We start from the raw sequence: 62,645 nt of genomic DNA on the forward strand, positions 1-62,645 counted from the left end.
GTAAAGAAACTCCCACAGAGGCTGTCGGGAAGGAGATTCAAGATATAAGGCCCAATAATAATATAGGACCAAAGATATCAGAATCAGGTTTAATATCCCATCGGCATATGTCGTGAAATTTGTTAACTTTACGGCCAGTACAAGGAAATACATGAAAAGTAAATTTAGTGGAAAAACTGTAATTACAGTAAGTATAAAAGGATTTGGTGCTTTCACAAATAAACTTTTCTCGAATTTCCAGCTGGGTACAGATATTGATTTTAACTGACATTTCAATGACAAACTCTGCTACCTTCATCGGAGGTAAATCCCTGATGAAGATTGCAGAGTTTGTCATCAAAATGCCGATTAGAATTGATACCTATACCTGTCTGGAAGCCCAAGAAAAACTTATTCGTACATTAAGTATATAAATGTCTATGAAATAGTTAAGTTAAAGTAAGTAGTGCAAGAAAAAAAAACAAATAAAAAAGTAGCGAGGTTGTGTTCATGGGTTCAATGTCCATTTTGAAATTGATATATTTCCAAGTCAGGATGGTGTGTACTTGGAGGGGAATATACAGGTGGTGGTGTTCCCCTACATCTATCTGGTCCTTGAAGTTAAACCATAACTATGCTGTCCAAGTTGCATGCCATCTTGGACAATGTCTCCCATCCACTACAAAATGGACTGGTTGGGCACAGGAGTACATTCAGCCAGAGACTCATTCCACCGAGTTGCCACACTGAGCGTCATAGGAAGTCATTCCTGCCTGTGGTCATCAAACTTTACAACTCCTCCCTTGGAGGGTCAGACACCCTGAGCCAATAGGCTGGTCCTGGACTTATTTCCTAGCATAATTTACATATTACTATTTAATTAGTTATGGTGCAACTGTAACGAAAACCAATTTCCCTTGGGATCAATAAAGTATGATTATGACTATAAGACAGGATCAGAATTAGGCCATTCAGCCCATTGAGTCTGCTCCACCATTTCATCATGTCTGACCCCAGACCCCATTCAACCCTATACACCTGCCCTCTCACCATATCCTTTGATTCCCCAACCAATCAGGAATTTACTATCTTTCGCTTTAAGTATACCCACGCACTTGGCCTCAACCGCAGGCTGTGGTGGAGAATTCCACAGAGTCACCACTCTTTGGCTAAAAAAAAGTTCTCCTGAGTTCGGTTCTAAATGGTTGCCCCTTAACTTTGAGGCTGTGCCCTCTAGTTCTGGATAGCCCCACCAAAGGAAACATTTGGTAGGTTTCAATGAGATACCCACGCATTCTTCTAAATTCCAGTGGGCACAGGCCCAAAGCTGCCAAATACTTCTCATATGTTAACCCCTTTGTTCCTGGAATCATCCCTGTGAACCTCCCCTGGACTCTCTCCAATGATAATACATCCCTTCTGTGATAAGGGGCCGAAAACTGTTGACAATACTCCAAATGCAGCCTGACTAGTATCTTATATAGGCTCAGCATTATCTCCTTATTTTTATATTCTATTTCCCTTGAATTGAATGCCAGCATTGCATTAGCCTTCCTTACCACAGACTCAACCTGTGAAGTAATCTTCTAAGAGTCTTGCATGGGGCTAAGCCCCTTTATTAGAGGTTGTAGACTTGCACGGCCCAGCAGCAACAGCCTGGGTGCGTAAACAGTGCATTTAGTAGATAATATACACGGCAACCACTGGTTTAGGGTGGTGTTTGAGCTGTTTTGCATCATAGTGTTGAGAGATTTGGTATTAGTTCATTATTGGTATTGGTTAATTGTTGTCAGATGTCCTAAGATACAGTGAATGGGTTATTTTGTATGCTAACACATGTAAAATGCTGGAGGAACTCAGCAGGTCAGGCAGCATCTATGGACGTGAATAAACAGTCAATATTTCAATTCAAGACCCTTCTTCAGGACTGAAAAGGAAGAGGAATAAAAACGTGGGGGAAGGGGTCACGGTGCATTGAGGCAGAATAAGGTAAAACAATAGCAATGCAGAATGAAGTGTAAAAAGCTTCATTTCAAAAGCATAGGGAGAACAGTGATTCGCAAAGAACTAGAAAGGGTAACGTATCCCAGTACAATTTGAATCAGCAGAAATACATCACGTTTATTGCCAATGCACTTCAGGAAAAACAAATGAAGCTTGTTTATTAGAAGCCTTATTTGGGGAAAGTACTGTATAATTTAAATCAGATATGGATTTAGAATTCATAGATCCATTGTGAATCATACATAATGAACTAACCCTTGATGTTTGGATAATTTCAAAATGGGAAAATGAGGTTTTGGTTTAATGTCTTATCAAGCCAAGAAACAGTGTCTCGTAATGTACTGTTGCATTCACTAGTGTCACGTTAAGCATCACAGGATGGCTGAATGGAAATGTCACTAAGTGAAATGTACTCATCTATAATGAGAACCACCTCAAAATCTATCTTTAATGTGCTAAAAATGATTAAATGAGGAAGATGACCTCGCGGGGTCGATTTTTGAAAGATGATGCTAATTTGTACAAGAAGAGGAGCTGTGAATCCGCGCTTTGTCACTCCATATGAACACAACTGAAGTGATACACTCCACTTCATTGTAACCTTTTGAAGAACTGCTCACCTTCTCGACTGAAATAACAAACTTGTGCCTCAGAGTGGATGCTGCAGCAGGTTGAATCCCCAGTGTGCTGGAATTGCATTCTGCAATGGATCAGCAACATCTTACAAATATGTAACACCCTTAATGTGGTGGAACTTAGGAAAAACTCTGGTCATAGATTCTGATTTTAGGACAGAGATGAAGAGAAATTTATTTAGACTCTTCTTCACAACCTTTTTTATGTCATGGACCCCTGCCATTAACCGAGGGATCCATGGACCCCAGGCTGCGAAACCCTGGTTTTAGAGGATTAGAATTCCTTTACTTCAGGGGGAAGAGCATACTGAAGATTTAGATGTTTGAACTCCAGGGAAATGGGATTTGGGCAAGAAAGGTGACATAGAAGATCTGTCATAAGGGGCCATTAAACAAAATATGACATAGAGCTGCTGAGATGTATTTACACATGAGCAAGAAGGCAGGACAAAGATGGGACAAAGCATGATTTTAAAGAAGCTTTTTGGAACTGATTTATTATTGTCATATGTACCAAGATACAGTGAAAAGTTTATCTTAAGTAATGTTCATTCAGATCAAATTACTACAAAAATGCTTTGAGATAGTACAAGGTAAAACAATAATAGAATGCAGAATGAAGTGTAACAGCTACAGAGAAAGTGCAGTGCAGGTAGACAATAAGATGCAAGAACATATTGTCACTAAGTCGAAGCAAGCTGGAAGAAAAGTGTGAAGAAATCGGGTAGAAAAAGTCTTTTTTTAAAACACTGCTTGGGGAGAAGGGTCTGCACTGCGCAGGCATGTGACGTAGTGCGCCAAGGTTTAAAAACAGACCACCATATACAGTGGCCGTCGTCGTAGCGGCCATCGTCAGAGTGGACTGAGTCAGAGTGGGACGGCTTTGGCTCAACAGGCTTCGGTGAGAACAGGCAGAGGCCAGGGTAGCTTCCAGTAAGTTTTTCGTTCAGATTGTTTACAGTAGAGAGAATGCCAGGCAGGATGTTGGAATGCTCCTCTTGCAGGATGTGGGAAGTCAGGGAGCCCTCCGGTGTCCCTGACAATGACACCAGCAAGAAGTGCATCCAGCTGCAGCTCCTAACAAACTGCGTCAGGGAACTGGAGCAGGAGCTGGATGACCTCCGGATCATTTGGGAGAATGAGGAGATTATAGATAGTAGCTACAGGGAGGTAGTTACGCCAAAGGAGTAGAGCACAGGAAATTGGGTCACTGTCAGGCGAGGGAAGAGGAAAGGGCAAGCAGAGCAGGGTTCCCCTGTGACCATTCCCCTCAACAACAAGTATACTGCATTGGATACTGTTGGGGGTGTGGGATGACTTGCCTGGGACAAGCTGCAGCAGCCAGATCTCTGGCACTGAGTCTGGCTCTGCAGTGCAGAAGGGAGGGTGGAAAAAGAGGAGAGCGGTAGTGATAGGGGACTCGATAGTTAGAGGTACAGATTTGTTGCCTCCCGGGTGCCAGGGTCAAGGATGTCTCTGATTGCTTGCATGACATTCTGAAGTGAGAGGGTGATCAGCCAGATGTCGTGGTGCACATTGGTACCAATGACATAGCAAGGAAGAGTGAGGAGGTCCTGGAGAGTGAGTATAGAGAGCTTGGTAGGAAGTTGAAAAGCAGGACCTCGAGGGTGGTGATCTCAGGATTGCTACCTGTGCTACGTGCCAGTGAGGGTAAGAATAGGATGCTGTGGAGGATGAACAAATGGCTGAGGAACTGGTGTAGTTCCTTTATCCTTATCAGGGAGGTTTGTTAGTGCTATTGGGGAAGCTTTAAACTAGATTTGCAGGGGGATGGGAACCAGAATGCTAGGGCTGTCAGTGTGGCTGGGGTGAAAATAAATGATGTTAAAAATTCAAGCAAAGCCGCAGATAGAAAGGTTGTGGGTGGTGGTAAAAATCTTCTGAGGTGTATATATTTCAATGGTAGGAGTATTGCGGGGAAGGCAGACGAGTTGAGGGCGTGGATTGACACGTGGAATTATGACGTTATAGCAATAAGTGAAACTTGGCTACTGGAGGGGCAGGACTGGAAGCTTAATATTCCAGGGTTCCGATGTTTCAGATGTGATCGAGGCAGAGGAATGAAAGGTGGAGGAGTAGCATTGCTTGTCAGGGAAAATGTTACAGCAGTGCTCAGGCAGGACAGATTAGGGGGCTTGTCTACTGAGTCCCTATGGGTGGAGCTGAGAAACAGGAAAGGTACGGCTACATTAGTGGGATTGTATTATAGACCACCCAATAGTCAGCGAGAATTGGAGGAGCAAATCTGCAGAGAGATAGCAGGCAACTGCAGGAAACATAACGTTGTGGTGGTAGGAGATTTTAATTTTCCATATATTGATTGGGACTCCCATACTGTTAGGGGTCTAGATGGTTTAGAGTTTGTAAAATGTGTTCAGGAAAGTTTTCTAAATCAATATATAGAGGTACCAACTAGAGGGGATGCAATATTGGATCTCCTGTTAGGAAACGAGTTCGGACAAGTGACGGAAGTGTGTGCAGGGGAGCACTTTGGTTCCGGTGATCATAAAACCATTAGTTTCAATTTGATCATGGACAAGGATAGATCTGGTCCTACGGTTGAGGTTCTTAACTAGAAGAAGGCCAAATCTGAAGAAATGAGAAAGGATCTAAAAAGCATGGATTGGGACAGGTTGTTCTCCGGCAAGGATGTGATTGCTAAGTGGGAAGCCTTCAAAGGAGGAATTTTGAGAGTGCAGGGCTTGTATGTTCCTGTCAGGATTAAAGGCAAATTGAATAGGAATACGGAACCTTGGTTCTCAAAGGATAATGCAACTCTGATAAAGAAGAAGAGAGAGTTGTATGACATGTATAGGAAACGGAGTAAATAAGGTGCTTGAGGAATATAAAAAGTGCAAGAAAATACTTAAAGAAATCAGGAGGGCTAAAAGAAGACATAAGGTTGCCTTGGCAGTCAAAGTGAAGGATAATCCAAAGAGCTTTTACAGGTATATTAAGAGTAAAAGGATTGTAAGGGATAAAATTGGTCCTCTTGAAGATCAGAGTGGTCGGCTGTGTGTGGAACCAAAAGAAATGAGGGAGATCTTAAATAGGTTTTTTGCATCTGTATTTACTAAGGAAATTGGCATGAAGTTTATGGAATTAAGGGAAACAAGTAGTGAGATCATGGAAACTGTACAGACTGAAAATGAGGAGGTGCTTGCTATCTTGAGGCAAATTAAAGTGGATAAATCCCCAGGACCTGACAGGGTATTCCCTCGGACCTTGAAGGAGACTAGTGTTGAAATTGCAGGGGCCCTGGCAGATATATTTAAAATGTCGGTGTCTACGGATGAGGTGCCGGAGGATTGGAGAGTAGCTCATGTTGTTCCGTTGTTTAAAAAAGGATCGAAAAGTAATCCAGGAAATTATAGGCCAGTAAGTTTGACGTCGGTAGTGGGTAAGTTATTGGAGGGAGTACTAAGAGACAGAATCTACAATTATTTGGATAGACAGGGACTTATTAGGGAGAGTCAACATGGCTTTGTGCATGGTAGGTCATGGCTGACCAATCTACTGGAGTTTTTCAAGGAGGTTACCAGGAAAGTGGATGAAGGGAAGGCAGTGGATATTGTCTACATGGACTTCAGTAAGGCCTTTGACAAGGTCCCGCATGGGAGGTTAGTTAGGAAAATTCAGTCGCTAGGTATACATGGAGAGGTGGTAAATTGGATTAGACATTGGCTCAATGGAAGAAGCCAAAGAGTGGTAGTAGAGAATTGCTTCTCAGAGTGGAGGCCTGTGACTAGTGGTGTGCCACAGGGATCAGTGCTGGGTTCATTGTTATTTGTCATCTATATCAATGATCTGTATGATAATATGGTAAATTGGATCAGCAAATTTGCTGATGATACAAAGATTGGAGGTGTAGTGGACAGTGAGGAAGGTTTTCAGAGCCTGCAGAGGGACTTGGACCAGCTGGAAAAATGGGCTGTAAAAAGGCAGATGGAGTTTAATACAGACGAGTGTGAGGTATTGCACTTTGGAAGGATAAACCAAGGTAGAACATACAGGGTTAATGGTAAGGCACTGAAGAGTGCAGTAGAACAGAGGGATCTGGGAATACAGATACAAAATTCCCTAAAAGTGGTGTCACAGGTCGATAGGGTCGTAAAGAGAGCTTTTGGTACATTGGCCTTTATTAATCAAAGTATTGAGTATAAGAGCTGGAATGTTATAATGAGGTTGTATAAGGCATTGGTGAGGCCGAATCTGGAGTATTGTGTTCAGTTTTGGTCACCAAATTACAGGAAGGATATTAATAAGGTTGAAAGAGCACAGAGAAGGTTTACGAGGATGTTGCTAGGACTTGAGAAACTCAGTTACTGAGAAAGGTTGAATAGGTTAGGACTTTATTCCCTGGAGCGTAGAAGAATGAGGGGAGATTTGATAGAGGTGTATAAAATTATGATGGGTATAGATAGAAGGAATGCAAGCAGGCTTTTTCCACTGAGGCAAGGGGAGAAAAAAACCAGAGGACGTGGGTTAAAGGTGAGGGGGGAAAAGTTTAAAGGGAACATGTGGGGGGAGGGCTTCTTCACACAGAGAGTGGTGGGAGTATGGAACGAGCTGCCAGACGAGTTGGTAAATGCAGGTTCTTTTTTAACATTTAAGAATAAATTGGACAGATACATGGATGGGAGGTGTATGGAGGGATATGGTCCGTGTGCAGGTCAGTGGGACGAGGCAGAAAATGGTTCGGCACTGCCAAGAAGGGCCAAAAGGCCTGATTCTGTGCTGTAGTTTTTCTATGGTTTCTATGATTTCTATATTGAGCTACATTGTTGTGTCAAGAGTCCATTAGGGGACCATTCAATAATCTTATAACAGTGGGGTAAAAGCTCTTCTTAACCCTGTCAGTACATCCTTTCAGGCTGTTGTATCTTCTGCCCGATAGGAGCAGAGGCAAAGAGAAGTATAGACAGAGTCTATAGAGGGAAGGGTGGTTACTGTAATGTGAATGAACCTGGCTAAGTATCTTTGGCACTTCCAAATTAAAGGCCCTCTTCCAGTGGTGGGAAGGATTCAGCAGCTAAAGTCATACCGGTTAATCAAAAAGCAAAGACTACAGTACGTGGTGGAAATCATAGAATTGTACAGCACAGAAATGGGCCCTTTGTGCCCACCTTGTCCATGGCAATGATGATACCTAACTTACCTATCTACAGTAATTCCACTTGCCTGCATTAGGCCCATTAGCTGCATTAACACCTTTTCAGTTGAAATACCTGTCCAAATGCCTTTCTGAAATACTCAGTGGCTCAAAGAGCATATGTGGAGAGTGAAATAGAGCTGAAATATCCAGTGGGTCAATCAGCATCTACAGAGAGAGAAAAAGAGCTGATGTTTCCTTCATCAAAGGTAGAAATTTCCTCAATTTCTTAAGCTCAGTAGTATTTGTTCTGATGATGACATCTTCTCACCGGAATAAAGTGGTTACATGGTTCCTCTTGTCCTAAATCTTCCCTTCCACCAGCCTCCACATTCAAAGTCAAAGTGGAAGTTGAGTTTATTGTCGTAAGCACAAGTACATGTAGACATAGATGCAACAAAGAACTTGCAGCAGCATCACAGGCACATAATGCCAGATACATGACATTCACAAGAAAAAAACATAAACATAAATTATACAAAATTATATAAGAAAAGAATGCAATTAGAACAAAAATAATCATTCGTTGTGTGGTTGTTATACTAAGGGAATGATTAGGGTTGGTTCAAAAAACGACCAGAAGGGACATAGCCGTTCTTGAACCTGGTGGTGCTGGACTTCAAACTTCTGTACCTCCTGCCTGATGATAACTGTGAGAAGATGGCCTGGCCCAAATGATGACCTCTGATGATGGATGTTGTCTTCTTACGGCAGCAGCTCACGTTGATCCTTCCGATGGAAGGGAGAGATGTACATGTCACTGATAATAAACCTAATTCTAAATTAAATTTGTGTTGGGCACGTGGCCAAGTGGATAAGGCGTTCGTCTACTGATTTGAAGGTCACTAGTTCGAGCCTCAGCTGTGGCAGTGTGTTTGTGCCCTTGAGCAAGGCACTTAACCACACATTGCTCTAGTCTGTGCGAGGAGTGGCGCCCCACACAGACTTCCAATCTCCGCCTTGTAAGGCATGAAAATGCCTGACGCAGGCCTCTGGTGATCTGAGTCGACGTTCCTAAATTAAAGACACAGACTTCAGATGCTCGAATCTGGAGCAACAAACAATCTGCTGTAGCGTCTCAGTGGGTTGTACAGCATCTGTGGGGGCTCTTTTGCCAAATATTATCATTTAATTTGAATTAATTTATATGGTTTCCTTCCAATTTTATGTTATATAAATGTGAGTTGGCCGTTGTTGTTTTCTTTTTCATCTCATATATATAAATGATTGTAAGACGTATTGCTCCGGGAGTTGGTTCTTAATGGTTTTTTTTCTTTTGTTTTGTTTTGTAGTTAGTGGGGTTTTTTTTTCAGTTAGTTGGGATTCTCTTTTTTCCTTCTTTTTCTTATATAAAATTTTTTTTCATCAGTATATATGTTTTTTTCAGCTTTATTAATTATATATATACTAATTTGCTGAACTTCTGTATTTTATGGCTGTAGAAGATTATATATCAATAAAAAGATTTTAAAAATGAAATGCATCTGTGGGGGTGGGATGGAGGGAGGGATGAATTGATGCAAGCATTTGATCCCTGAAACATTGACAATTCCTTTACAAGTGCTGCTTAACCTAATGAGATCCTCCAGCAGATCGTTTGTTGAAACTGAACCATCATCTCTGTTTCTCTCTCTGCAGATGCTGGAGGAGTTACAACAAAAACATGAATGCTGCTGTGTAATAAATAAATTTCATTGTGTGAACTTGAATTCTGGATGCCATGATGGGTTTTAAACTCCTGACCAATGTCTAACTGTTAAGTCTAGTAACAGAACAACTATGGTGTTATAAACCTTTGTTACTTCCCAGCTTATCCATCATATCTTTCTTGTGGAAATAACCACCGCTGTATGTGATTGAGACAAATAGAGTTAAATGCTTTCTAGAACATAGAACAGCACAGCACAGTACAGGCCCTCAGCCCACAATGTTACAACGACCTTACACCCTCCTCCAAGATTAACCTAATGCTTCCCTCCGACATGGACAGACTCACGCCTGGCTGCAAGAGGAGGAGGGTTGGGCATGGGAGTAGCAATCCTTTCCCGTAAAAACCCAGTGCTACAGAAACAAGAAGCTCCAAAGATCTCACCCCTGGGAGAGGAAGAATTGTCAACGATGGGCTACACCTGAGGACAGCTTGAAAGACTGGCCCAGGACAGAGGGCTCTGGTGAGCTGCTCTCAGTGACCTATACCCCAGCAGAGGTGATGCGCTTAGGTAAGTAAGTCCCTCTCACATATCTCTCCATTTTTCCTTCATCCATGTCAAGAGTCGCCTAAGTGTCCCCAATGAAGCTACCTCCACCACCACCTCAGTCAGTGCATTCCTTGCACATGTCTCTCTCTGTGTACCTCTGACATTCCAGCCCATACTATCCTCTAAACACTTCAAAACTAAGCACCCTCGTATTCGCCATTTCCACAATGAAGAAAAAAGTCTCTGGGTGTCCATCCTCCTGTCGTTGCATTTCTGTCATTTCCCTCACTTCTGCTCTCATCCTCTTTCTCAAAACATAACTGAGATGGTTCCCTTGGTCCTCACTAATATAATTTGATGAACAGATAGGGATAAGGAAATTGAAAGAAAACGTACTTTGTGCTCTAGCTAGATGCCAGAATTAAGATTACAAATTCTGACGACAAAGGATAATTGTTTTTTATGTGGGATAATGGAGTGGACTTTGCCACACTCCCTTGGGTTGTGATTACTCAGTAGCTATTCCCACAATAAATTGGACTAATAGCTGGAGCAAGGGTCACCTTCTGCAACGACGCACTGGGAGGCAGAAAAAATTCTGAATGAATATTACTTTTTGAAGAAAGTGCATTGAAAGAGAATGATTTCTTTAACAGACACACAGAGTAAGTAATAGCATTGGAAGGGTGGGTGACACACGCAAGGTGTGATGTGAATGGTTCTGGTTCAGTAAATCAGTGAATATTTACAGATCTATTAATTTGTAAACTGAGTTGAATCAGCTGTCAGTCACCTAAAGGAAACTTCAGGGGGAATTCGCTGACATGCAAACAGGTTGTTGTTTCTACTTCCTGCAAGTAATTGCATCCTTACTTTTTGCTTCACTGACTATCAGTAATGAATTATATAGAACTGGATTTAAAATCTTTCTTTCCTCTCTCCCACATTTTCTGGGAGGTGTTTCGCAGCATGCTAGGTTTAATGCACTTCAGAACTTTAACATACTGAGTCAGTGCTTCACTCGGGGCAATGAGAGCTATGAAAGTGGCTTGATCAAAGATTTTTCTATTGTCATTCAAAATTCAGACTCAAGATTGTTTAATGGCCTTTCCAGACACAAGTGTAAAGGAAAAGAAAATAATTGCTACTCTGGATCTGATGCTGCAACAAAAGAAAGCAAAATATGATAAAGAACACAATAATTTAAAAAAGCAATAAATATAAAAATTTATATACCTTAGCTTATATACAGTGCATAAGATTGATCGTATGTATGTATATAAAGTGACACTAGGTACAGGAGCATCTGTAGGTAAGGTGACTCTGACAAGAAATGATACGTAGTTCAGTGTAGTTTTTGTATTGTTTTGTATTGAACTGGACTCTCTGACGGTGGTGTCTGAAAAGAGGATGCTGTCTAAGTTGCATGCCATCTTGGTCAATGTCTCCCATCCACTACATAATGTACTGGGTGGGCACAGGAGTACATTCAGCCAGAGACTCATTCCACCGAGATGCAACACAGAACGTCATAGGAAGTCATTCCTGCCTGTGGCCATCATACTTTACAACTCATCCCTTGGAGGGTCAGACACCCTGAGCCAATAGGCTGGTCCTGGACTTATCTCATAATTTACTGGCATAATTTACATATTACTATTTATTTATGGTTTTATTACTATTTATTATTTATGGTACAACTGTAACGAAAACCAATTTCCCCCGTGATCAATAAAGTATGACTATGACTATGACTATGTAGCACCATGGTCCTGAAAAACGTTGTCTCATTTTTACTGTGTACTGTACCAGCAGTTATGGTCAAAATGACAATAAAAAGTGACTTAACTTGACTTGACTTGATAAATACCATAAGACATAGGAGCAGAATCAAGATATTTGGCCCATCGAGTCTGCTCCACCATTCCATTGTGGTTGATATATATTCCCCCACAACTTCGTTCTCCTGCCTTTTCCCCGTGACCTTCAATGCCCTGACTAACCAAGAACCTATCAACCTCTGCTTTAAATATACACTATGACTTGGCCTTCACAACCATCCATGCAATGAATTCCACAGATTCACCAACCTCTGGTGAAAGAAGTTCCTCCTCATCTCCATTCTAAATGGACACCTCCTATTGTGAGGCTGTGTCCTTTGGTCATGGACCTCAACCAATCAGAATGCCAGAGGCACAAGTGAGGATCAAGAATGAAGTTGGGAGCTTGAAATTGAGGTACAGAGAAGACTGAATGGAGTGGTCAAAGAACATAGTGGGGTTGCAGTCTAGCTCTGTGTAATGAAGATCAAATTGTCCTGGGAGTTTCCAGGACACCTTGGTCTAATTTCTTGCAGAATAGCACATGTTTAGACTTACAGCAGACTGTAGGTGGTAATGCAAACTTATATAAATCTCCAGCCACTGGAATTTTTTCATAGATTAGCAGATAATGCCGGCTAAACCATTCAACACAATGAAGAACACTGTTTGCAGTTGCTAATGCATGCAACATGACAGAATCTGGCTTCACTTTGAATTGCGATATTCATTGCATGAGCAAATTGGAATTTGACGCTCATAGCAGTGCACACTTTTCAATCAGTTTTTCCTTCAACTAGAAAAGAGAGACTAAATATTATTAAAGGAACACACAAACAATAACTATGCTTGTATGGGGGCTGCTTCCCCCACCTGAATAATTTAGGGAAGGTCACAGACCCAGGAATTAGTCATTAAGACAGAAGTGAGAAGAGATCTTCCCTCAGATCATTATGAATGTGTAAAATTGTGCCCTAGAGGACTGTGGGTTCTCTGTTATAGTGTGTATTCAAAGACGAGTTCAATTGAATTCCGTATATCAGAGAAATTACAGTATATAGGATAAGGCAAAACAATGAACTTGCTTAGAATCCACCACAAACATTGAAAGGCAGGGCAAGCTTAACGTGCTTCTAATCGTATAGTCCGTAGATAGATCGAATTTGTGATAAAATAGTTAAGGAGCTTTTCCTTTGTCACATTACGGTTCTCCATTATTATTGGGCCCTAATGCAGTAGCAAGCAGAAAAATCAGGCTTAAGTAATCATTTCTTCTGACATATAAATGGCCATGTTCCCTAAACACCCGTCCATTGTAATGCTGTCATCTGTTTAGTATTTAGGGTGATTTGTTTCGTAAGTCTCGTTGCATTTACTATGGTGTTTCCAATGAAGGTAAACCAGGACCTAGGACCTGTTGAGGGTGAAACACCCACTGACAACAGAGAGCAGATTAGTTTTTTTCTGTTTGAAACTAGACCACATACCTATGGATTTTTAATGACATGGGAATAGCTTTTCAAATAGATGTGATCTTGTTGTAGGGATCGGAGTGGGATTGATGGGATTCGGTGTGTTTTTCCTCCTGTTTGGGATCCTCTTGTATTTTGACAGAGTGCTTCTCGGATTCGGAAATGTGAGTATTCTCCATGTATAAAATGGATAATCAGCTGCAAGCAGTTTAGAAGAGTTGATGGTTCATTAAAGAATCTTGACAGTAAAGGATAACTGAATAAGTTAAAGAGGAGTGTACAACAAATAATAATAATAAGTTCTTTATTGATCTCGAGTAGGAAATTCTTTCATTACAGCAGCAACATTTAAAAACACACTTAACTGTATGCAGACTTAACTAATATTAAAGTACAGAATAATAATATACACAATAATAATTTACCAATGTGCAATAGTGTGCAATAATAATGTACAGGTGTTGGCACGTGGCCAAGTCATTAAGGCGTCGGCCTAGTGATCTGAAGGTCGCTAGTTCGAGCCTCAGCTGAGGGAGCGTGTTGTGTCCTTGAGCAAGGCACTTAACTACACATTGCTCTGCGACGACACCATTGCCAAGCTGTATCGGCCCTAGTGCCCTTCCCTTGGACAACATCGGTGGCGTGGAGAGGGGAGACTTGCAGCATGGGCAACTGCCGGTCTTCCATACAACCTTGCCCAGACCTGAGCCCTGGAAACCTTCCAAGGCGCAAATCCATGGTCTCATGAGACTAACGGATACTTAAAATAATGTACAAAATAATAAAACAGAGACTATTGTGCTGTGATGTGTATTCTCCTGTCACACAGAGATGAAGTATTGTGTATGCTTATTGCATTTGGAAGGGAAGATTTTCTCTAAGGATCCTTGTGACAGCAGAGCTGAATGAGTTGGTGGATGCGGGTTTGATCGCAACATTTAAGAGAATTCTGGATAAGTACATGGATGGGAGGGCGATGGTCCAGGCGAGGTTGATGGAACTAGGCAGAGTAACGGTTTGGCATGGAGTAGATGGGCCAAAGTGCCTGTTTGGGTGATGTGGTGCTCTGTAACTCAATGAACATAGGAACCCAGAGCAGGAATAGCTCTGCTGCCTCCGTGAGCCTGTTCCATTTATCACTGAGATCATGGTTAAGTGGGGCTTGGCCTCAACACCTTCTCTTACAGGGCACTCACTTGAGGTCCAGGATGATTTGCTTCTAGACTTGTAGTCATAGAGGAGTACAGCACAGAAACAGGCCCCTTGGGCCATCTAGTCCATGCTGAAACCATTTAAACTGCCTTCTCCCTCTGAGTCCATAGCCCTTCATACAACATCCATGTACCTATCCAAACTTCTCAAACATTGAAATTGAGCTTGCATACACTGTTCGTGCTGGCAGCCCATACCACACGCTCACAACCCTCTGAGCGAAGAAGTTTCCCCTCATGTTCCCTTTAATCTTCTCACCTTTCACCCTTACTCCATGACCCCTGGTTGTAGTCACACTCAACCTCAATGGAAAAAGCCTCCTTGCATTTACCCTATCTATACCCCTCATAATTTTGTACACTTCTATCAAATCTCCTCTCAATCTTCTACATTACAAAGAATACAGTCCTAACCCATTCAATCTTTCCTTATAGCTCAGGTCCTGCAGATCCAGCAACATCCTTGTAAATTTTCTCTTGTACTTTTTTGACCTTGTTTACCTAGTTTTCTACCTAGTTTTGTGCATTAATGAGGACAATGTTGGATTTGTGACATCTCCACAGATGGGGCAAGAGGTGGTTAACAGATAGGAGAGTGGTTATTTGTGGATGGGGTGTTCCTTCCCCTGTTTATGCAGGACCTCCGTGTGTTCCCAGTGCATGAGATTTGGAATACCATCCCCTATACTCCTTCTCCTTCTTCTTGTGAGCTGGAGGTTCTTATATCAGATGACAAAAGGCATGGAGTGGATAACCAGCACCTATTTCCTAGCATGGCACCAGCTAATATGAGAGGATATATGAGAAAAATAAAGGGAGGGGAGATATCAGAGGTAGGTTTTCACCCAGAGAGTGGGAAGTGCATGGTACATACTGGTGTGGAGGTGGTAGAGGCAGATACATCAGGGACATTTAACAGACTCTTAAATAGAGACATGAAAGATAAATGGAGGGCTATGTTGGAGGGAAGGGTTAGATTGGTCTTGAGGTGGGTTAAAAGGTTGGTACAACATCATGAGCCGAAGGGCCTGTACTGTGCTGTACTGCTCTACGTTCTATTTAGTGTCTCCATTGTTCTATTGGCCACAGACTGAAAATAAAATACAAGCCACCAGGATGTGAACATCCAGACAAAAGCTATAAAGAGATATTATTCCTATTGCACACAACAAGAAGCTCACCACCCCTATACGTCCTCTTAGTGACTGCCTTCCATCTGCCCCAGTGTGCCGTTGTGCTGCTGTGCAGTCTTACCTGCCCAGAGGTGGCAGAAAGGAAAGAGGAAACCTGCGACCTTCCAGCAGAGGAGTTTGTGTGTGACCTTGGAGGATCACCCCAAAGAGTTCAGAGCCTGGAGTTTTATAGAGCCCTCGATATGCCTTTCAGAATATCAGTGAGCATTTCATCATGAAATAGTCTCTTGTTATCATGCACATCAGATTTCTGAATGGTCTATGAGCCTATGAACAGTACCTCACTGTTCCTCTTTCCCACTATTTAGTTATTTCTTATCAGAAATGATAGTAATTTTTTTTCATGTCTTGCACTGTACTGCTGCCGCAAAATAACACAGTTCATGACATATGTTAGTGATCATAACCCTGATTCTGATTCAGCAAGAGACAGTCTGATAATCATTGCGTTTTGCTGACACTACTCGTTCCTTCTTCAAATAACATACTCCTTGTCATTTTCTGTGACTCTCTAGTGAGTCGTGCTAGAATTTTAATTCACAGCCGCTTACTTGCCTGTGTGGGCAGTTCTGCCATCCTGAAAACAACCTCTGACTCTGAGATGCTTGCTTCCTACGAATAGTGCACTACCAAAAGATGACACTGGATGGTGTGCATTGCTCACTGATGTGACCTCTTAATCTGGATGATGGAGGAGTAGTGATAGGGATGTACTCAGTTCTTTTTCAAAATGCCTCTGTTATATTTTGTAACTCCAAAAACTCATGGAAAGAAAAAGCGAGAGCCCGGGGTAACTTGTGCCCGCTAGTTTCTCTTCAGTGGCGTGTGTACGTACGACATGGAAACAAATATTATGTCGGCCAAGTTGGCAGAAAACTATCCAGAAGGATCTATTGAACATCAACCGCCTGTCAAGCAGCATGACCAACTCACCCTAGTCTCTACCCTTGAAGATCGAGAGGGGCACAAATTTAACTAGGCATTCGTGAAAGTCATAGCGCAAGCAAACACGCAGCATGCAAGTGAATTCCTAGAAGCATGGTTTTCCACGAACAGCTCTGTAAACAAACGTGTAGACCTCAATCCTATTTATGAGCCAATGCGGACAGAACTCCAGACTGTAACATTCAAAGTTCGCCACACAACCAATCAGCTTTGAGACTTCCTCCCTATATCACAATTGAGTTTCCATAATGATGACCAATCAGCTAGTTGATAAGTACATAAGGGCCAAGCATTTGGAGGATTAACAGCGTACTGATGATGTCTCCTCACATGGTGACAAAATGTTTGCAAGTAAATTGCCGAGATTGGAGAACAACTCATCCAACCATTATGGTGTATGCCATTCACATACTTACATTCAAGATTAAGCTGTCATCAGAGAATGTATAAATTATACAACCTTCAGATTTGCTTGCTCACAGGTAGCCGCAAATCAAGAAACCTGAAATAGCCCGATTCAAGGAAAAATAGAATAAAAATAAAAATAGAAGACTAACACTCGATGCGCAAGAGAAAGAAAGAAAACATTACAAATCATGCAAACAATTGAAGCGAACAGCAGCATTCCGAACCAAAAATAAGTCCTTCGGTCCAAACCCCAGAGTAGGCCCAAAGTCTACATATAACCCATAATGAATTATGTAAACGAAGAATGTTTAATCAAACAGTATATTTACAAATTACTGAAATATTAAATACACAACAACTTCCAAGGGACATTTTAATACTCCTGGAAGGTGGAGGTCAGGTAACTGGGTGTGGTTAAAGTGGAGATTGATAGGTTCTTGATTGGTGAGGGAGTTAAGGGCTACTGGGAGAAAGTGGGGGAATGGGGTTGAGAAAAATGTAGACATGATTGAATGGCGAGCAGATTCAATGGGCTGAATGGCCTAATTCTGCTTCTATGTCTGTGGTCTTATGGGTAGTCAGGACCTCATTCACAAAGTGTTTGAAAGGTGGCATCTCTGACAATGCAGCAGCACTCCCTCTGTGTTTCCCTGTAGGGTCAACTGATATTTCTCTGCTCAAATTTTTGGAGTGGATCTTGAATCCAAAATCCACAGACTGGGATAAGACACATAGGCCTGGGTTTAATTCATTGAAGCTGACAAGCAGTGGCAAGGACAGAAATGGTCTTCCTGAGAGAGGAGAGCAGGTTTCAGATTCAGATTCATTTATTTATCGCACGTACATCGAAATGTACAGTGAAATGTGTCATTAATCTTAACAACCAATACAACCCAGGGATCTGCTGGGGCAGCCTGCAAGTATTGCCACAGATTCCAGCTCCAACATAAGCAAGCCCACAATGCTCGGCAGAACAACACAAAGCACCGTAAGCTACAAATAACAACAGAAAACTTTTCTCCCTCCCACCCACCAACACATATGAATAGTCCTCCAACTCCAGTACAGGCCTCAAGTCTCCAGACTCCAGGCCTTGGCCATTGGCATTCGGCTTCTGGACTTCTAATCGACCTTTGAACTTCGATATTCGGTATCGATCCCCAATCCAGCTGATGATGGGACCCCAAACTCTGGGCTCGCTGACTCATCAGCCCTTGTGCTCCAGCCAGCATGGACTTCCGATCGCAGGACTCTCCTACCCGAGACAGCCTGACATCTACGGATATCCTTCTTCACCCTTCCACGTCGCTGACCTTCAAGCAAGGAGTGGAGGCCTGGACTGTCGATGCCTTTCATCCCCTGAGCACGTCGCTGACCTTCGAACACAGAGTGCAGAATGGAGGCCTAGACTCTGGCCTGACCTCTAACTCCTCCACATCCCTCTCCCTACATCCTAATCTGAACTCTAATTCGCTCACGTCCCTGCCCCCATATCCCCACCTGACTGCTAACTCCCCTCTTTGTCCCCTGAACCAAGCCGACAAGCTTAGAGAAAAACAACTAATTCTGAGTGTAGGTTTGTGCTCCATAGGCCAGCCCCCATTGGCCATGTGTGTGGTGACTGTGCTGGTCTAGTACTCTGGTGGAGGCCAGAATGCTGCACTGCTGTGAGACGCTATAACCCTCTCTTTTCATCCATATTCACAGTCACTTTCTCAACCTCCTTAACAAATCCTCGTCTCTCATACCTCAGAAACAGAATCAGAGTCTGGTATATCCTCACTGATATATATCGTGACATTTATTGTTTTGTTTCAGCATAGTGCAAGACATAAAGAAATGATACGTTAAGATACATAAAAAATAAATAGCGCAAAAGTGGAATAGTGAGGTAGCGTTCATGGGTTTGTGGACCGTTCAGAAATCTGATGACAGGGGTGGAATAGCTGCTCCTAAAGCACTGACTATGTGTCTTCAGGCTCCTGTTCCTCCTTCCTGATGGTAGTAATGAGAAGAGGGCATGTCCTGGGTCTTTAATGATGGGTGCTGCTTTCTTGAGGCATGGCTTGTTGAAAGTTTCCCTGATGGTGGGAAGGCTGGCACCCATGATAGAGTTAGCTGAGCCTACAACTTTCTGCAACCTCTTTTGATCCTGAGCACTGGAACCTCCATACCGGGATGGTCTCCAGATACATCTGTGTGGTTTTCTGAAATCTTCGGTGACATACCAGATCTCCTTAAACCTCTAATGAAGGCTGGCTTACCTTCTTTGTGTCAATAGGTTGGGCCTAGGATAGTTCCACTGAGGTGTTCCTCATACTGACTCTGACTCTTTTGTAGGTCTCCTTAAATGTATCTGCTCTAACTGCCAACTCCTTAGCCAATGGAAAATATTCCTCCTTTTTCCCTACTGCTGGGAGAACAATCCCTCCTGGATAATATTAACTCAGTTTTGCTGCTCCTGATCCACTGGCCATTTCCTGCAATCTCCTTTGGTTTCAGTTTTCAGTACAGTTTTAATATGTCCCTTTGAATGATTTTTCTCTCTCAAACTACTCTCATTGATCCATTAACCAGATGACACCACGAGCATAAAAGTCACTTGAGCAATTCAAGCCTCGCCCTTTCAGAAACATACCCTTTGCCCTCTCTGCAACCACCTCCCTCTCTCCAACTTAAAGCTCACTTGTTTTCTTACTTTCCCAGTCAACATTAACCCTGTTTCTTTTTCGACAGATGCCAGCTGACCTGCGGAGTGTTTCCATCATTTCTCTTTATTTACTGTTAGAACCTTACATGGTTACCAGATCTAATTAGTCTTTTCTGTTCTCAGTGCATTGGCTATAGTCCACTCAATCCGTGGAACTGCAATCCCTATATGATCTATCAATTTATCCAAAGGGAATTGGGTTAACACCACAGTAACAATGCTTTGTGGAGATCTGGATATAGAACCGAAGAAGTAGATTGTGAAAGGATTTTTCTTAGACTTGATGGGTTGACTGATCTCCATTCATGCCTTATCAGTTCTATGATTCCTTGACTCTATGTCAATAAATCCCCGTCACACTCTTTTCAAAGCCTTCCTGTCTTTCCTTAAGTGTGGTGGATCATGATGTACCATTATTGACCTTTGGTTTTCTTCTCCTCCCTTTCAGATTCTCTTCATTTCCGGCCTTCCCTTCATCACCGGGCTGCAGAACACCTTCCGGTTCTTCTACCAGAGGCAGAAGCTGAAAGGATCAGTTTTCTTTCTGGGTGGGATCCTGCTGGTCCTGTTCAGGTGGCCTGGAATCGGCATGCTTTGTGAAAGCTATGGACTTTTCCTACTCTTCAAGTAAGCGACTTCTGTTAGAAATTCTTGGGTTGTCCAGACTTATTAATGTCCCAGAGTTCAAGGTCACAATGATGACTCCACCCCTTCTCCCACTGCCCCTTCTCCTACCGGATGGCCATGGAACACAAGGAAGAGACTGGATGGACTCCCTTCATCCACTCTGAATGGCTGTAGGTTGTTGGATAGTTCTAGTAATTGATGTTGTAATTTGTCTGCCCTTTAATCTATTACACCCCAAACCAGCATGGATAATTTTACTCACCTCAACACTGAACTGATTCCACAACCAATGGACTTACTTCCAAATACTCTATGACTCATGGTCTCAATATTTATCTATTCATTTGTTTGTTTGTTTATTTATGCATGCACTGTTTGTCTTCTTTTGCGTATTGGTTGCTTGTCAGTCTTTGTGTGTAATTTTTCATTGATTCTTTTGTATTTTTTGTTTTACTGTGAAGGCCTGTAAGAAAATGAATCTCAGGGTGACATCTCTGCACTTTGATAATAAAGTTACTTTGATCTGTGAACTTTACTTTTCTCTCCAGTTAGCTTTCAGCAACTAATCCAACATATTTAATCTAATACTTTTCTCTACTTCGTTGTCTATTTTTAATTAAATGGGTTAATATCTAAGTGCTTCACTGAAATGTTCCAACTAAATCAGGACCAAATTTTTACTTTTAGCATAAGCCTTATTCAGATAGATATTTGTGGAGGTGAGTACTCTATATGTAGGCTTAATATTTCATACTACCTGGGTCTGCATAAGTAGATATATTTGATGTGCAATGCACAGCATTTATTGTGGATCTGGTGAGCTAGACCTCTGTGTAATAATCCATAAAGTACTTTGGTTCAAACCTCAGCTATGGCACACTGTGAATTTTAATGAGGTTGAAATGAAATGAGCATATCAGCAACTTCAGTCAATAGGAATAAATGATATCCTTGTGTGTTGCAAAACCACACAAGGTGAGCAGTTTCAAGTTCCAAGGTGTCAACGTCTCTGAGGATCTATCATATTGATGCAATTACAAAGAAGGCATAACAGCAGCAATATTTCATTAGGAGTTTGAGGAGAATTTGTATGTCACCAAAGACATTTGCAAATTTCTGCAGATCTACCACGGAGAGCATTCTACCTGGTTGCATCACTGTCCGATATGGAGTGGCCACTGCACAGGATCGGAAAAAGCTACAGAAAGTTGTGACCTCCCGCCAGCTCCATCATAAGCAGTAGCCTCCACAGCATCCAGGACACCTTCAAAAGGCGATACCTCAGAAAGGCGGCATTTATCATCAAGGACCCCATCACCCAGGACATGATTCCTTCTCATTGCCACCAGCAACGAATCCTAGGGGGACCAATATCCTGGCGGGGAGATTAGCGAGGGCTACTGAGGTGACTTTAAACTAGAATGATTGGGGGGGTGGGAATCAAATTAAAGAGGCTAGGCGAGAGGAGGTTAGTTCACAACAGAGGGATGGGAACAAGTGCAGAGAGACAGATGGGTGTAAAATGAGGGTAGAAGCAAAAAGTAGTAAGGTGAAAAGTAAAAGTGGCAGGCCAGCAAATCCAGGGCAAAAATCAAAAAGGGCCACTTTTCAACATAATTGTATAAGGGCCAAGAGTGTTGTAAAAGCAAGCCTGAAGGCTTTGTGTGTCAATACAAGGAGCATTCATAATAACGTGGTTGAATTAAAAGTACAGATTGTTATTAATGAATATGATATAGTTGGGATCACAGAGACATGGCTCCAGGGTGACCAAGGATGGGAGCTCAACATTCAGAGATATTCAATATTCAGGAGGGATAGACATGAAAGAAAAGGAGGTGGGGTAGCATTGCTGGTTAGAGAGGAGATTAACGCAATAGAAAGGAAGGATATTAGCCGGGAGGATGTGGAATCGATATGGGTAGAGCTACATAACACTAAGGGGCAGAAAGCGCTAGTGGGAGTTGTGTACAGGGCACCTAACAGTAGTAGTGAGGTTGGGGATGGCATTAAACAGGAAATTAGAAATGTGTGCAATAAAGGAACAGCAGTTATAACGGGTGACTTCAATCTACATATAGATTGGGTGAACCAAATTGGTAAGGGTGCTGAGGAAGAGGATTTCTTGGAATGTTTACGGGATGGTTTTTTGAACAAACATGTCGAGGAACTAACTAGAGAGCAGGCCATTCTAGATTGGGTATTGAGCAATGAGGAAGGGTTAATTAGCAATCTTATCGTGAGAGGCCCCTTGGGTAAGAGTGGCCATAATATGGTGGAATTCTTCATTAAGATGGAGAGTGACATAATTAATTCAGAAACAAAGGTTCTGAACTTAAAGAAGGGTAACTTTGAAGGTATGAGACGTGAATTAGCTAAGATAGACTGGCAAATGATTTAAGTATCATTTAAGTATCATTTAATTCCTTTGTCCTGACGAAGGGTCTCGGCCTGAAACGTCGACTGCTCCTCTTCCTAGAGATGCTGCCTGGCCTGCTGCGTTCACCAGCAACTTTGATGTGTGTTGAGGGAACATAAAAACTGACTGTAAAAGCTTTTATAGATATGTGAAAAGAAAAAGATTGGTTAAGACAAATGTAGGTCCCTTACAGACAGAAACAGGTGAATTGATTATGGGGAACAAGGACAGAGCAGAACAATTGAATAACTACTTTGGTTCTGTCTTCTCTAAGGAGGACATAAGTAATCTTCCGGAAATAGTAGGGGACCGAGGGTCTAGTGAGATGGAGGAACTGAGGGAAATACACGTTAGTAGGGAAGTGGTGTTAGGTAAATTGAAAGGATTAAAGGCAGATAAATCCCCAGGGCCAGATGCATCCCAGAGTGCTTAAGGAAGTAGCCCAAGAAATAGTGGATACATTAGTGATAATTTTTCAAAACTCTTTAGATTCTGGACTAGTTCCTGAGGATTGGAGGGTGGCTAATGTAACCGTGTTTTTTAAAAAAGGAGGGGGAGAGAAACCGGGGAATTATAGACCGGTTAGCCTAACATCGGTGGTGGGGAAAATGCTAGAGTCAGTTATCAAAGATGTGATAACAGCACATTTGGAAAGCGGTGAAATCATCAGACAAAGTCAGCATGGATTTGTGAAAGGAAAATCATGTCTGACAAATCTCATAGTATTTTTTGAGGATGTAACTAGTAGAGTGGATAGGGGAGAACCAGTGGATGTGGTATATTTGGATTTTCAAAAGGCTCTTGACAAGGTCCCACACAGGAGATTAGTGTGCAAACTTAAAGCACATGGTATTGGGGGTATGCTATTGATGTGGATAGAGAATTGGTTGGCAGGCAGGAAGCAAAGAGTGGGAATAAACGGGACCTTTTCAGAATGGCAGGCAGTGGCTAGTGGGGTACCGCAAGGCTCAGTGCTGGGATCCCAGTTGTTTACAATATATATTAATGACTTAGACAAGGGAATTAAATGTAGCATCTCCAAGTTTGCCGATGACATGAAGCTGGCGGCAGTGTTAGCTGTGAAGAGGATGCAGGGTGACTTGGATAGGTTAAGTGGGTGGGCAAATTCATGGCAGATGCAATTTAATGTGGATAAATGTGAGGTTATCCATTTTGGTGGCAAAAACAGGAAAACAGATTATTATCTGAATGGTGGCCGATTAGGAAAAGGGCGGGGGGGGGGTGCAACGAGACCTGGATGTCATTATACACCAGTCATTGAAAGTGGGCATGCAGGTACAGCAGGTGGTGAAAAAGGCGAATGGTATGCTGGCATTTATAGCGAGAGGATTCGAGTGCAGGAGCAGGGAGGTACTACTGCAGTTGTACAAGGCCTTGGTAAGACCACACCTGGAGTATTGTGTGCAGTTTTGGTCCCCTAATCTGAGGGAAGACATTCTTGCCATAGAGGGAATACAAAGAAGGTTCACCAGATTGATTCCTGGGATGGCAGGACTTTCATATGATGAAAGACTGGATCAGCTAGGCTTATACTCGTTGGAATTTAGAAGATTGAGGGGGGATCTTATTGAAACGTATAAAATCCTAAAGGGACTGGACAGGCTAGATGCAGAAAGATTGTTCCCAATGTTGGGGAAGTCCAGAACGAGGGGTCACAGTTTGAGGATAAAGGGGAAGCCTTTTAGGACCGAGATTAGGAAAAACTTCTTCACACAGAGAGTGGTGAATCTGTGGAATTCTCTGCCACAGGAAACAGTTGAGGCCAGTTCATTGGTTATATTTAAGAGGGAGTTAGATATGGCCCTTGTGGCTGAAGGGATCAGTGGGTATGGAGAGAAGGCAGGTACAGGGTTCTGAGTTGGATGATCAGCCATGATCATACTGAATGGCGGTGCAGGCTTGAAGGGCCGAATGGCCTACTCCTACACCTATTTTCTATGTTTCTATCAGAGAGAAGGTACAGGGGCCTGAAGACACACATTCAATGCTTCAGGAACAGCTTCTTCTCCAACGCCATCAAATTTCTGAATGGACAATGAATACTACCTCAGTATTCTTTTCCTCTCTTTTTGCACTACTTGTTTAATTAAATTTTATTTGTTTATAAATATATTTCTTATTGTAATTTATAGTTATAGTTTATAGTTATAATTTATAGTTATAGAAACAGACTAATGCTGCAAAAACCAAACTTCACAACATATGCAGTGATACTAAATGTGATTCTGATCTCTCCTGGTTTACCAATAACCTTCAACAAAAGAAATCAAGCAACGCACATCAAAGTGGCTGGTGAACGCAGCAGGCCAGGCAGCATCTGTAGGAAGAGGTGCAGTCGACGACGAAGGGTCTCGGCCTGAAACGTCGACTGCACTTCTTCCTACAGATGCTGCCTGGCCTGCTGCGTTCACCAGCAACTTTGATGTGTGTTGCTTGAATTTCCAGCATCTGCAGAATTCCTGTTGTTTGCGTTTAAAAACAAAAGAAATCAGTTGGGTTTGGTTATACGTGGCTCCAAACGCTATGGTTACCTTATTAAATTATTTAGGTTAATTGAGCATGTATAATAAAGTGATGCCCAACCATTGAGAATGAGAAAGCAGCAGATCTGTTTAAAGGCAGAGATGTGTCCAAACTGTATTAAAATTAATTCAATTTTTAACTGTATTTCAGGAGTACACTGCCACTTGTGTCAGAATTCTTCTCCAGCATTCCAGCTCTTGGATTAATCTTTGCAGTACCTGGATTCAGCACAGTAAGGCACTTAGCTTTTCCCTCTCACATTTATTTCTTAAAAACCAGTGTTACTGTTTAAGCAAATTGAATGGGAGTAGCCAAATGAACATATACAAGGATGTTGCTGGGTCCTGATGACCTGACTTATATGGAAAGGTGAACAGGTTAGGACGTTATTCCCTGGAACATAGGAGAATGAGAGAAGATTTGATAGAGGTATACAAAATTATTAGTGGTATGGATAAAGTAAATGCATACAGGCTTTTTCCACTGAGGTTGGGTGAGACTAGATCTAGAGGTTGTGGGTTAAGAATGAAAGGAAATATATTTAAGGGGGACATGAGAGAGAACTCAGAGAGTGGAGTGAATGTGGAACAGTGTACCAATGGAAGTGGAGGATATGGTTTCGATTTCAACTTTAAAGAAAAATTTGGATAGGCATGTGGATAGGAGGGGTAGGAAAGGTGAGGAGGTTCTGAAGAGAGATTTTAGGGAGTGAGGTAGAAAGCCTCCAGAGAAGTAATCTCCGGATTGCTGCCGATGCCATGCGCGAGGGTAAAAAGATAAGATGATTGGGCAGATGAATGTGTGGCTGATGAACTGGTATGGGAGGCAAGGCTTTAGGTTCATGGGTCATTAGGATCTTTTCTGGGGAAGCTACGGCCTGTACAAAAGGGATAGTTACACTTGAACCCGAGAGGAGCCAGTATCCTTGCGGGCAGGTTTGCTAGAGCTGTTTGGGTGGGTTTTAACTAATTTGGCAGGGGTTTGCTAGAGCTGTTTTGGGTGGATTTTAACTAATTTGTGTGAACTGGAGTGGTACTGCTGAGGATGATGTCGTTGGTTTACAAACAGAAGCAGTGTGTAGTGGGACTGCCAGCAAGGAGAGGCTGAGGAGAGGGCAAAAACACAGGAGGAGTCGCAATGTAAAATACAGACTAAATTGACAAGGGTGAATACAGGACTGAAAGTGCTATATTTAAATGTGCACACTATACAGAATAAGGTAGACGAGCTTGTAGCACATTTACAGATTGGTATGTATGACTTTGAAGGCATCAATGAATCATGTCTGAAAGAAGATTATAGCTGGGAGCTTAATGTCCAAGGATTTAGATTTAGATTTAGATTTAGACATTGTATTGAAAGGACAGGCAGGTAGGCAGAGGGGGTGACATGTCTCTGTTGACAGAAAGTCATATCAAATCATTAGAAAGAGGTGGCATAAGGTTGGTAGGTGTTGAATCATTCTGGGTAGAGCTAAGGAACTGCAAGGGTAAAAAGACCCTGATGGGAGCTCTGTCCCAATCCCCAAACAGTCGTAAGGATGTGCTCTACAAATCACAACAGGATTTCAATATGCAGGCAGTTTGGGAAAATCATGTTGGTGCTAAATCCCAAGAGAGGGATTTTCTAGAATGCCTACGAGATGGCTTTTTAAAGCAGCTTGTGACTGAGCCCACTAGGGAATCAGCTATTCTGGACTGGGTGTTGTGCAATGAACCACAGTTGATTTGAGAGCTTATGGTAAAGAAATCTTTAGGGACAAGTGATTATATTATGATGCAATTCACGCTGTAATTTGAGAAGGAGAAGCTAAAGTCAGATGTATCAGCATTACAGTGAAATAAAGGCATGAGAGAGGAGCTGGCCAATATTGATCGGAAAAGAACACTGGTAGGGATGATGGCAGAGCAGCAATGGCTGGAATTTCTGGAAGCAATTCTGAAGGTGCTGGATATATACATCCCAAAGAGGAAGAAGTATTCTAAAGGCAAGATGACACAACCGCAGCTAATAAGAGAAGTCAAAGCTAATATGAAAGCTAAAGAGAGAGCATATAATAGAGCAAAAATTAGTAGGAGGTTAGTGGATTGGGAATCTTTTAAAAACCAATAGAAGGCAACTAAAACATTCATTAAGAAAGAAAAGATGCCTCATGAAGGTCAGCTAGCCAATTATCTTACAAAGGAAACCAAAAGTTTCTTCAGATATATAAAATGTAAAGGAAGCCATAGTAGATATTGGACCGCTGAAAATTGATGCTGGAGAGGTAATAAAGGGGATCAAAGAAATGGCAGACAACCGGAATAAGTCTTTTCTATCAGTCTTGACTATGGAAGACACTAGCAGTATGCTGGAGGAACGGAAGTGTTAGGGGCAGAAATGTGTGAAGTTGCCATTACTAGGGAGAAGGTTCGTGGGGAAATGAAAGGTCTGAAGGAAGATAAATCATCTGGACCAGATGGTATGCATCCCAGGATTCTGAAAGAAGTGGTTGATGAAATTGTGGAGGTATTAGTAATGGTCTTTCAAGAATCAATTGATTCTGGCATGGTTCTAGAGGAATGGAAAATTGCAAATGTCACTCCCCTCTTCAAGACTGGAGAGAAGCAGAAGAAATGAAGCTATAAGCCAATTAGTCTAACCTGACTGGTTGGGAAGATGATGGACTTGATTGTTAGGGACGTGGTTTTGTGGTACTTGGAGGCAGATGATAAACTGGGCTATAGCCAACATGGTTTTCTTAAGGGAAAACCTTGCCTGACAAATTTGTTGGAATACTTTGAAGAAATAAGAAGCAGGATAGACAAAGGAGAACCAGTTGATGTTGTATACTTGGATTTTCAGAAGACCTTTGACAAGGTGTCATACATGAGGCTGCTTAACAAGCTAAGAGCCCATAGTATTACTGGAAAGATTCTAGAATAGATAAAGCAGTGGCTGATTGGCTGATTGGCAGGAGGCAAAGAGTGGGAATAAAGGTTCAAAGGTACAATTTAATGTTAGAGAAATGCATACAATATACATCCTGAAATGCTTTTTCTTCGCAACCATCCATGTAAAACAGAGGAATGCTCTAAAGAATGAATGACAGTTAAATGTTAGAACCCCAAAGTCCTTCCCAGCTCCCTCCCTCCCGCATGCAAGCGGGAGCGAGCAACAATCCCCCCTCCCCCCACCGGCAAAAAAAAAGCATTGGCATCCACACCGGGCACTCAAGCATGAGCAAAGCAATCACAAAGACACAGACTTGTAGTTACCCAAAGGCTTCGCGTTTCACTCGGCATTCGACATACCACAGGTTCCTAATAAAGGAGAAAGAGGTGTCTCTGTTTTTACAGTGAGTGGGCAGACATAACAAACAACTCGCTGGTTTATGATGTTAAAAGTCCGTTATGTCGCTTTTCTCGAGCCCTGTGTCTGAAGATCTCAAAGATTTCGGGTCTCCTGGCACACAGCTGCAGATATCCCAACTCCCTCACCAGCACACGGGTCTCTTGCCGAGTCACTGACCCTCAATCCGCCCGTCTCCAGAGCCCCAAGGTCCTAGGTTTCCCAATCCGAGCCGAACTCTTAAGCCGAGCCCTTAGTCCCATTCCCACAAATAACTGAAGTCAGCTTGTAACTCCAGGTCAGGGTCTTCAAAAATACCCTGAAAGGGGAAAATAAAGACATTAGAGATGGAAATAAAGCTGTTTCCGGGAGGCTTTTCTGGCTGGCTGCTGATGACTAGTGGTTTTCCACAGGAGTCTGTGTTGGGACCAATTTCTTTTACGTTCTATGTCAATGATTTGGATGATGGAATTGGTGGCTTTGTTTCAAAGTTTGCAGACAATGTGAAGTTAGGTGGAGGGCAAATAGTTTTGAGGAAGTAAAGAGGCTACAGAAGGACTTAGATTAGGAGAATGAGCAAAGAAATGGCAGATGGAATACAGTGTCGGGAAGTGTTTGGTCATGCACTTTAGTACAAGAAATAAAAGGGTAGACTGTTTTCTAAATGGAGAGAAAATTCAAAAATCTAAGGTGTAAGGGGGCTTGGGAGTCCTTGTGCAGGATTACCTAAAGGATAATTTGCAGGTTGATCCTGTGGTGAGGAAAGCGAGAGCAATATTAGCATTCATTTCAAGAGGATTAGAATATAAAAGCAAAGATGTAATGTTCAGACTTTATAAAGTACTGGTGCAGTCTCACTTGGATCATTGTGAGCAGCTTTGGACCCTTTATCTAAGAAAGGATGTGCTGACATTGGAGAGGGTTCAAAGAAGGTTCAGGAAAACGATTCCAGGATTGAAAGGCTTGTTATATGAGGAGCATTTGATGGGTCTGAGCTTCTACTCACTGGAGTTCAGAAGAATGAGGGGTGACCTCATTGAAACCTATCGAATGTTGAAAGGCCTCAGTGGAGTGGATATGGAGAGGATGTTTCCTATGGTGGGAGAGTCTAAGACCAGAAGACACAGCCTCAGAATTGAGGGGCGTACTTTTAGAACAGAGATGAGGAGGATTTTTTTTAGTTGGAGAGTAGTGAATCTGTGGACTTCATTGCCACATGCGGCTGTGGAGGCCATTGGGTATACTTCAGGCAGAGGTTGATAGATTCTTGATCTGTCAGGGCATGAAGGGATGTGGGGAAAAGGCAGGAGACTGGAGCTGAGAGGGAAATGGATTAGCCATGATGAAATGTGGATGTGCCAAATGCCTAATTCTGCTCCTATATTTTATGGTCTTATGGTGCTATGGAGGGTTATGGTTCAGGTACAGTTCGACAGGACTAGGCAGAGTAATAGTTCAGCACAGACTAGATGGGCCGAAGGGCCTGTATCTCCGCTGTCGTATTCTATGACTTTATGACTCTGAAGCTAGACAGAGGTTAGGAATCCTACAGAGACTGACTCAGCTCCTAATTCCCCTAAAGCCTGTCCACCATCTACAAGGCCCAAATCAGGAGTGTGATGGGACCCTCTTTGCTTCCCTGGATGAGGGCAGCTTCAGCAACAATCAAGACGTTCGGCACCATACAGGATATAGCAAACTGCTTGACTGGCATCTGATCCACAATCACTTACTAACTCCACCACTGAAACGCAGTAGTACTGGCTTCTAGCATCTGTAAGATGCATTGCAGGTACTGACTCCTTAGACAAGATCTTCCAAACCCATGACCTCTACCAGATAGAAGGACAAGGGCAGCAAAAACATGGGAACACCACCTTCATCTAGAAATTGCCCTCCAAGCCACAAATCATCATGACTTGGAAATATATCACCGTTCCTTCATTATCACTGGGTCAAAATCCTGGAACTCCCTCCCTATCTGTATTATGCAGGGGCTGGAAGGGGGGAGCACCATTGTGACCATGAATTCTGGGACATTAATTTTCAGAACAACCCATGCATTTCTAATAGAGGTCGTTTACTTGAAGAGCAGGTAAAGTCCGTTGCTCTCGCAAAGCATGCCAATTTCAGGTCACCTGAGCAGTACCAGCTGGATCCCAGCCAGGAGGAAACTCAAACTTTTCAGCTTCTGGCTCTGTTAGAAGAATTGGAAGATGTTCTGCAGTTCAGTGCTGAAGGGAAGATGAGAGATGGAGAGGATCTTCACATAACCACACCTTGAAGGCTGTAGCAGTTGAAGCAGGCAGTTCACTTCACCTTTTTTAAGGGCAACTAGGGATGGACAATTTATTGCTGGGTCAGCCTGTGATGCTTACATCCCTTAAACGAATATAAGCTTTAAAAGTTTTTGAATTTGCTTTGAATTAGATGTTTCCATGCTCTTTTTTTCTATTCATTTTGGTATCTGGGTAGTGGCTGCAAGACTAACATTTATTTCCCATCCCTACTTGAAAAGATGTCAGAAAGTTCCCTTTGAACCACTGCAGTTCATCTGGAGAAGGTGCTTTCATGGAGTTGGTGGGCAGGGCATTCCTGGACATGCACCCGGTGACAATGAAGGAACAACAGTCAGGATGATGTGCGGCTCAGGGGGTGACCTGCGGAGATGTTGGACCCAGTTACTTGCTGGCTTCTTCTTTCTTGTTGGCAGAGATGCTGTCTAAAGGCTGATTTATACTTGTGCGCACAGGCTATGCTGTAAGCCTGATTTATACTTTTGTGTAGCCCTACGCCGTAGCGAGCATGCGTAGCTGTGTCTGCGTCGCTCTGCAATTCACCGCCAAAACATTAGTTGGCGGTGGGGTTTCTATGCCACTGTGTTGAATTTCTTCATGGGAGACATGGACGAGGAAATGCATTTCAAATATTTTCAGATGTCGGCAGTTAGACTTGACGATTTGGTTCATCGTCTCCAACCATTTATTTCATGTCAGTGTACAGACATGTCGGAGAAAAGCAACCAGAAATGCGTAGGAGGAAATGCGATGCTACCAGGCGGACCAATCACAGTTGTTGCAGTCTGCATCGCCACGACGCATGAGTTACTGTTTTGCGGAGGTGTACGTCACCCTACGGCATAGGGTACGCGGTACCTACGGCGTACATTTGACACAGAAGTATAAATTGGGCTTGAGGGTGTGTTAGTTTGTTTACAGGATACACTCTCACCACTGTGACTGAGTACTCAACAAACAGCGTCCAAGATGCTGATAATACATTGCAAGCTGATCCCAGATGATCCACTCAATACGTTTATTGTAATTGATCTTCTCTCTTAAATCTCACCTCTCATTCTGTCAGAATCACTAACAGTATTCTCTTAATTCCACTTATTCTCTATTCTGCATTAAAGTTCCATGTACATTTATTATCAAAGTACATATATGTCACTATATACAATCCAGAAAGTCATTTTCTTGTGGGCATACTCAATAAGTCCATAATAGTATAATAACTATAACAGAAACAATGAAAGACCACCCAACTGGGGCATTCAAACAGAATGTAGAAGACAACAAACTTCAAATACAGAAAGAAATAATAATAATAATAATAATAATTAAATAAACAATAAGTATCAAGAACATGAGATGAAGAGTCCTTGAAAGTGAGTCCATTGGTTGTAGGAATATTAGAATAATGGGGCAAGTGAAGTTGAGTGAAGTTATCCCCTTTGGTTCAAGAGCCTGATGTTTGGAGGGGTAATAACTGTTGCTGAACCTGTGGTGTGAGTCCTGAGGCTCTTGTATCCTCTTCCAGATGGCAGCAATGAGAAGAAAGCATCACCTGTGTGGTAGGGGTCCCTGATTATCGATACTGCTTTCCTGCAACAACGCTTTGTGTAGATGTTCTCAATGGTGGGGAGAGCTTTCTGTTTTCTTTTTATCACCTCAATGAACTTATTAAAGTATAATGGCATGCAAACAGCACGTTTTACACTGCATCTCAATACATGTGACAATACTAAACCGATGTTAGTAACACGTACTTTGTGTGGTTGACGAGATGCCAACCAAGATGGCTGCTTTGCCCTGGTGAGTTGATAAGGTGTTCTATACACTAACATTGAATCCCAAACTCCTCACATTTTCATCTTTATCAAGATGTTGCATGCATTGAGAGATTTTAGTTCATCACTTTAGATGGAGTGTGGTGGTATCTCGAGTTTGCAGTCTGTACTGGTGAGTGTATTTTTTCGTGAAATGCTCTCCCCAAGAATCTTGCAAACCCTGACACTTTTCCAACATCATGGGATGCCCAGAAGAGGTGATTTGATCAAGATAGCTGAGCAATCAAACACAATAAAAACAGTTCAAGGACAGTAAATTACCAGATATAATGCAATTTGTTAAAAAAACTTTTTAATCCTTATACTACACGCTAAATAAAAACAGAAATGCACCCGTGTGATTCATGAATACTTAATTTTAAAGCACAAATCGGTTATTTTTTCTCTATTTGAAAATCTCTTCTGAAATACTCATGTTAGGAACTTGCAACCCATAATAATAGGCGTTTAGGGCCAGAGGCAGTTTGCTGAAATTCAAGTCAGTTCGTTTCTCTTGATTGCTCTTTAGAGAGTTACAGATGGTGCAATCTGTGTGGGTGCATTCAGGAGCTGCCCATTAATCTAACACACTCAACCTCATTCTCTTGCCTTCTTCCTGTATCCTTTGACACCTTTACTAATCCAGAACCTATCAACCTCCACCTTAAATATACCCAATAACTAGGCCTCCAGAGCCATCCATGGCAATGAATACCACAGATTCACCACCCTCTGGCTAAGGACATTCTTCCACGTGAAGATCGTTAAGCCCACTCTAAACTACACAGAGTAATGGCCTCTGTACTTCCACTGCCATTTCTTTTGTTAATTCTGTGCCGACAGCTGCTACATGAAATATTTGCTTCCTGCCTGTAAATTCCTGTGATTAAAGCTTCCTGAGTGTCCAATTTTTAATCTGTCTCTCTCTCCGTTGAATCATTGTTATAGTAATTGATTCCCATTTGTCAAATCGTATTTGCATTGAGTAGAAGAGCTGAAAATTCAAAGCTCGTTAAGACATCAGAATCGGGTTTAATATCACTGACAAATGTCTTGAAAGTTGTTGTTTTGTAGCAGCAGTGCAGTGCAATCATAAAAATACTATAAATTACAATAAGAAATATACAATGAAAAAATAAATAAATAGTGCAGAAGAGAGAGCAGAATATGAGTATGTGTTCTTGGGTTGGTTCATTGTCCATTCAGAAATCTGACGGCAGAGGGGAAAAAACTTTTCCTGAAGCACTGAGTGTGTCTTCAGGCTTCTGCACCTTCTCTCTGATGTTAGTAATAAGAAGAGAGAATGCCTTAGGTGATGGAAGTCCTTTTTTGAGGCATCATCTTAGTTAGTCCACAGCTTGTGTACCATGTCTCCTTACAAGTGGAATGATTGGACAGCATTAGAGTGAGAGAGAGAGATTTATGAGGACACAGCCATCACTGGGGAATTTTAGTTATGAAGGGATACTGTCTAGACTAGGCATGTCATCTTTCCAACAAAGGAGACTGAGAGGAGATTTAATTGAGATGTGTAAATTTTGAGAGATGTTGACAGAGTAAGTGCCTATTTTATTTAGCTCAGTAATAAGAAGGCGTAGAGATAATTGCTGGAAGGTTTAAAGAGGAGTTGAAGAAAATAAAGTTGATTATTGGCTGTCATAGACACAATGGGCCAAGTGTCCTCCCTTGCCATAAAATTTCTACTACTCTATAGTTATTGTTAATTTAATCCAAGGATGGTCGCAGGTTCCAGTTTTACACAGAATTCACAATCAGTGTGTCAAATAATCTCTATGTTTTCTATAAAACTTAACAAAGTTCAAAGCAAATTTTTACTATCGAAGTACGTGTATGTCACCACATACAACGCTGAGATTAATTTTCCTGTGGGCATACTCAGCAAACCTATAGAATAGTAACTCTAACAGGATCAGTGAAAGATTAACCTGAGTGCAGAAAACAAACTGTGCAAATGCAAACATAAATAAATAGCAATAAATATTGAGGACACGTAATAACAAGATAACCATGCATATCTAACCATTTAATGTTATTCTTCATGACATTTTCATTAAAAGCTTTAAAATTCAGGGAACAGCTCAAAATGATGTTAAGCTAAGTAAAGATTGAACTTTTAGAGTTAAAATAGATTTGCATTAGTACTATTAAATAACAATAGCCTTTTCACTGGATAATATTCTAAAGCTTTCTCTCCAGAAATGTTAACCTTTTGTCTTACAGCACAGTACTATCAGTATTAATATTAAAATTACTCCCACACAGAAATTTCAGGATATTGAGAAAAGAGACAGGCAATAATTCTGAGGCATAGCTACATAAAATATCAGCAAATAAATCCTGATTCCTGACTTGAAAGTAGATTGCAGCAGTGCGTTGAAGTTTTGTCTCTTCACCTACAGAATCTCATACCAATTGCACAAATTGGATGAGTGCGCTCCTTTTCTCCCAATCAGATGTCCTGCTACCTCTGAACAAGCCCACCATTCCTCCCTCTCTGCCCCACCATTGTCATCACCATAACACATGGAAGTTTGTGCCACAGAGAGCATTCAGCACATTGCATCCACTGGTCAAAAGGCTTGCTCTCATTTCCTGGCCATCAAGAACACAGGAAAGCAGGACCAGGAGTTGGCCACCAGACCCCTCAAGCCTGCCCCATCATTCAAAATTATCATAGCAGATCTATGCACCACTTCCCCATTACTCTAAAATCCTGAATATTTCAAATACTTATCCATCTGCATCTTAAATATATCTATTGATATAGCCTTAACCACCTTTTGGGCCTGAGAATTCCAGAGATTACCCCCTCCCACCCCCTCTAAGTGGAGAAATTTCTAAGCATCTCAGTTTCCTATCCTCAGCCCATTATTTTGCAGTTATGTCCCTTGTTCATGACTTCCTCACTAGTAAAAAAGCCTCATTTCACCCTGTCAAGCCCCCTTATGATGTAATTTGTTTCAATAAGGTCATCCCTTATTCTTCTAAAGGCCATGCCATACAGATTCAAACTGTCTAGCCTCGCTTGGTAGGACAACCCTCACATTCCATGAAAATGGACAATTCACGGGTTCATAAACAATGAATACTGGGTGACAATAATGATACATTTAAAAAAGAGCAGAAATGGCTGGCTATATCAGAAAGACTGACGTGTTTGATTGCATAAGATCCAACTCGATTTTGTATACTGAACTAATTGGGCAGCATTTTCAAGCAAATGAAATAGCCAATGAGAAATGAGTATCAATTTTGCTGAGTGTATTGGATTTGAAGTCATACAGTTTGTTTAGATGTTTGATTGCTTCAACCAAACCAGCAGAAATGAGTTTTGCTGATATCACAAGTGTAATGCAGGAAAATTTAGAACCAAAATCATTGTTCATTGCAGAATGCTTTAGGTTTCATAAGTGGAATTTAAAAGAATGCGAGCCCATTTCTGCAGCATGTGGAAGTTGTCTAAGCATTGTCAATTCAATAATGGGTTTAATGATCTTTTAATTTGTGGTATCAAAACAGCTCCTAACTGAAGCACAACTTACATTTAAAAGAACAGTTGAAATAGCTGTATCAATGGAAATAGCAGACACAGGCACAATTGCAGTCAGAAATGAAAATGCGTGTGAGCAAAACTGCAATGTCTAGGCAGAAACCGGCCTAACTAGACAAATGTGTTACCATTGTGGCAGGGGCTCACATACACCAGACCAATGCAGATTTAAAGGTGAAACTTACAGAAAATACAACAAGGTAGGACATGAACAAACAGCATGCTGGGTAGATAACAATAAATGGACTGCTCAGGGATGAGAAAAACATAAAAAATCAAGTTGCAGTTTCAAACCGAGCACTAATCTGCATGCTATCGATGAAAATTCTGATTATGATGAGAGTGACACAAGAATGTAACCTTGAGATCTGCAGTGTAAAACTAACAATATGGTTTGTCTATTAAAGTGGAAATGGACACTGGTTCAGCTGCTTCAGTTATTTCACAAAATTAGTTTATTTTCAAGTCAAGTCAAGCTTATTGTCATTTCGGCCATAAGCTGCTGGTACAGAACACAGTAAAAACGAAACAACATTTCTCCAGGACCCTGGTGCTACATGAAACAACACAAAACTACACTAGATTATGTGAGACAGCTCAAGGCTACACTAGACTATGTAAAACAACATAAAAACTGCACTAGACTACAGACCTGCACAGGACTACACAAAGTGCACAAGATAGTGCAAGGCAGTACAATAATTAATAAACAAGACAATAGGCACAGTAGAGGGCAAATTACAATATAATAATAAATGATGTATATATCAGTCTAGACTCTGAGTATTGAGGAGTCTGATGACTTGGGGGAAGAAACTGTTGCACAGTCTGGTCATGAGAGCCTGAATGCTTCGATACCTTTTGCCAGATGGCAGGAGGGAGAAGAGTTTGTATGAGGGATGCGTGGGGTCCTTCACAATATTGTTAGCTTTGGAGCTGCAGCATGTGGTGTAAACGTCTGTAATAGCGGGAAGAGAGACCCTGATGATGACCTCAGCTGACCTCACTATCCACTGCAGGGTCTTGCTATCCGAGATGGTGCAATTCCCGAACCAGGCAGTGATGCAGCTGCTCAGGATGCTCTTGATACATCCTCTGTAGAATGTGCTGAGGATAGGGGTGGGAGATGGACTTTTCTCAGCCTTCACAGAAAGCAGAGACACTGTTGGGCTTTCTTGGCTATGAAGCTGGTGTTGAGGGACCAGGTGAGATTCTCTGCCAGGTGAACACCAAGAAATTTGGTGCTCTTAACGATCTCAATGGAGGAGCCGTCGATGTTCAGCGGAGAGTGGTCGCTCCGTGCTCTCCTGAAGTCAACAGCAATCTCTTTTGTTTTGTTCACATTCAGATACACGTTGTTGGCTCTACACCAGTCTGTTAGCCATTGCACCTCCTCTCTGTATGCTGACTCATCGTTCTTGCTGATGAGACCCACCACAGTCGTGTCACCTGTGAACTTGATGATGTGATTCGAGCTGTGTGTTGTTGCACAGTCGTGAGTCAGCAGAGTGAACAGCAGTGTACTGAGCACACAGCCCTGGGGGGCCCCCGTGCTCAGTTTGATTGGCATTTCAAAGATACTGAACTGAAGCCTGTAGATACCCAAGTAAGAACTTATACTGGAGAAAAGGTAACTCCTGTGGGAATGGCATTTGTAACAGTGAAATACAACAACCAACCAGACACATTGGGCTTGCGTTGGTAAAAACAGGAGGCTAATATTGTGGGATCATGATTTTCTGAGACAACTGTAACTTGAATATAGATCCATCCATTATTTGCATGCCACATCTTCTGTAATGGAGTCAACAGAAAGTGATTTAAGAAAGGTACTGGATCATGCCACAGCAATGTTCAAGAATGGCATTGAAACCTCAAACATATCAGAGGTAACTAGTGGTAACTTTTGGCGTAGTGTCTGCACCTGCACTCTGGCAGAAATCTATGTCCAGGCACTCAGTGTGCTGGATGACATCATTGTTACCAGTAAGGATGACAAGGAACATTTCCAAAATCTCAAGTCAGTGTTAAAAGGATTAGATGATTATGGTCTCAGAGCATGACGCAACCAGTGTGAATTGTTTCAGATAGCAACACATCCCGAAGAAAAGTGTCCAAAGCTGTTAGAACCAATTCCTACAGTCCCAGAGTCAACTCCTACAACTACCACAGAGGAGGTCCCAGAAGCTGAGATTGTCTCACAGCCTCAAGTCTCTCCTGCCAAACAGAGTGACCCCCACCACCCCTGTCAGGAAAGATGTTGTCCCACAAGAGTAAGAAATCCTCTACAGTGATTAAATCTTTATGCCTGAATTGCACAATTTAACATCTACTATTCTGTGGATGTAGTTGTACTATACACAGTAGTATACAGTATGTACACTCTATAGTATATATGACTGTAGAGCAAAACATTCCAAATTTAAGTTGAGTTGCATTCTACATCGAGTTGGAATTCATAGCCAAGCAGGGAGGAGTGTTGTGTATTTAGTATTTCAGTAATATTGTAAATATATTGTTTGATAAAGCATTTTTGTTTGCATAATTCATTACTGGTTATATGTAAAAGTACGTGAATGGCGTACGTCATTATGCCACCATGTCACATGCACATGCCTCACTTAAAGTAAAAACAAAACTAAGAAACACTCTCCTGGGTTCCTGCCTTTTCTTGCAATTAGTTTTATGTTTTGGAATTACAAAACAAAACAGGGATATCAGGAGAATAAAATGAGGCTGGTGTAAGTTGAGTACAAACAGGTCTTTGAAGATTGTTATGGGGTCAATTGACTGACAAGCCCGTTTATTTGTTGCATGCCTTTATAACTTTACGATTTTAATTTTGAGAGACGATCTTATTGAAATAGCATAATCCTGTTACAACAGATTCAATTCTACAGCCATCTATGAGGATAATGTAAGTTCACTTGGTGAGCACTTGGATTTCCTCCAGGCGGTCTGGTTTCCTCCCACATTCCAAAGACGTACGGGTTAGTAGGTTAATTTGTCACACGGGTATAATTGGGAAGCGCAGGTTTATTGGGACAGAGGGGCCAGTTACTCTAAAGTATCCCTAGATAAAATAAAGTAAACCAAAAATATAAAATTTTATGTAACTTGACAGGATAGATGTGGTGCCAACATTTCCTTCAGGTGGTGTTGAGACTTGGGGTCACAGTAGAAAACATAAGGTCTCATCTCTGTAGAAATGAGATGAGAAGAAATTACTTCACAGAGCAGACTGTGAGTCTAGAATTTTCTATGCATAGGGGCTCTGGAGACTCAGACATTGGGTATATTCTAGAGAGGGATCATTAGGGTTTCAGATATGAAGCAAATGAAGGGATGGAGCTTTTTGAGGAATGTGGGCCTGAGGTAAAGGAATAGCTACTGTAATCTGTTGAAAGAAAAACATCAATCACTCCTCCCCCTACGTGCAAAGAGAAACAAATTGTGCAAATGGCACCAGAAAAGAATGAACAGAGCAGGCATGAAAAATTGAATGGCCTTACCCTGCTTCTATTACACAAAAAATGATTCAGGAGCTCGGCAAGTCAGGCAGCAACTGTGGAGGAGAAACAGTCGATGTTTCGGCCTGCAACCTTTCATCAGGGCTGGAAAGGAAGGGGGGTAGAATCCCAAATGAGAGGTGGGGGAAGAGGAAGGAGTGCATGCTGGAAAGTGATAGGTAAAGCCAGTTGAGGGGCAAGGTAGCTGGGTGGGGGAAGGGGAATGAGGTGAGAAATATGGAGGTGGTAGGTGGAAAAAAGAAGGAATCTGATAGGAGAGTGGACCATGGGAGCCATGGGAGAAAGGGGGAGAGGAGAGGCATTGGGCGGAGGGGGCGGTGGTGTGATAGGCAGGTGAGGAGCCTAACTCTGGCCCCTCCCACTCCTCTTTCCCTTTCTCCCGTGCTCCACTTTCCTATCAGATTCCTTCTTCTCCAGCCCTTCACCTGTTCCACCTACCGTAGATTTGTTCTTGTAGCAAATTTCTTGGCCACAAAATGACTCTAAACACCCTCCTATCAAGAGAAGTACAGTGTATATTCAAACACGTTCATTGCTGTCCTTAAGGAAGCGGGCTATCAATGTATGCACAGCAAGATCCCACTGGCACTAGTGAGGTAAATGACTGAATAACTGATTTGAGTGACTGATTGTGAGAAGGTTGGAAAGTACCAGACAAGCATACTTCCTTCACCTTCTTTTCTGAATTACTGGTCTTTTATGGCCACCTTGAACAAGACGTCACTGCCCATTTGCGAACATGTGTTCTGAACCGAAGCAACGTGAAAGTGGGTGTGCTGTTATGGTTGCCATCGTTTGAGTGAGCTGAGGCTGGGGTTGTGTTTTAACAGAAGGAATTCCCGCTGAATCTTCCAGTCCCTTTTGACTTCCTCAGTAACAGAGAGTCCAAGTAACTCTGTGTTTGATTCAACAAGTTTTCTCTATAAAACGGTTTATAATATTCTTTCAGTTATAAAATCATACAAGCCTTTTGGCCCATTGTGTCCACACCAATCATCAAACACATTCGCACTATCCTACAATAATCCCATTTATTACTTCCTACAGTCCCAGATTCTACTACTAACCACATATGGGGGAAATTACAGTGGGCAATTAACCTATAAACATTTGTCACGTTTGGAGGAAATCAGAACATCTAGAAGAAACCCACAGGGTCACAAGGAAAGCCAGTAAATTCCACATAGATAGCACCTGCAACCAGGATTGAACTGGGTGACTGGCACTATGAGGCAACAGCTCTACTAATTACACACACTAAGTGGTGGAGGGGGGCTTTATTGTTCCTATAATGCCACACCTCTTTTGTTGGTGTGGTCAACTATTCGAGGCTTGCAATCCACAAGCCATTTAATAGTTATCAAAAAGTTTGAAAAGGATGCTTATTTTTAAAAGTTTTAAAATGGTACATTGGCCTTTATCAATCATGGGATTGAGTTTCGGGGCCAAAAGATAATGTTGCAGCTATCTAGGACCCTGGTCAGACCCCACTTGGAGTATTGTGCTCAGTTCTGGTCACCTCACTATAGGAAGGATCTGAAAACCATAGAAAGGGTGCAGAGGAGATTTACAGGGATGTTGCCTGGACTGGGGAGCATGACTTATGAAAATAGGTTGAGTAAACTCAGCCTTTTTTCCTTAGAGTGACGGAGGATGAGAGGTGACCTGATAGAAGTGTGTAAGATGATGAGAGGTATTGATCATGTGGATAGTCAGAAGCTTTTTCCCAGAGCTGAAATGGCTAGCACGAGAGGACACAGTATTAAGGTGCTTGGAAGTAGGTACAGAGGAGATGTCAGGGGTAAGTTTTTTACGCAGAGAGTGGTGAGTGCGTGGAATGGGCTGCCAGCAACGGTGGTGGAGGTGGATACAATAGGGTCTTTTAAGAGACTCCTGGACAGGTACATGGAACTCAGAAAAATAGAGGGCTATGGGTAACCCTAGGTAATTTCTAAGGTAAGGACATGTTCAGCACAGCATTGTGGGCTGAAGGGCCTGTCTGGTGCTTCAGGTTTTCTATGTTTCTAAAACAATATCAGTAACTCCTTTACGCATACACTTACATCTATGACGTGATTTGTACACATAGCGTGCGTTAGATAAATATGGGAACCTATGCCTGACTGACATTACTATAGATTATAACACTGCATAGAGAGGAAAAAAGAATGAATAATAATATAGTACATTTCACTGCCATTCTACTAACCATAGTGCTTTATATCCACCGAAGTTTGTTCTGATGGAGTCACTCTAGAGAGAAATGCAACAGCTTCTGCCATGGTCCCACTAACAGCAAGATAATCAATGATAGAAGGACAAGTTTGGTTAATGGGTAGCTATTGATTAGAAATCCATGCCCCTTTTTTAAAGGATTAATGGTATCATTAGCATGCAGGAGTAAACAGGGTCTTGGCCGAACATTTTACTGAAAGAGTGGACAATCTTCAGCATCCCAATCTCTTGTATTTAACAGAAGCATCACTTGTGGGTCTAGAACATTGAACATAGAAGACCTACAGCACAATACAGGCCCTTTGACCCAAAAAGCTGTGCCGAATATGTCCTTACCTTAGAACTACCTAGGCTTACCCATAGCCCTCTATTTTTCTAAGCTCCATGTACTTATCCAGAAGCCTCTTGAAAGACCCTATCGTTTCCGCCTCCACTACCGCCGCCGGCAGCCCATTCCACGCACTCATCACTCTCTGCATAAAAGAACTTACCCCTAACATCTCCTCTGTATCGACTTCCAAGCACCTTAAAACTATGCCCTCTCGTGCTAGCCATTTCAACCCTGGGAAAAAGCCTCTGACTATCCACACGATCAGTGCCTCTCATTATCTTGTATACCTGTTTGAGAGTCTGTTTGATTATAAGACAGCATTTTGAGAAAAGGTTGTTATTTTATTTTTTCACCTTTACAACCTGGGTTTTGAATCAAACCTTTTCTTCTTCTGATCACAGAATCTACACTCAAGTACAGGATTGTACTCAATTCACTAGGAGACCCATAACAGAATAATTTTAACTGGGCAGTGAACTTAATTGATGCTTTTCACTATAGGTTTTGATGTTGTTGAGTTAAGTTCCTCGTCGTCCCTTGTGGCGCATCGGGCAGCAACTTTGCCGCCTCTTTTGTATTTATCTGTTTTTTATGAGGCCAAGTGGCTAGCTCGACGCTCAACCCCAGCACGGATGGAAAGTGTGTAAGGAACTGGCTGGATTCGAACCCAGGATCACTCGCCTTGAAGTCTGGTGTGGATGCCACTACATCACCAGCTGCGTATGTTTTGATGTACTGTACATGTGATAAATAAATCTGATTGTGAAATGTGAATGAATCCAATAGTGCCGAATGGACACACACGTCTTTCTCCTTTATATATTTGAATACAGGAGGGAAAAGTAAGCTTTCTCCAAGCTGGGACTCAGGGAAAGAGGAGAGTGTGGAAGGAGGAGAAGCTTATCAATGTTGTTTTCACATTTTTGTTTCCTTTTTCTAGATATTGAAGAGATTTAGTGAGAGAGGCTCTGAAGTATGAAGACAACACAAGGAAACATTCCCAAATAAGGAGTTAAAGAGAACTTTACCTGGTTATAAAAACAGCTTCACTTCACAGTGTCTGGACCTGGACTGCCATTATCTATAAAATGAACTTTGGTTCCATACAAGTTTCAGGAAAAGCTGCGAATTTCAATATGGTTTCACTCTCATTTCCATTTGTGCAAATCGCCTCGCTCACTAAACTTTCTCAGTTTCTCGTTTAGCAACCAGAATTTTAAAATTGCCATCCTTGTGTTCAATCTTGCCCTGGCCTACAACTCTTCCAATCAGCAATCTCTTCCTGCTTTGGAAACCTCTGAGATTCCTGAGTGCCTCCAGTTTTGGCACAACCTCAGATTAGAAGGAATTCCCTTTAGAACAGAGAGAAGGAAGGATTTCTTTAGCCAGAGGGTGGGGTATGTGTAGAATATAATGCCACATACAGGTGTGGAGGCCAAGTCATTAAGTATGGAGATTGATAGGTTCTTGATTAGTAAGGGTGTCAGAGGTTATAGGGAGAATGGGGGTTGAGAGGGAAAATAAAATAGCCACAATCAAATAGCAGAACAGACTCAATAAACTGAATGGCCTAACTCTGCTCCGTGTCTCATGATCTCATCACTCCACCTATTGAGTCTTTAGTATTGGGTCCTAACCTCCGAAATTCCGTCCGTAAATCACTCCACCTGTTTGTCTTTTCCACTGCAGTAAAATAGTCCTTAAAATCAACCTTTATTACTCACCATTTGCTTACCTCTCCAGATACTGCTTAATATTCATTGTCTTCTTTCATAATCCCTAAATGACGCGGCTCATTCTTTTTACAATGTTGACAAAGTAATGTCAAAGCAAGTTGCCGTCATTGTTGCTGAATAAGTCACCGTAGGTCAGCGGACAAGGTGGGACTGTGGGGAAAAAGAAGTATTGCTTTTAGATGTTGAGTCCACAGGGAATATAACTGGAATTGAATACAATGGATGATGAAATCAAAAACAATGGGAAGCACAAAATGCCATAAATAAGAATGCAGGTTTACACAGCAGCTCCTATTTGAAGTGTCATTGGGGAATGCAATGGGTTTTGTAGGCATACAATAGATAATGAATCAGAATTGTTCTGTTGCTTGTTGTGCTGTGTGTTGTTCTGCCGGGAACTGCAGGCATGCTGTGTTGGAGCCGGAATATGTGGCGACACTTGTAGGCTATACCCAGTATACCCTTGGGTTGGTTGAAAGCACAAGCGACACATTTTGCCCTATGTTTAACGCTAATCAAGGTTTGGATGATTTAACCGCCAGGCAAGAGTGAAAAGGTCAGGGTATCGGGGCTGGAGGCAAGAGTTGGGCTGGCTCAGTTCACTGCTCTGCAAGCTTTACTCCTCTCTGCACTGAACTGAGACTGTGGCCTGCAACTGATGGGCAACTGGATCGGCTGCAGTGATGTCTGGCTTTGTAGCTGGGGACTCACTTTCATCAACTTCAATTGCATGCTTGTTTTTATTGCTTCTACGATTTGTTTTTTTTTCTGCATGTTGGATGTTTGACAGTCTTTTTTTTAATGAGTTCTATTGGGTTTCTTCGTTTTGTGGCTTCCTGTAAGGAGATGAATCTCAGGCTTGTATGTACATTACATAATTTGATAATAAATGTTCTGTGACTTTGAAGAGATTCTGCAGATGCCGGAAACCCATAGCAATGCACACAAAATGCTGAAGGAATTCAGAAATTCAGAAAGCTGCTGCTCCTCCAGAATTTTGTGTGTTTCATTATGCCATATAGTCATAGAACATTATCACACAGAAGTAGGCTCTTCAGTTCATTTAGTCTGTGATGAACCATTAATCTGCTCAGTCCCATGTGCACCTAGATCACAGCCGTCCATACCCCTCTCATCTGTGTACCTACCTAAACTTATCTTAAATGTTGAGCCTGCATCCACAACTTGGACTAGCAGCTTGTTCCACACTCTCACCACCCTCTGAGTGAAGAGGATCCCCTCATGTTCCCCTTAAACATTTCACCTTTCACCCTTAACCCATGATACCTAAATGTATTCTCACCCAACCTCAGTGTAAAAAGCCTGCTTGCATTGACCCTATATATATCTCTCTCATAATTTTGTATACCTCTGTCAAATCTCCCCTCAATCTTGTACATTCTAGGAAATAATGTCCTAACCTATTCAACCTTTTCTTATAACTCAACTCCTCATGTCCGGCAACAACTTTTTTCTCTACACTCTTTCAACCTTCTTATATCTTTCCTGTAGGTAGCTGACCAAAACTGCGCACAATACTCTAAGTTAGGCCTCACAGTTGTCTTATACAACTTCAGCCGAACGTCGCATCTTCTGTACTCAGTACTTTCATTTATGAAGGCCAGTGCACTAAAAGCTTTCTTTACCACCCTGTCTACCTGTGCCACTGCTTTCAGCGAATTATGTACCTGTATTACCAGATCCCCTTGTTCTGCTCCACTCTTCAGTGCCCTACCGTTCAGTGTTCAGGACCTATCCTGGTTGGTCCTACCAAAGTCCCATGTCTCACACTTGTCTACCTTCAATTCCATCTGCCATTTTTTAGCCCGTTTTTCCAGCTAAACCAGATCCCACTGCAAGCTCTGATAGTCTTCCTTGCTGTGAACTACACCCATAATCTTGATGTCCTCCACAAATTTGCTGATCCAGTTAACCACATTATCATCCGGATCATTGATATAGATGACAAACAACGGACTGAGCACCAGTCCCTGTGGCACTCCATTAGTCACAGCCTCCTGTCAGAGAGACAACCATCTACTACCACTCTCTGGCTTCTCTCACAAAGCCAATGTCTAATCCAATTTATTACCTCATCTCGAACGCCAAGTGACTGAACATTCTTGACCAATCTCCCATGCGAGACCTTGTCAAAGGCCTTACTGAAGTCCATGTAAACACCGTCTGCAGCCTTACCTTCATCAACTTTCCTGGTAACCTCCTCAAAAAACTCTATAAGATTGGTTAGATATCACTTACACACACAAAGCCATGTGACTATCTCTGATCAGTGTTTGTCTATCCAAATATCCCTCAGCAAACCTTCAGTAACTTTCTACTACTGATGAAAGGCTCACTTGACCAATAATTTCCTGTCTTATTCTTAGTCTTTCTTAAACAAAGCAACAACATTAGTCATCTTCCAATCATCTGGCACCTCACCTGTAGCTAAGGATGTTTTAAATATCTCTGCTAGGGCTCCCACAGGGACCAAGGGAACATCTTGCCAGACCCTAAGGACTTACCCATCCTAATTTGCCTCAAGACAACAAATATCCCTTACTCTGTAATCGGTATAGGGTCCATGACCTTGTTACTACTTTGCCTCACTTCTATTGACTTTGTGTTCCAAGTAAATACAGCCGCAAATATCCACTTATGATCTTTCCAATCTATTTCAGCCCCACGCATTGATTACCACACTTATCTTCCAGAGGACCAATTTCATCCCTTGCTATCCTTTTGCTCTTAATATGTCCAGAGAAGATCTTAAGATTCACCTTGTCTGGTAGCGCAACCTTGTACCTTCTTTTAGCCTGCCTAATTTCCTTTTTAATTGTTCTCTTGCATTTCTTATACTCTTCAAGTACCTCATTTGTCCCTACTTGCCTATACCTGCTATGCACCTCTTTCTTTTTCTTAATCAGGGCCTTGATATCTCTAGAAAACCAAGATTTACCAAACCTGCTATCCTTGCCTTTTATTCTGAAAGGGACATACAAATTGTATAGTCTCAAAATTTCACCTTTGAAGACCTCCCACTTACCAAGCACACCTTTGTCAGAAAACAACCTGTCCCAATCCACACTTGCCAGATTCTCTCTGACTCCATCAAAATTAACAATTCTCCAATTTAGATTCTCAACCTAAAACCTATCTTTTTCCATAACTACCTCAAAACTAATGGCATTACGATCTCTCGATGTAAAGTGTTTCTCTACACAAACTTTTGTATCCTACCCTATCTTATTCCTTAATAGGAGATCTAGTATTGCAATCTCTCTAGTTGGGACTTCTACATACTGATTAAGGAAACCTTTCTGAACACATTTGTCACACTTTCTCATCTAGTCCTTTTACAGTATTGGAGTCCCAGCCAATATCTGGAAAGTTCCAATCACCTGCTATCACAACCTTATGTTTCTTACAACAATCTGCAATTTCTACAAGTTTGTTCCTCTTTGGCCAATTAGCCTACCAACCTAGAACCAATCTACCTCATTATCACCTTGCACCTCCTTGTCTATTTGCACGCACTTTCTCTATCACACTTTACTATACATTCTGTCACAAACAAGAGAAAATCTGCAGATGCTGGATATGCAAGCGAGACATACAAAATGCTGTGAGATCCTTCGACAAAGCTCTCGGCCCGAAACTTTGACTGTACTTTTTTCCATAGATGCTGCCTGGCCTGTAGAGTTCCTCCCGCATTTTTTGTGTGTTGCTTGGAGGAGACAACTACAATTCGGAAGGTCAGGGACCATGATGGATGGAGAGACATGATCGCCCACGCCGAACAGCAAGGCACCTGAATGAATGATGCTCGGACCATACATTCTGTTATTGCATTTCCTTGTACTATCAATGAGGTGCGGTAGTGCAGCAGTTAGCATAACGCTTTATGGTGCCAGTGACCACAATCAGCTTTAAGTTCCTGCCTTTGTTTCTTTGTTCTCCCCATGACTCCTTGGGTTTCCTCTGGTGATCCAGATTCCTCCCACATTCTAAAGGCGTACAGGTTAGGGTTAGTAAAATTACAGCATGCTATCTTGGCATTGGAATCATGGCAGCACTTGTGGTCTGACCTCAACATAATCCTTGGACTGTGTTGATGCAAAAATGATAGAGTTCACTGTTTGTTTTAATGTTTTGATATAAGACCATAAGACCATAAGACATAGGAACAGAATTAGGCCATTTGGCCCATTGAATCTGCTCTGCCGTTCAATCATGGCTGATCCTTTTCTCCTCTCCAAAGCCCCACTCCTGACCTTCTCCCCGTAAATTTGATGCCATGTCCAATCAAGAACCATATACATATAACAAGTGAAGTGTGTCTTTATCTTTATCTCAGTACACTTTTGCAATGAGATTATTTGTATGGATAGCATGCAAATACAAAGTTTTTTCTCCATACCGCAATATACGTGACAATAATAAACCAACTTAGCAAATTCATATAGTTAGCCTGTGTTCTACTTCCACAGCAGAGTATAATTTTTCTTAGATAAGCATCAATATCGAAACGTTAAAGGGATAAGCTGAAGCAGGGAGAGAAGTACTTTGTCCATGTTGCCCTTTATTCGCAGGCTGTTAATGAAATTCTGCTTTAAATGGGAATGTCGATGCAACACCATCTGAATCTCAAAGCTTTCAGGCAAGGTTTTATTATTAGGGCAATTCCTGAAAGGGATGACGTCCGATATTGAGGGGTGGATGGATTACTACAACTACAGACAATCAGTTGGAGAAGTGGAGTGGGATGTTGGGCTTCACACTGGTGGGTGGTGGGTGGGTCTGAATTTCAATATCCTCCCACCTCGCAACTGCAGGACTGACAGGTCTGACTCAAGCATGCTGACTTTAATGAAACTTCACAGACTGGGGAGGACTCCTGGTGTGGTGACGTGTGTGGTAGACTGCATAAGAGAGGCTGGGGGGAAGTTGGAGTGAATTTCCAATACAGGCACCCAGCACTGAGCCTGCGTGACACGGAGAGAAAGCAGTGTGCAGGACCACTTGGCCACATTAGGCTAAGTTAATCTCACTGCATGGGGTTCTTACCTACATGAGGAGAGGAGTGGAGTTCCCTCAGTTACTTTGCAAGGGTTTGAACAGCAACAATTTAAGGTATGTATTTCAGAATTTTTTTCTTGATGAAGGGTTTGTTTTTCAGCATGTTAGTGCTCATGCTAAATCAAATTTACTGTATCCCATAAATCATTATTTGCCTTGATTATAAGTATGGTGCTTAGCTATTAAAGATTTCCGACTTTCCAAGCAGCATCTATAAAACGGTGATGGTTTTGGAAATATAAATCACTCTTTATGGCAGAGCTGATTTAACCACAAGAATAGCTGAAAAGAATAATTGCAGTGTTGTATTATCGGAATTATTTGAAGTTCTATGTGATAGGGTAATAAATCTCCAGAATTCCCTACCCCTGAAGGATATTGAGGTTGGATCATAGAGGCATTTAATGAGAAAGAGAAAGACGTTTTTAATAAGATCAGGGAATTATGATGACCTGTCATAGGAGATCAGATGTGGAAGGTGATCATATTGAATGATGGGTCAGAGCTTGGGAGTTGAATGGACTATTCTTGCAACTTTTCTTTATGCTCTCAGATATCTCAGTGCCACGGTTCAAATAGCATTGCCTAGCATTTGTGCAATTTCAGATCACTGCTATTGACACTTGCTGGTCAGAAATTACTTTCAAATTTAACTCCAATTACAGCCTGGTCACTTGGAAAGAATAGGTTTGCTTGCCATTCAAGGAGAGAAGAACAATCAGTATTTATCTCTACCGCCCATTACACCGCTGGCATTTAGAACAGCAATGAAGGTCCTCCATCTCCAGTGCTGTTCATCATGGCAGTAGCTGCCTCTCAATTTTCACTACTGTCAGTCACGCAAGTTCTGGGTGGAGACTCTGGAATACCGTCACACTCAGATGTGGAGTGATTCTTCATTGCTGTTTCTGTAACAGTTTTGTTTTACCAGTCAGGGTTGTTAGCCCTGAGCTGAGCCCCTGAACCAGGGGGACCAGTGGACCACTCTTAATCTGACCTCTACCCTTTGACCTGTTAGGCATAGGTGACCCTACCAAGAGCCAAAAAGTAAAGCCCTAACCCCAGCCAACATAGATCTCCGGGTCACTGAGGCACGCAAGCCTCCAAACCCTACAAGGTTGCTGTCCTTTTGGAGGAATCAGTATTTATGTTGAGATTTTAATGTACTTCCTCAGGAGGTTAAGGAGATGCTGCTTATCACTGAAAATTTTAACAAATTTCTACAGATGTGCTGTTGAAAGTACCCTGACTGGTTGTATCATGGTCTGGTGAACGTAAGAAGTTACAGATAGTAGTGAAGTCTGTCAAATCAAATCAAGTTTAATTGACATTGAAACCATACATGGATACAGCCGAATAAGACAGTGTTCCTCTGGGTTCAAGGCGCAAAAACATACATGTGCATTCAAAGCAGCAAGAAAGAGGGAAGAAGAGAACATAGTCATGTAAGAAAACAAATTTTTAGTCCAAGTCCCACAAATTGATGGTTCCCGGCAGTCCAGCCTATAATTCCACTGATCCACCACTAGAGGACATCACCAACAGGTGAGGCCATCCCCAACTGAGCCCGGATGCCACGCTACAACGCAAGCCCGAGGACTGAGGCTTAGTCCTAGCTACAACAGAGGCGACGTTGCTGCCTTGCTGCCTGTTTCACCACCAAACAAGAGAAGCAGACCTGCAGCAATCAATGTCCAACGGGGTCTTGCAATCACAAAAGAAATGTCCGAGACAATCACTCACAGTTTCACTACATGCCTCCTTCACGTCAACTCGAAGGCACCAACTCTGGTGCCTCCGAGAAGCAGGCAGCAGCACGGGATCCACCCAGGTCAGCTCTTCCAAATCCGATCCAGCTTCTCCTGCAGCCCAGTGGCCTGGCGTCAATCCCCCAGCCTGATGGCCTGGCCAAATGGCCCAGCTTGAATCCCCCAGCCCGAAGACCTGACTAGAATCCCAGCCCAATGGCCCAGCTCAAATCCCCAGGTCTGAAGACCCAATTTGACACCCCCAGCCTGAAGGCCCAGCTCGAATCTCCTGGCTCAATGGCCCAGCTCGAATCACCAGGCCAATTGCCCAATTCGAGCTCCCCAGCCCTACTTGCCTTCTTCTAACCACCAGCTGGCTCTTATGACATCCCGGCAGGCTACTTTGAATAATGAGCAGCTCACTGATGCAGCGGACCTGCTGTACAGGTAGTTAATGGAGTCAAGAATAGTCCTACTATGTTTAAGACCACACTTAACAAAGAAAATGCACCTTCGGTTGACCCCCAGTAGGCCGCCGTGTGTATACGAGCCGCCATCTTACTGGATATCCAATACTTCATGGACACATCTCTCCCCATCATTGGTGGTATCTACAGGAGCTGCTGCCTCAAGATGGCAACATCCATCATCAAAGCTCTGCACCGTCTAAGCCACACCATCCACCATTGGGCAGGAGGTAGAGAAGCCTGAAGTTCCACACTGCCAGGATGGGGATACTTCCTTTCAGGCATTCGGTTCTTGAACCAACCAGCAGAATGGTAATCACTAAAGTTTGATAACACTATGACAACTTTGATCACTTTACACTAAAATGGACTTTGTCTTCTTTGCTTCTAACTGTGTTTGTTCATGCAGAAATTGCATATAATTTATGTTCAGTATGCTTCCTCTTGCAAACGCTGTTTATATGAACCTGTGTCTGCAAAGTTATTGTATAAGTTAGTTTTCCATTGCACCTGTACATGCGTATACTTGTGCAAATGCCAATAAACTTGACTTTATCTTTAGCGTAGTATTCTAACTTCACAGGACTATCCACTCAATCAGTGCCCCTTATCATCTTGTACACCTCTAACAGGTCACCACTCATCCAGAGAGATAAACCCCAGCTTGCTCAACCTTTTCTCATAGGACTTTCTGAGTTCCTATTCATTTTAACACTCAAGCTTCAATCGTTGCTCAAATTAGGATTCCATAGCTGGAGACTGACCTTTACAAATGATAGAGCACAGTCAGTGCCCATGCATCATTTAGGAACCATTTCCTTTAAATGTCATGTTTCTTTCATCATTTAGAAGACAGGCCCGAGTCTTCTGGAGTCACTGGTGGTGCAGGAAAGACATCACGTAAAATGCGCTAAGCGAAACAAAATGGTTTAATTGGCCATCCTTTCAGAGGTGGTGAGGATCCAAGGCTTCGACAATAAGCCTGTGGCCGACAGAATCAAATGCATAGGTCCAGTCAATAAAAACAAAAGCTTGTCTTCATGGTTCCCCTCATCCACCTTTTATAATTGCTTAAAATATCAATGTTCTCATTAGGGCCCGGGGTACCTGGGATGAATCCCTTCTGACGACAGTTCAGGACAAGCGTGCCCACCAATGCTTGGCCAATATCACAGAAGTATTGAGCCATTGGTGGTAGTACGCCAGGCGTCCACAGATTTTAACTTTTCATTGACGTCAGACTTTGGAATAAGGACCAAGAGTGGGTTGCATAGCACCTTCCTTGAGTCGAGCTGTAGGGCTTCTTTCCATGTTGTATTACTCTCTCACGCGACAACAGTGTACGGTGCTCTCTACACTGACTGTAGTGTTAGGCAGACCCAAATCTACTGGCTTCTTAGTCCCATCCTGTAACAGCTGGCAGAGCCATTGCCCATGATAGACTTAGCGCACTCTTTGCCAGGCTCGTATCCTCACACTTCCGGAGAGAGCAGTAGTAGTGTGCTCACTCGGGTCGAGTATGATCTTCTCCTAAGGGGTTCTCCAATGGTGCACCTTCAGGTGACCGTAAAGACTGATCCAGGATCCACATAAATGGAGAACACCAGTACGTGACTTTGCTTAACGTGGGGAGGCTGATGCACTGGTAAGCACCACATGATCCATGACAATTCGAGACCAGGGTCCAGTGGTATGGAGTGCAAGATGACTGGGTACTCTTCACTGCTGCAGTCTTCCTCCACCTTCACAGCCACTGTGATGCATCAACATCTTCTCCCAGCTCCACCACTGAGGGCTTGGTTGGTTCATTCTTTGTCTGGAGCCTCTCCTTTGACCATACTACCATAGGTGACCCTACAGAAAAGGTTCAAAGACTTTTTTATTATCAAAGCATATATCCATATTCAACTCTGAAATTCGTCTTCTCCAGATAGCCATGAAACAAAGGAAGAGCATGAAAGTGGTTCAGAGAGAAACATCAAACCCACCCCCCCAACAAAAAAAAGGCATCCTGATAATCAATTCCCCCAAAGCCACCCTCCTGCCCCCGCACAAAACAGAACAGGAGCATCAACCCCCGAGAAGCAACCCTTCCCCCACACAAAACCGAGCACCCTCCCCTCGCACAACAAAACAGTAAAGTATAAAGTAGAGTATAAAAACCATAAGTCTGAAAAAGTTCACAGTCTATAAACACAATAATTGAATCCATAAACGCAGAACCATGATACCATCCTCCGATATCACCGACATTCATTGAAAGAAGGGGACACCACACGAGGCTGAGAGGCCTACCTGCCTGCCTGCCTGCCACAGTGAGCCACACAGTGATAGGCTGCTCACAGACTCCTTACCCGCCACAGTGAGCCACACAGTGATAGGCTACTCACAGACTCCTTCCCACCCGTCACAGTGAGCCACACAGTGATAGGCTGCTCACAGACTCCTTACCCGCCACAGTGAGCCACACAGTGATAGGCTACTCACAGACTCCTTCCCACCCGTCACAGTGAGCCACACAGTGATAGGCTGCTCACAGACTCCTTCCCACCTGCCACAGTGAGCCACACAGTGATAGGCTGCTCACAGACTCCTTCCCACCTGCCACAGTGAGCCACACAGTGATAGGCTGCTCACAGACTCAAAAGGTAGGAAATTGGCACTGAAACTCTCGTTTGCCTTCTGCATGCACCTCGATGTCTCAATCTTCTTCGACACTTTAATTGGCAAATAATGGACGCTTTAAATGGCGAAACGGAGTCAGACATGGGCTCGCGTCCCATCTCGGAGTTTCTCCATGTTGAGGCCATCCGAGTACGTACTCGCTTCCCGGAATCTTCTCAGAGACAGCAAAGCACTGGATCACTCAAATGATCTCCAAACTGCAAATCACAGGTTCTAACAGTCCCAGAAACACATTTAAGGTGAAAAGCAGATGTCAAAGAAGTAAAAAATATATTTTCATGAGCTATCTGGAAGATGTTGACTGAGGGAGGGCTGTATGCTGGCCCCATCTTGACGATCCAGAGAACATCGCTCTTAGGGTCTCAGGAACTCACAAGCCTCTCCACCACAACAAGCTGATGATCCTCAGATATGGCTACACAGCAGAGGTGGAGCATTCTCTGGAGTCAGAGAAGCCCTGCCATGCTTCCCTCCCCTTTGACCTTACCGCCATGACTGACCCTACCAGGCGCTAAGTGCCAGATAGCTAAACTCCAGCCAGCATCACTCTGGACCTCAGGAACTAACAAGACTTTCCATCACGCCAAGCTCATGATCCTCAGAGAGCCTTGAGAGAGCACTGCGTGACAGAGAGTGAGTCCTGCTTAGAAATAAGGAATTCAATCTACTGTTTAAAAAAAATAATTGTCCAGAAGATAAGAACTTGTAGCAGCATGGAACCAACCACTTGTCAGAAAGATTGGACATTTGTACCCTGTTAGCTCCTAATTATTGTGGACACTGAGATAAAGCTGGGCCAGGCAACTTACACTTACTTTCTGCCCAGTAACTGGGTTGTTTATCTCATTTACCATTGAAACATACAGTGAAGTGTGCCAGTTGTGTTAACAACCAACACAAAAGATGATGTTAGCACTTCCTGTTCTTTCCTGTTCAGCGGAACTGGATGGGTGGACAATGGTTGGCAGTGTTTCTGTGAATCTGTGGAATTCATTGCCACAGGCAGCGGTGGATGCTAAGTCATTGGGTATACTTAAAGCCAAGGTTGATTGGTTCTTGATTAGTAAGGGTGTCAAATGTTACAGGCAGAAGTCAGGAGACTGGGGTTGAGAGATAAATTGATAGAATGGTGGAGTAGACTCAATGGGCCAAATAACCATATATAAAGGCATCTGTTAGTCTTGCGAGACCATGGATCTGCGCCTGGAAAGTCTTCACTCTCCAGGGCACAGGCCTGGGCAAGGTTGTATGGAAGACCAGCAGTTGCCCATGCTGCAAGTCTCCCCTCTCCACAACACCAATGTTATCCAAGGGAAGGGCATTAGGACCCATACAGCTTGGTACTGGTGCCGTCGCAGAGCAATGTGTGATTAAGTGCTTTGCTCAAGGAGACAACACGTTGCCTCGGCTGGGGCTCGAACTCACGACCTTCGGGTCACTAGTCCAATGTCTTAACTACTTGGCCACATGCCTGCACAACCATATAACCATATAACAATTACAGCACGGAGACAGGCCATCTCGGCCCTTCTGGTCCGTGCTGAACTCTTACTCTCTTACTCTGGCCCAGTACTGATCCTTTGTCATGTGGCCTTATGGTCTTTTGTCCCCACTGAGTCAATCTTGATGCAGGATCTCCACCCGAAACACTAACGTTCCCTTCCGCCACCCCCCCCCATGTTTGCTGCTCGACTACTGATTTCCTCTGTCAGATTCCAGCAGCTGCAGTCTCTTGTGTCTCGCTGTTGAACTCTTGATTCGAGCTGCATTTACCATTCTGCCATTGGCAAAGGGCTCCTGCCGCTGTTTGTTTCCACTTGCCTGAGGTGGTTTGAACAGGGCCTCAGAAGCAATCAAAGATAGTTGAGAGGGAGAGGTTGACAGTGTGAGGGAATAAATGAAACAAAAGAAGTTCAAAGTAAACTTATTATCAATGTAGACATCTGTCACCAAATACAGCTCTGAGATTCATTTTCTTGTGGGCATACCGAATAGATCAAAAGAATAATAACCATAACAGAATCAATGAAAGGCCGCCTATCTTGGGCATTCAACCAGAGTGCAGAAGACATCAAACTGTGTAAAAACAAAGAGAAAGAAATAATAATAATAGTAAATAAGCAATATATATCGAGAACATGAGATAAGGAGTCCATGGTTGTGGGACTGCTCAGTGATGGGGCAAGTGAAGATGAGTGAAGTTATCCCCTTTGGTTCAAGAGCCTGATGGTTGAGGGGTAATAACTCTTTCTAAACCTGCTGGTATGAGAACTGAGGCTCCTGTACCTTCTTCCTAATGGCAGCAGCTGAAAGAGAACATGCCCTGGGTGCAACTGATAAACAAAGTTGGATTTTTATTTTATATAGAGATACAGCACGGTAACAGGTTCTTCTGGCCCAACAAACCTGCACACTCAAAGTGACCAATTAACTGACTAACCCATACATCTTTTGGAATGTGGGGGGAAACACCCACGGTCATGAGGAGAACATACAAACTTCTTACAGACAGTGCTAGAGTTGAACCCAGTTGCTGGTTCTGAAACAGCATTGCACTAATTGCTACAATACTGTACCATACCGTCTCACAGTGGCTAGTTAGTGGAGCCCATCCTCACAGCTTCATCAGTCCGAGTTCAGTCCTGACCTCTGGTGCTCTGTCTGTAAAGTTCACATGTTCTCTCTGTGATGGTGTGGGTTTCCCTTCAGTGCTCTGGTTTCTTCCCTTGTTCCTCAGACATGCAGATTGGAGATTTAATCCCCCTCCATGTATTGCCCCCAGTGTGTAGGTGAATTGGGGGTACCTTGGAGGAAGACTTGTACAGTGAACGGTGACCATTTGGCCCATTGAGTCTGCTCCACCATTCCATCATGGCTGACTTATTATCCCTCTCAATCCATTCTCCTGTCTTATCTCCATTTTACTAATCAAGAACCTATCAACCTCTGCATTTAATATCCCAATGACATGGCCTCCATAGCCATCTATGGCACTGAATTCCACAGATTCACCACCCCGAGGGAACAGGCATATGCCAAAGAACAAAGGAACCTGGGAATTCAGATCCATAATTCCTTGAAAGTGGAATCACAGTTAGATAGGGTTTTAAAGAGAGCTTTTAGCACATTGGCCTTCATAGATCAAGGCATGGAATGCAGTACTTGGGATATTATGTTGAAGTTATTCAAGTTGTTGGTGAGACCCAATTTTGGGTATTGTGTGCCTGCCTACCTACCTACAGGAGAGACATCAATAACTTGAAAGAGTGCAGAGAATATTTACACAGCTGTTGCCAGGACTTGAATACCTGAGTTATGAGGATAGGTTGAATACGTTAGTATTTTTCCTCCTGGAGCACAGGAGAATCAAGGGAGGTCTAATAGACCAATTGATGCGGGGTATGGCGAGGGTGAATGCATTTTCCCACTCGGGGCAGGTGAGTCTAGAACTAGGGATTATAGGTTTAAGGAGAAAGGTGAAATATTTAAGGGGAATCTCGGGGGAAAGTGCTTTGTGCAGAGGGTGGTGCAAATATGGAACGACCTGCTAGTGGAAATGGTAGACGTGGTTTCAGTTGTGATGTTGGGAGAACGGTATGGAGGGTAGATAGAACTAGGCAAAAAAAAAGACGGGCAGCCACTGACTAGATGGGCCAAAGGGCCTGTTCCTGTGCTGTACTGCTCTATAAACATAAATGATAGGAGAATAAAATCAGATGTGTAGGATTTTTGTAAGTGGGTGAATTAAGGTCAGCATAGGCATGGTGGGCTGAAGATTATTACTGTACTCTCTCTCTCTCTCCGATTCTACGTTAAATGTAGAACAGTGCACGTACTTTTAATCATTTCAAAGCGGGGAGAAGAGGCAGTGGGCATAGCTGGATACATCGGGTTAACAAGATCTCTGTAAGCGCCTTTCATGTTATTAATGGAGCACAGGCAGAGACCCCACTGCTCGACACTTTCATCGTCCTCATCCCATTCAGTTCTGAGACATGCACCATAAATCCATCAACTCTGAAAAGGCAGAAGTGGGGTTTTTGCATAGATATTCTTACTATGTTAATTAACGTATTGTTAATATGCTATTGTTAATTAAATAGCATATTGTTAATTAAAATATGTTAATTAACAGTACCTTTTTCCCAGGGCTGAAATGTCATACTTTGACGGTGAAAGGGGATTAAATTGAAAGAGGAGGTGCAGGGCAAGTTTTCCTTTACGGAGAGTGGGGGATGCCTGGGATACACGGCCTGAGGTGGTGGTAAAGATAAATGCAATGGGGTGTTCACGAGGCTCTAACATCGGTACATGAATGTGCGTAAAAGGGAATGAATTGGACATTGTCTTGGGCAATGACAATAAAGTTCTCTCCTATTCTACTGTGTGGGCAGAAGTGGGCACGATTGCCAATTTCATTAGTTCAACACAAATCTGTGAGCCAAGGGGCCTTTTCCTAGGCTGTACTGTTTTTTAAATTCTATCTTCTAGTATGTTTATGATATTTAAACAGTTCTCCTTTCATACTTGCAAAATTTGCATCATTTCCATTTCCATCTCTATCCCCTCCCCAGATGCTGTAGTGCCCATGGGTCCTGGAAAGCCTCCTGAGAGCCAGTGGACACCATGTGTTCTCTCTCCAGGAACACTGGGATATCGTGTGTCTTCGAAAGAGGGGCTGGTACAAGTATATCCTCAGGAGAGGGGCAGGCAGTTGGCTTGGGCAGAACACTCTGTGGACCGATGCCTGGGCCTATCAAAAGCCACTAGAGCCAGGCCCAGAAGCAGGCCTTCAAGGTGCTTCTCAGCCGACTCGCTGCCCTTCTGCACTGTGTCTCCATAGATCAAGAGAGCGGGCCTGAAGGGCAGGCAGGACTTGAGGAGCAGCCCCCTTCAGACACACAAACAGGGGCTGCAAGCTCTCATCCTCGGTACCTACATCAAAAAGAGACCTGTGAGAATGCAGAAATGGCAAGTGGTGTGGGAGTCCATGAACTAACTTAAAAAGCCCTTTGCACGGCATTTACCCTGCGCAGCGGCCTCCACTCTAGTTTCGCTTCGTGGAGGCGAAGAACTCCTCTGCAGTGAGACCTGCACCGGGGACCTCTCGCGTGTGGAATAGATTGTAATAGTGTGTCCCGCACAGCAGATGAGGGCCAATGAAGAGGGGAATGCGGAAATGTCCTTGAGTCTCGTGGGGCAGCATGGGGGGTGGGGGGGCAACCATGAGAGACAGCTCACATTGTGTGGGACTGGTTTAAGAGAAAATTTTCAGAGCCTGTGTCCGATCTGGCTGAGTGAAAGTAAGCCCGCCTAAAATTACCACTCTCCGTGCTCACTGTGACAGGAAGACTGAATACATTGGCCAACAGTCCCAAAGGTGTCCAGCTTGTTCCACTGCTATCTGATTGTCCCTTTGCTTAGCCACTATGGCAGTGGAAGTATCTCCTCCTGGTGACGGTGGAGTGCTCAGAATGGAGGCCACCACATCCCTGATTCTGAAAAGGTCCTGCTAAGAGATGGGGAACCTCGCAAAGTGACGTGACTGATTCTAGCCACTAGAAGTTGAGTGTTGCCCCGAAGGCCGTGTCCTTGGAAGAAGAGATACGTCACCAGAACATGCAACCTGGGAGAATGGTCGATATACAGGCATCTCTGCAGGATCTGAAGGCAAAGAGTCACCACTTGGGATCAACACACTTCAGAGACTGACCATGCTCCTCAATCTAGAGATTTAGAACCATCGTAGAGACCCTGCGCTTCTTCTTGCTTAAAAAGAACCCCATTGGCTTCTCCTAAATCATGGAGGCAAAGGCAAGGGGGTTGGACCACAGTGAGCAATTTTAGAGCCATAGAGTCATAGAAAATTACAGCTCAGAAACAGGTCCTTTGGCCATATAGTCCATGCCGAACCATTTAAACTGCCTACCCCCATCGGCCTGCATCGGGACCATAGCCCTCCAAACACCTCCCATCCATGTACCTATCCAAACTTCTAAACGTTGAATTCATGCTCGTGTGCACCACTTGCGCTGACAGCTCATTCCATACTCTCATGACCCTCTGAATGAAGCATTTTCCCCTCATGTTTCCCTTAAACTTTTCACCTTTCACCCTTAAACCAAGACCTCTAGTTGTAGTCCCACTCAACCTCAGTGGGAAGAAACTGCTTGCAGTTACCCTATCTATATCCCTCATAATTTTGTTTACATCCATCAAATCTCCCCTCAATTTTCTACATTCCAAGGAATAAGGTCTTAATCTATTCAATCTTTCCTTATAACTCAGTTCCTCTAGTACCAGCAACATCTTCGTAACTTTTCTCTGTACTCTTTTAACCTTAATTACATATTTCCTGTAGGAAGGTCCTCAAAACTGCACACAATACTCCAAATTAGGCCTCAAGAGCATCTTACACAACTTCAATATAACGTCCCTTCTCCTGTACTCAGTACTTTCATTTATCAAGGCAAATGTGCCAAGAGCTTTCTTTACAACTCTAGCTACCTGTGACACCACTTTCAGTGAATTATGGACCTGTATTCCCAGTTCCCTTTGTTCTACTGCACTCCTCAGTGCCCTACCATTCACGATGTGAGACCTATCCTGATTGGTCTTACCAAAGTCCCACACCTCGCATTTGTCTGTATTAAATTCCATCTGCCATCTTTCAGCCTATTTTTCCAGCTGAGGCAGATCTCTCTGCAAGTCATTATAGTCTTCCTCCCTGTCAATGACACCCCCAATCTTGGTGTCACCCACAAATTTGCTGATCCAATGTGCCACATTATCAAATTTTGTTCAATTTTAGTTCAGTTTAAAGCAGCCTCTTTCCTGGTTACAAAGGAGAGAAAATCTGCAGATACTGGAAATCCAAGCGACACCAGGTCTCCGTCCAAAACTTCAACTGTACTCTTTTCCATAGATGCTGCCTGGCCTGCTGAGTTCCTCCAGCGTTTTGTGCGTGTTGCTCTTTATTAGTTGCCTTAATCTGACTTTCAGAAATACCATCTCTATCCTTTCTCAGGGTTTTTAAAAAATATTTACAGGAAATGGATGTTGCTGGTAATGCTGACATTTATTGCCTATCCCTCTTGCCACCAGAACAAAGATAGTTTAGAGATGGCCAGCTTGCTGAGCATGAAGCGCTGTGTTTTTGTATGTAGGCAAATTTGTATATAGGACTAATCAGATGAGACTGCCAGATTTACATTAGTGAATCAGATTGATTCTTTTTTTGATAACCTAAGAGTTACAAGATTGCCTTTTCTGAATCTAGATTTTTGAACCATATTTTCAGATCTTATTTACTTAGTTAATTTTAAATTCTCCATTTACCATGACAGGATTTGAACTTATGGCCCTGGAACAATAGTTTAGAACTCTGGCTGCTAATCCCAAAATTTAATTTAAAGCCATCATATCCCTCTAGTCCCAGAGCATTACTTGAGAAAGAATAAGGGGATTATCCCAAGTCCTGCTTAGTATTTATCCATAAATCGATCATTCTAAAGTGATGTCTTCTGATTATTGTTATCTGTCAGAGCTTGTTGGGCATAATTGCCATTACAACATTGCCTTTGTCAAAATTCTTAATTGATGGTAAAGCACTTTGTAATCTTGGAAGGATATGAAAGTTTCAAATCCGTTGCTCTTTTTGGAATAATACAGTCCTAAATGTTTACTCTCCTCCCATCCGGTAGGTGTTACAGGAGCCTCCGCTCCCGCACCAGCAGGCACAGGAAGAGCTTCTTCCCTGAGGCTGTGACCCTGCTAACCTCACATCACAGCGCTAAGCAGTATTGCACCCATATTGTACTGTCTCAGTACTTTTATATTTGTGTGCTGTAGCACTTGCTTTTTATTCACAGTTATTTTGTAAATAATACTATTCTTTGCATTTCTGGTTAGATGCTAACTGCATTTCATTGGCTTTGTATCTGTACTCAGCACAATGACAATAAAGTTGAATCTAATCTAATCAAAATGAAAACAAATCCTGCATGCATTTGTTACTTTCCCCAAATGTACAATGACTTCATGTGATATTTGTTATTTTAGGACATCCCCTTTAATGTACCAACCTCTGTCTCCTACATCAACAATTCTAGCCAATCTGCGCTTGGTATTTCTGCGTCAGACGCAATCTTCACCGAAGGAAGTTTCTGAGGAACTTCTGAATTCGCTTGGTAGGTTCTGTCCATTTCCTTCACAAAGTAGAAGACTGTATTGGCCAGGACTTGAAGATCCCGAGTAAAAGTTAGTAAGTCACAAGGACGGAAGTACCTGACAATGAACATCTAAAACCAAACCTTTTAATTTAATGTGACAAGCCTCCTGATGTTTGTATGACCAAGTGTACCTAAAGCATTGGACCTGCAGGATTAAAGTATTATTTCCTCTCAACGTGCCGTACTGTCAACAGTGACAAAACACAGTGTGTGCTTAGTCAGATTAATTCTCCAGGCTATTCCCATAGTGATT

General features: G+C 42.7%; 1 protein-coding gene across 1 annotated transcript; it reads left to right on the top strand.

Moving 5' to 3' along the window:
- Positions 1 to 10,629: 10,629 nt before the first annotated feature.
- Positions 10,630 to 43,456, top strand: golt1a (golgi transport 1A). Its single transcript, XM_072278789.1, has 5 exons — positions 10,630 to 10,654; positions 13,354 to 13,445; positions 20,197 to 20,375; positions 25,489 to 25,570; positions 43,387 to 43,456. Exons 1-5 carry the CDS (start codon positions 10,630 to 10,632, stop codon positions 43,423 to 43,425), a joined length of 417 nt encoding a protein of 138 aa, XP_072134890.1. The 3' UTR covers positions 43,426 to 43,456.
- Positions 43,457 to 62,645: the final 19,189 nt, after the last annotated feature.

Source organism: Mobula birostris, chromosome 14, assembly GCF_030028105.1.
Source record: "Mobula birostris isolate sMobBir1 chromosome 14, sMobBir1.hap1, whole genome shotgun sequence".
Lineage (NCBI taxonomy): Eukaryota > Metazoa > Chordata > Chondrichthyes > Myliobatiformes > Myliobatidae > Mobula > Mobula birostris.

Bases quoted from the DNA above. Each gene is read 5' to 3' on its own strand.
- golt1a (XM_072278789.1), top strand. From the start codon at position 10,630: ATGATTTCTTTAACAGACACACAGA. The intron at 10,655-13,353 runs GTAAGTAATAGC...ATCTTGTTGTAG, and splicing joins TTCTTTAACAGACACACAGA to GGATCGGAGTGGGATTGATG. The intron at 25,571-43,386 runs GTAAGGCACTTA...TCCTTTTTCTAG, and splicing joins CAGTACCTGGATTCAGCACA to ATATTGAAGAGATTTAGTGA.